Here is a 72089-nt window from a genome sequence, read left to right as displayed (position 1 = left end):
CAATCATTCCGCCTCAGATTGGAAATGCATTGGTTACCATTCTGATAATACATTATTTGCATCTTGAAGAGATATGACTTTTTTGACCTTTTCAAAGCATTCACGTTTTAATGTATTTTATCTTCACTATACCTCTATGAATACGTTAAAGGAAGTTCTACTAAACTCTAAAGACACCTCTCTGCATATTTTTTCAATGCATTTTTGGTTTAAACACAATAGTTTACTATGTATTCTATTTTAATTACTATGCTTTGAACCCAGTTTTTATTTTCTGCCATCTTTTGTTTCAAATGTTACAAATTTTTAATAAATTGTTACATGAAATTCACCTGGGATAGTTGCTAAATGCACTCAAATATTCAGATTTCAAGATTTCATTCCCAGAGATCTTGCTTGAGATGGTGGAACTATTTACCAGAAGCTACAAATGTGGGCATTCTTGTGAAAATGGAGATAAAAATAATCTTCAATCCAGGAGTTTATAGAAAAATACAACTCAGTCCACCATTGTCACATTTGTCTCTAGTTGGGAAGTAGAGAACCAGAAAGAAAGGAAGTTAACATCCTTTATTCACTAAATATATATTAAATATATACTATGTAGCACTCAATTCTAGGTTCCGGGATTACAATGTTGAACAAAACAAAACAAAAATCTCTGCATGATCAAGAATATTTAGAAAGAATACTCAAGATGAAGCCAGAGACAAAAACATGTGAAAATAAGGCAATATTTGCCTCAGGTAGCTGCTGGAGAGGTACCAGCTAGGATTTGGGGGGTAGGGGTGAAGGTAAAGGGTTAAAAAACGGGACACATTAGGGATAGAGGGCAACTGGAGCCAAATCAATCTGTGTACATTTGTCACAGTTTTATAGCTGTTCATTGTCCTGGACAAGCTGGAATTCTCTGATACACAGGCTGACTTGTCAAAAACTTAAGAGACACCAGGTATCCCTGAAGGAGGACCTCCATGTGTGGTCATGCATACTGGGCCTGGCCCAACTCCAGGCGGCTCTATGTGCCTAGTCAGGTGACAATGGCACCTTTAGTTGTGCCATGTGGCAGCTCGGCTCCAGGCCATGTTCAAAGAGCTTACTACCCCCAGCATTGGGAGAGTCTACTTTCATATATTTATTCTAACCTAGATTATTTTCATTTTCATTTTTATTTTTTTAAGTTTATTTATTTATTTTAAGAGAGACAGAAACAGCATGAGTTGGGGGAGGGGGGCAGAGAGGGAGGGAGACAGAGAATTACCAAGCAGGCTCCATGCTGCCAGCACAGAGCTGGACGTGGGGCTTGAACTTGTGAAACCATGAGATCATCTCTGAGCCGAAATCTAGGGTCAGACACTTAACCAACTGAGCCACACAGGCGCCCCTAATCTAGATAATTTTTAAAATCTTGTCATCTAACATGTGAGATAATTTTTATCAGGACCATATAGTTTCCTTTAGCTCTAACATTCTATAGGACTAACTAGCTCTGTAGTAGTTATAGTTTTAGGGAAAACTTAGGGAGTTAGAAAAAGAGTAGAACAAATCCCGTTCATTCTTCAGGGCTCGACTGAAGTCTCATGTCTCCCTAACACCGCCACCTCCTCCCCATCATTGCCTTCTCTAAGCACCTCTACCAGTTATGCTCTGACCTCCCTCAGACTCGGGTAAGAGCAAACGAGGCTCTCAAGGTAAGAGCTGTTGAGAATGAAAAAGATGCTAGAATAAGTCAGACTGGAGAACTATAAAAATCAACAGAAGGTGCGACCAGCTGTCCAAAGTGGACTCTCTTGGTGAGTATGGTGATCTCAGCCTTGCTTAGAAAGGCTGTCACTGTCCAGGGAGGTCATTAGGAAGGGTGGAGCACATCCAGAGGAGAGAGCTTTCCCTACAAATGCCTATCTACTACGGTTCCAGTTATTATTCCAGTTATAGCTAGATCATGAGAGAGAAGGGGATAGACTGAGAACAGCATTGAGCTCCACAGGGAAGGGCACTGGTGAGAGACTGAGACATGGTTAACTGGACTGGTCTCAGGGACAGCTGAAGTCCCATGTTTAAATAGGAAAAAGAGAAAATGTGTGTGTGTGTGTGTGTGTGTGTGTGTGTGTGTGTGTGTTTGTGTGTGTGTGTTTGTGTGGGGGGTGGAGGCATGTGCATAGGAGAGGGGCCTGGGGCAGAAACCCAGTTGTACTGATGTGGGCAGGGAATTCTTTGATGGGTTCTCAAGGACCAGGCCACTTAGAAACTAGATTAACCCACAAAACTCATTTTGATTTACACTTGCTGGGAGGTTAGGGCTGCTGTGAAAAGTCTTACTGAAGATTATTCAACAGAGCAAGAAGGGTAGGAGCTAATGCTCTGTTTCGCCTCATTTTCCAATTGTTTCATGTGTGTTTCACTAGCACATAATGAAGTATTTACAAGTGTGTATATAGAGAATAGAGAATTATTTGTGTCATATGTAACAAATCTATTATATAACACACACATATATATTACATATATAATATAGAATACATATATTTAGTATAGTTCTAGGTACATAGGAAGTGCTTGATAAACATCTGTTGAACATTGGCCTGAGTCCACAAATCAACTATTCTCTGATTTTCCATATTCAACTGGATAGATTTGCTAAAAGTAACTATTCACTGAAGCCCCTATCTCTATAGAGTGCTGAGAGCTGGGGAAAGAACTCCAGCTACTTTCTAGAAGTATTCTCAGTTCCTTAAAGCAAGGAAGCAGTCACTCCAGAGCCTGTGCCTGAGGACAAGGCTTGCCAAGAACCCCGATGACTGGGAAGCAGTTGACCAGCGGTCAGATTGTAGCACACAGTTTACAACGTTACGTGCATCTCAGATCATCATTTTACACTTTAAATAAATACCATTTTATTTATTTTATTTTATTGGTTAAATACACCTCAGCAAACCAGACAAATATATAAAGTGGGGGAAAAAAGCCAGCATTAGGCACATAAGAAAAAAGACTTCTTCACAACAATTGAACAAACTAGCAAAACATAGGCCCGGTCACTGTCCTAATGTGAAGACTTCTCACTCTCCCCCAACATCAGCCAGCAGATTCCTTAAAATTCCTTTCAAAAAATCTTAGAGGTATCCCTCTCCTCTTATCCAGCTGCTCCTGACCTAGTCAATTGTCATCACACACACACAAGCACATACGCAGATACTCGCGAACACACACCCACGAGCACACACTTAACCTGTAATAGACTAACTGTGACTCACAGATTGGACTCGGGGGAGAAGGTGTTATTTCTCTACTTGAAAAATTATATTTTGTTTTGTCATTAAAACTATTTTACCCTTTGCCATAAAATATTTGGGATTCATTAGGTTTAAAGCTATCCCTGGAATTTATACTCTTGTTTTTAAAAATTCAAAAAGCCGCTCCAAGTGCAGATAGGACCCAGGTCCCTAAATGATTTCCACAGCCTCAGTACATGGGGCCATTTCTTCCTGACGCATGTGAATATGCGGAGTCCACCAAAGAAGGTTAGAACAAGAAAAGACTCACTGCACTCTAATTATTTGTTTTAGAGGGAAGAACTGAACCAGATGACAGAACAATCTACGAGACAGAGCAGCCAGCACGCAGAGGCCTTTGTGGGGGAGCCCGTTAGCCTCCTTAGATAAAGTCAGGAAGTGACAGGAAATCAGAGAGTTTATTTTAACGATCCTCTCCTGCCTTCCGTCATAATGTAAACAGCCATCCCCTTTGCTGGCCAGCCGACACCAACACCATTTTCCACAGCTTCGTGCAGCCACAAATGTGAGCACCACACTAAATAACCATCCCTGGCAGAAGATAAGGAGGCAAGAGAGTGCCCATATGAGCTTTATTTATTTTATCAGAGGCTGCAACTGTCAGGGGAAGACTGTAAATGCCATGCACTTTATTCTGGACAGGCTGTCAACTTCAAAGCGGAGGTCTGCGGAGAAGAGTCTGGAACCATCTCACCACCATTAAGCAAAGCCCCACCACGCTAAGCGGAACTTCTCCGGTGTCTGTGAAATGAAACACACACACTGCACATTGCGATTCTGCGGGGAGGTAGGTGTCGTTAAGAAGGCCGCCGCTTCTTGCCGGGGTTAAGACCTGCCAAGGAAGAAAACCAAGTGCACAGTGAACAAAGGCTGGAGTTTGTAGGAACCCTTGGCCCGTGGTCTTCCTGGCCTTTTTACATTACTCACTTCAGGATATTTTAAGAAAGGGGACTGTGTTTTCTGACTGTAAATATGAGCGCGGCAGGTTGAACCAGGATACAGCAAATATTTTTCTAACTGAGGGAGACCAGTGTAGAATTTAGATGCCAACAAGATGACTAAACAGCCGTTTGTCTCATATTTACTCATTTAGGGCTGATGGGAGTGGAAAGAAACAGCTGGTGTGAGCTATTTCTATGGTGAGCAGCGAGATACAGCATGCCATAGGAGATTATTTTAAACCCAGGGTACATTGTTGTCCCGGGTCTCTTATAGAGCCCTCGTACTGCGTCAGCTTCCTTGTCAATGGAAATACACATCTACAAAGAAGGCTTAGCTGCGTTTCCTTGCAGAGATTTTTTTTTGTCAGCACACTTTGCCTTTCACCCATAAAACACAATCGTGTGATAAGAAAAAGAGAAGACTATATTCAAAGTTAGAACTTACGTTGCTTCAAAAAGAGCAATGGCGGGGCGCCTGGGTGGCTTAGTCGGTTGAGCGTCCGACTTTCGCGTAGGTCATGATCTCGCAGTTCGTGGGTTCGAGCCCCGTGTCGGGCTCTGTGCTGACTGCCAGCTCAGAGCCTGGAGCCTGTTTCAGATTCTATGTCTCCCTCTCTCTCTCTGACCCTCCCCTGCTCACGCTGTCTCTCTCTCTCTCTCCTAGAAATAAATAAAACATTTAAAAAATAAAAAAAAGAGCAATGGCGGGGGCACCTTGGTGGCTCAGTCAGGAAAGCATCTGACTTCCTCTTGGGTCATGATATCACAGTCTGTAAGTTCGAACCTGCTTTGGATTCTGTGTCTCCCTCTCTCTTTCTGCCAAAAAATTGACATATTTTCTCTGTCAAATATGAATAAACATTTTTTTTTTTTTTTTTTAAAGAGCAATGACAGGAGCACCTGGGTGTCTCAGTCAGTTAAACATGCGACTTCGGCTCAGGTCATGATCTCGTGGTTTGTGAGTTTGAGCCTTCATCGGGCTCCATGCTGACAACTCAGAGCCTGGAGCCTGTTTTGGATTCTGTCTCCCTCTCCCTCTGTCCTACTCTGCTCACAGTCTGTCTTTGTCAAAAATAAAAATAATAAAAAACATTGAAAAAAATTTTTTAAAAAGCAATGACAAATAAAAAGAAACTAAAAAGCTAAAACAAACCTCCCTCACACACATCACATTGTGCTATATTAGCCCTTAATGATGAAAAGCACTGCTCCTGTTAATAAAGCCTGGTCCTTATTATTTGTGTGTCATGTAGAATGACTGAGTGGCCTCCACTTTTTTCCACAAGCAGTTGGTAACTGCCTCACAAAGCCTCCCAAGGCCTGAATGCTTGAGTGCATTTACTTTTCCATTACTAACTTCCAGCACATGCTCCACAGCCAGCCTCGTAGTCTCCTCACCACCAGGGAAACAGTCAGCTTGGATTCTCTGGAGGAGGCCTTCAGGTGGTGGCCTACTTGTATTCAATTTAATATTTGAGGAAACTTGATCCAGAAATGCAATTCTAAGGAAGGGTCTCTGTTTTCATGGAATTTTAGAGCCCAAAGCAATTTGTGGAAGCTTCAAAGTCAGTATCTTTTTTAATGGGTACATCCTCAACACCTAGCAAATTGCCTGACACTTAAATGCTTGATTGATGTTAGTTGATTGATACCAATGGCTTTTTTTCAGATCCTCCTAGCTTTTGTTTCCAATATTGGTCCTCATTATTCAAATGTTTTGCTGTTACCATGCAAGGGTATTTTGTGGTACTGAGGGAAAGAGGTACTGAGTGTCTGACTTCTGTTTTTTTCTTTGCCAAATCCCTGCTACTTGTCTTTTGTTGTAGTTGTTATGGTGGTTGTTCTGTCTCTTTATGCTGCTTTGTGTTATCAGTTTCTTTCTCCAAAAGACAACATGAGAAAGCATATTAGATGTCTTTTCTTAACTGCTACATCCTAATATCACTCTCCCCTATTGCCAACACTCACACACACACACGCACACACACGCACACACGCTCACTCACACTCTCTCATTCACACTCTCTCACTCACACACACATACACACACTATGTACATTCACACATGCTGTCTTTCTCTCTCATACACACACACACACACACACACACACACACAGATTGGGGACTCCTATGAGGGACTATTTTCAGGACCTCAGGAATCCTCAGAAATTCAATCACTTGCTTCTGTCACCTTCCCCATTCCCCGATAAGGAAAATTTGCTTCTTAAGGCAACTCTTAAAAGCTCCAGGGGCACCTGGGTGACTCAGTCAGTTGAGCATTCAATGGGCTCAGCTCATGATCTCACAGTTCTTGAATTCAAGCCCCACATCGAGCTCACTGCTTTCAGCACAGAGCCCACTTCAGATCCTCTGTCCCCCTCTACCCCTCCCCTATCTCCCTCTCTCTCAAAAATAAATAAAACATTTTTGAAAGCTTCAAAATTTTCAGGTCTCTTCATCTTCTTTCCCAACATGTCTTTTGTGATGACATTTCAGTCCTATGCCTGGAGCTATTTTAAGGAAGGCCCTTTCAGACCACTTTTATATTACAACTTCAGAGAGAAGTTAAAAGTTTTGGCCAAGGTCTCCTATAAATTAGGTGCAGAAACAAAATGAGGATCCAGGTTTCCTGACTCCCAGGTCAGTGCACTTTTCATTACACCCAACTTACGTCTTCCATCCGGGAGACCTAACATTCTCATAGGGAAAAAAACCAAGGCGATATTAACAATAATCACACTGTACAGTGATGCCTCTAGGGTGACAAATGTCCACCATGTTACTCAATGAAATAAAATGGTGCCAAGTCAAATAGCAGAAGCTGTGGCCAGAGGCGATTAGAAGGGAATCATAGAAATGATGCAGTCTCAGGTAAACCATAAAACAAATATGGCATTGATCAGAGGCCCAAGGAAATACTAGAACAGCAGTGACCTGAGAATTTCTGGGGAAAGAGCTTAATGAGAGCTTAAGCATCTATGATGTCTTTTTAAAAATCCTCGCCAGCCACAAAGTACACCTGCTTCCCCATAAATAACATCTTTGCTTACATGGTGGCTGTTGTCCAAAATACCCTTCCCTTTCTATTGTCCAAGTCCTATCTTTCCTTCAAGATTATATTTTTACCCCATGAAACTTTTTCTAAGTCTTGCCCCACAATGTTTTCTTTTTACTCTGAAACTTTAGTCTGTGCTTTGGCTCTATAAAAATCTTTTTTTTTTTTTTTTTCAAAGAAATATTCTAGGGGGCGCCTGTCTGGCTCAGTTGGTAGAAGGAGTAACTCTTGACCTCAGGGATATAGATTCAAAGTTTCTCTGTAGGTATAGAGATTACTGAAAACTAAAAATCTTAAAAATATGTATATTTTATGTCTTCTTTTACCCAATTGACTAGAACCCCTATGCCTTCCAATTATCTGTTTTTTTTTTTCCCCAAACATCTTAATACAACCCAATACGATCCTGATAATGAATTTACTCCAGGGTCAGGGAGGAAGGTTACATGGAAGTTACAGTGAGGGGTGTGGAGCATTTTGGGTTTGTCTCAGAGATGCTGGAACTGTGTTTGTAGCCTGGTCTCTCCTTGCACGCCTCACTCCTCCATGTAGAAAGTTATCCATGACTATGAGTGCTCTGCCTGAAATTCTAGAATAACCCAGGGGCTTATTCTACCACGAGGACAAAGACTTATTACACATTCAGGTATATGGATGTCAATCAGAAGTCAGGAGCAATAAATTATTGAAAATTATAGTACTTCATGAATCTGAAATTGGAATACAGGGCCAGAGAATGGATTATTTCCCCTAATTTTTAAATTTATGTTTTAAAGTAAGAATGCATTTTCTTTAAGAGAAAAAAAAGAAATTCAAGGGCACCTGGATGGCTCAGTTGGTTAAGCATCCGACTTCGGCTCGGGTCATGATCTAACGGTTCGTGGGTTCAAGCCCCACATCAGGCTCTGTGCTGACAGCTCAGAGCCTGGAGCCTGCTTCAGATTCTGTGTCTCCCTCTCTCTCTGACCCTCCCCTGCTCATGCTGTCTCTCTCTCTCTCAGAAATAAATGAAACATTTAAAGAAATTTTAAAAATTAAAAAAAAGAAAAAGAAAAAAAAAGAAATTCAAGAGTGGCTTGGTGGCCCAGTCAGTTAAGCATCCAACTCTTGATTTTGGCTCAGGTCACAATCTCATGGTTCATGAAATTGAGCCTGAAATTGGGCTCTGGCTTGACAGCACAGAGCCTGCTTGGAATTCTCTCTCTCCTTCTCTCTCTGCCCCTCCCCCACCCATTCTCTCCCTCACTCTCTCTCTCCCCCCTCCTCTCAAAAATAAATAAACATTTTTTTTAAAAAGTTCAACTATTACAATGACCAAACTCAGGAACACTGACAACATCGAAGTAAAAAGACAGTAAATAGGGGCACCTGGGTGGCTCCATCAGTTAAGGATCTGACTTCGCTCAGGTCATGACCTCATGGTTCATAAGATCATCGGGATCATCGCACTGGTGATGTGAAGCCTGACGTGGGGCTCAACCCCACGAACCGTGAGATCATGACCTAAGCCGAAGTCGGACGCTTAACCAACTGAGCCACCCAGATGCCCCAAAAATGCTAATTCTTGACACCAAGAGGTGGGCATATGAATGTTCCCTGTAAAAATCTCAGCTTTTCAGTATTTTAAAAAATATTTATGATCAATATTGAGACAAAAATCTAGTTATGATGTAGAAGGCAACAAAAATAGATGTTCACTCATTTTACTCACTGATTAATCTATAAGCAAATAGTGATCTGTCATTAAAGTCCATGCACACGTGTGTGTGCACATAAATGAGCTGTGAATCTGAAAAATTCCATTTGTTAATAAAACCGACTAGTACTGACTAGGTTCAAAAGACATATATTGGTATATCAGACTAAAATACACTCAGATCACTTGTAGCCTGCCTTGTCTGTGGCTGGTAAGGAAGCTCTTGTCCTCATTGGGTAGGGGACACATTTTGAAAAGAGTAATTCATTGGAAGTTTAAATAAAAATATTCGATGTAAAAAAAAAAATCAGAGCTCCTGGGTGGCTCAGCTAGTTAACCATCTGACTCTCTGTATCTGGCTCCAGTCATGATCTCAGGCTCCGTGCTGGATGTAGAACCTGCTTAAGATATTTAAGATATTTCTCTCTCCTTCTGCCTCTGCCCCTCCCCCTGCTCTGCTCTCTCTCTCTCTCTCTTTAAAACAGAAAAAAGTTTCCTTTTTTTCTATTATAAATGTAATATATACTATTTATAGAAAAAATGATATAAGAAAGAGAAAAAAGTATTAAAATACATATTTTTACACTTTTTTATGTGCATAAAGTTTTTTCTTATTTGCTTTACATAGTTGAACTTCCTTATTTTGATAATATTTCCTTCTCATTCCAAAAACCACACATTGATCTCACTGTCCATGAGTTTGAGCCCCACGTCGGGCTCTGTGCTGACAGCTCAAAGCCTGCAGCCTGCTTCACATTCTGTGTCTCCCTCTTCTCTGCCCCTCCCCTGCTAATGCTCTGTCTCTCTCTGAAAAATAAATAAACATTTAAAAAATTCTTTTTAAATAAAAAGACCAAAAGAATAAAAATAACTAAAATGAGAAAAATTAGAAGGATATAAGATTGCAATTGTCACAGATAACATAATTATCTCTTTAGAAATCACAAAGTAATCTACAAAATATAATTCATGAAAGTTTAGGGATGGCTGGATATGAGATCAAGTACATGAATATAACCAGAAAAAAAATTAGGGATACAAAATATAAGCAATCAGAATACTATTTGTGCAATTATTGATAGACCAAAGAAACAACAGAATTAAGGGCCCAGAATCAGACCACATGTGTTATTTTTTATGGATGTTTTCTCTCTTTCTTATATATCTGTCTTTTTTTTTTTAAACCCAGCGGACTGTAACATCATTGGAGATAATATTTATTTCTTCTAAGGCACCTAACACAGAAAGATGGAGTTTTTGCAAATCTAGGTTTTTATTTTTAGTACCAACTTTGTCTTTGGCAGAATATATGAAAATATATGAGATCAGGAAATTAGTGGGGGAGGACTTTCCAAAAGATTATAGTAAAGATGAAAATGTAAACAATAGGAATAAACCCAGAAAATGTGAGTATCATACATTGTCTGACCTGTGGATAAGCGACTACAGCTTTTGAGTGCCTATCTCCCTGCTGGGATAATTCGGTGTCCCCAAAAGCTGCTATGTTCTCAGGTCCCTGATGTCACTATCACCTGTTCAGCCCTAAGCATCATGCCCTACCTGGGGATACTCTTCAAAAGATCTAATTGAGGGCATTTTGGAAAATACAAAACCGTATAAAGAAGAAAATAAGATGTCAATAACCTTATTTGTTTTTACTCTGCTTGTGAATATTACCAATGTAATTAAGGTTATATAGTCATATACGGTACCACACTTTTACATAGCCATATAGGTTATCATGTTCTTATAAAATATGTGAGTTCTACTCAATAGGTTATAATACTTCTATCACTTCCCTTTTATTCAATACTTAGGGTTTTTCTGTCTTTCCTAATATATAGAATGTTATGAAGAGTAAGACTTTGAACAAGCATGTTCGTCAAAATTTCAACATTTCCTCAACACACATTCTGAGAAATAAAATTACTGGGTTCAAGTTCTGAATATTTGTACTCAGACACTTGACAAACATTGTATTTCCAGATTGCCACAGAGCTTTTCCTACCGCAATACACTAGTCACACTTTTCAGACCATTTTTTTTTATCTATTTTTATTTATTTTGAGAGAGAGAGAGAGAGAGAGAACAAGTCGGGGAAGGGCAGACAGAGAGGGAGACAGAATCCCAAGCAGACTGTACCGACAGCTCGATGCAGCACTCAAACTCATGATCCATGAGATCATGACTTGAGCTGACACCAACGGTCGGACGCTTAACAGACTGAGCCCCCCAGGCGCCCCTCATTAAGTATTTTTTTAATTGTTTCAAAATTGATAGTTGAAAATGAAAAGTTTATTAGAAATAGAATTACCATAGGATCCAGTACTTCCACTCCTGGGTATTTACCCAAAGAAAACAAAAATACTAATTCGAAAAGATATATGCACTGCTATGTTTATTGCAGCACTGTTTACAATAGGCAAGAAGTAGAAGCAGGCCAAGCAGCTGTTGATAGATGAATGGATAAGGAAGAGGTGGTGTGTATATACAATGGAATATTACTCAGTTGTAAAAAAAAGAATGAGATCTTGCCATTTGCAGCAACATGGATGGACCTAGAAGGTATAATGTTGAGTGAAATAAGTCAGACACAGAGAGACAAGTGCCACATGATTTCACTCATATGTGAAATCTAAGAAACAAAACAGCAACAAAAAAGTCTTTGTTTTTATTTTTATTTTTAATTTTTATTAATTTTTGAGAGAGAGAGAGTGCGCAAGTAGGGGAGAGACAGAGAATCCGAGGTGGGCTCCACGCTGACAGCACAGAGCCTGATGTGAGGCTCAAACTCATAAACCATGAGATCATGACCTGAGCCAAAGCCGGACATTTAACTGACTGAGCCACCTACGTACTCCTCAAAAAGCAGTCTTAAATACAGAGGACAACCTGATGATTGTCAGAGATGAGATGGCATGGGCGGAGTAAGGGTGGTGGTGGAGATGCGGTGAAATACATAAAGGGATTAAAAAAGAAAATGAGAAAATTATTGTTTTTATTTTCATGATTTGATCGATAATGGTGGCAAATATATTCAAAAGTGTACTAACCATATGCACTTCTGCGAATTACTTCTCCAGCAGCTTTAGCTATGTTTCTGTAAAAATGTAAGTACTTTTCCAATATAGCAAAGACATTAAGTCTTTACTTATGTTAGTTTGAATAAACATGCCCCACCATTCTTTTGTGTGTCAATTGTATTTAGGATATGTCATAATATAGAAGATATGTAATTTACACACACACACACACACAAAATGCACCCATCAGAAATGCACAGATTGGTCAGCTTTGGCAAATGCACAAATGCATGTAATCACCACCCTAATTAAGGCAGAGATTCATTCTATCCTTGCAAAATTGTTCTCCGCATCCCTTTGCAGGTGGTCCCTCCCTACTCTCAGGCCTAGAAGCCACTGGTTTGCTTTCTGTCGCTCAAGATTGATCTTGCCTTTTCTAGAATGTCACATAAATGGAATAATACGCTATAGGTGGTCCTTTGTTTCTGTCTTCTTTGGCTCAGTTTAATGCTGTTATGTGTCATCCATGATATGGATGTTATCAATAGTTCATTCCTTTTTTTTTATTTTTTTTATTTTTTTTAATGTTTTTTTATTTATTTCTAGGAGACAGAGAGAGACAGCGTGAGCAGGGGAGGGTCAGAGAGAGAGGGAGTCACAGACTGAAACAGGCTCCAGGCTCTGAGCCGGCAGTCAGCACAGAGCCCGACGCGGGGCTCGAACCCCCGAACCGCGAGATCATGACCTAAGCGAAAGTCGGACGCTTAACCGACTAAGCCACCCAGGCGCCCCAATGTCTTTNCAGGCTCTGAGCTGGCAGTCAGCACAGAGCCCGACGCGGGGCTCGAACCCACCATCCGCGAGATCATGACCTAAGCGAAAGTCGGACGCTTAACCGACTAAGCCACCCAGGCGCCCCAATGTTTTATTTATTTCTGAGAGAGAGAGAGGGAGAGACAGTGACACAGTGTGAGCAGGGAGGGTCAGAGAGAGAGGGAGATACAGAATTGGAAGCAGGCTCCAGACTCTGAGCTGTCAGCACAGAGCCCGACATTGGGCTCGAACCCACAAACCATGAGATCATGACCTGAGCCAAAGTCGGATGCTTAACCGACTGAGCCACCCAGGCGCCCCTAGTTCATTCCTTTTTAGTTGTATTTCTTGCAAAGCACTCTACTCCAAAATACTAAATTCTATGTTTTTTCTCTGTTTCATAAAGAATCTGTCACACTCCTTTTCAAGACTGTGTTTTACATTTCTTTGCTTCCTTTACGTAACATATTTTAGTGGTAGGTCCTCCTTCTGAGTTTTCGGAAAAATACACTTCTCCCCTTTCCATGTATTTATCGGCCCTATGGGTTTTAATGGTGAGACTTGTGTCTTTTGCTTTGTTTTTTGCTTTGCTTTGTTTTAATTAATTTTGAAAGAAAGAGACATCTATCCAGACAGATTTGCCAACAAATCTCTGTGTGAGTTGCCCTTAGCTTCTCTCACTGCTGTTTTGGCTGTTTGTCCAATCCTGTGTTCAGATTAATTGCTGAAGAGGAGATAGAGGGTAAAGTGGGGTAGTGTGATAAGTTTTATTTTGACTCCATTTCCAGGCACAAATTCATCTGCTTTAATTCTGGTAACTTGATGGGGCACCTGGGTGGCTCAGTCGGTTAAGTTTCTGACTCTGGATTTTGGTTCAGGTCATGATCTCACAGTTTGTGAGTTGAAGCCTCACGTCGGGGGCAGGGGCTGACAGCACAGAACCTGCTTGGGATTATCTCTCTCTCTCTCGCTCTCTTTCAAAAAATAAATAAATAAACATTTAAAAAATAACTCTGGTAATTTGAAATGGGATTCTGTCTAATGCCTAGTGCCTGATTCTGTATCACTCTGCCTAAAATCCCGGGTACGTCATCTTACCAGATTCCATTTCTGCATTGCCTGCATTTCCCTACTTACCTAACTTCCAAAACTCCTTCATTATGGAGACATAGTTCCCAGGGCTCAATGCTTATTGCTTTGTATAAAAGGAAAATAAGGGTGGTATATGTCTATGGGTTTATGTCGGGTAGGTTGGGGGTACACAGGAGTATGAAGAAAAACACTCTCACCCCAAAGCGTAGAACTGGAAATTAGAGGAGCCACTGCCTAACTTTTCTTGTTCATAATAGTTGAAACAGGATTTGAATCCAGGCCTCTTTGGCTACAGCATTCAAGCTCCATACAGTAGCACTGCTTCTAGAAGCTGATCCATTTTCATAAGAAAGAAGAACCAAACACATCTCTCTCCCCTTTATACCTCCAGACACACAAAAAAGACATGTGCCAAGCCCTCAAAGATGCAAACATCTACATATAAAATAACACAACTTGCGTGGTAAATTCTAGAATAGGTAAAGGTAAATAAGGTAAAGGATAAGGTAAAAGAATTACATTTTTCATGCCATTATTGGACAATCCACGCTTATACTATAATAAACTATAATCAGCTAGAAAGAGTGGGTATTTGCGGTAAAAAAGAGCTGCAGGACATTAGGTGTGGTCTGATTCATACCGAGACAGCTAGAGTATCACTCCCTTTGGTCTGGACGCTGTGGTCCTCTTAATTCAGCGCCAGATCAAATTCCCCTCTTGGCAATCCCAGCACGCTGGTGAGTCACGCTGGGCTGGAAGTCAGCTGCAATTGCTAATCCCTCTCACACGTGCAGCTGCTTGGCCACGCCCTCCCGCCCCTCCACCCGGCCTGGTGGGCTGCTTCTCAGAGCCTGAATGCTGCATTTTCATACTCCCTGAAACCATCTCATTCACAAGGGTGGAAATCTCACACACTGCATAATCATCGCGACAAAGGATGAAACAAGCTGAAGCTGTCATTAATTTGCCCTTTAAGGGTAAGAGACCAGGTAAATCAGAAAAAGATACAAAATATTAGGAAGAATGTCAGTTTTCCCCCAACCTCGCATGTCTAATAAATCAACAGTTCTCTTCTGTCCTCCTCCTGAATAAAAATAAAATTCTCTGTTGACATATTTTCTCTGTCAAGGGCCAGTTAAGGACCTTTGGGGGATTCTTAAACACAAGGGAGAGAGGTATCGGCGGGTCCCCTTCTCCACCTCAGGTGTGATTCTAAATGTCTCCGTGGACCCTAAGAAAGATGCCCTCTTCCTTCAAAATGACTGGGCCACACTATGCAGCAACTAACCCAGCATCTGCTGTGTTTATTTAGGTGTAGGCACTTTCTTTAAATATACTATTTATTTCGTTGTCATGACAACCTTGTGAGTTATATATGATCCTCCCTGTTTTATAGTGGCAGAGGGAGAAGCGCAGGGAGAAGAAGGATGTGGTCCCAGGTTGCACAGAAAGGATATAAAGGAACCAGGATATGACCATCAAGTTGTCTGGATTTAAGGCTTAGTCTATTCAACAGACTATATAGATACCCCTTGCCAATGCATAAAAGGCAGCCAACTCCAAGAGAAAGGCTCCAGGGTGGAAAAAGTGAAAAGACACTTAATGTGGAGGGTAGATAAATGAGGTAGTGTGCTTACTTTGGTCTTCGTTTCTAGAGCAATGCCAAACTCATAATAGATACTCAATAAATCACTGAAAATTAATAAAAAGCCAGGAAACAGTCAGGTATTTTCAATTTTGCTTATCAAACAGTACCTTTCAACTAATTAGCAGAAACCTATCAAGTTTTTACCATATGTTCAATACCTCATAGGTTATCACAGGTATGTGGTGATCTAAGACAATCTGATTTGAGTGAAGTCCAATATGCATGACCAATATTCTCCAATTTAATCAAATAGCAAAAGGTATAATGTTTGATTGTTCATGCTACAAGTATTTACAGCCAGAGAGTACTTGAAAGGATTTGGGGATGGTATCATGCAGCTCACATGATATAGTGCTCACATGATGTGATAGTGCTCACGTGATGTGAGCCTTGAAGGATAGATAAAAGATTAGTGCATTTCATGAAAGGGAAACATTGTGAGGAAGGGGGGCATAGGTTCAGAATGTTTGGGGAAAAGGAGAAACAGAGACATAGGGGTGATAGGAAATGAGAAGTTAAGGCAATGTTACCTGCTGTAACAAACAGGAATGTATAATGCATAGAGGATCTTACTGGAAGCTTTTGAGACCAGATCCAGAAGTGGTATTCGACACATTTCCACACCATTCCATTGACCAGAACTTTAATGTGTGATCACATGGAGCAGCAAGACAGAGTGAAGAGTGTTGTCTATCTGTGCCAGCACAAAGAGGAGGAAGTTGTTTTGGTGAATAGCTACCAGTCTCTGCAAAGAAATGCAACTAATTTGGCAAAACAAAACAAAACACATAGAGCTCAAGCTTGAGAAATGATCTCTTGGTGCTTGAATTTTTCTCAATTGTAAAATGCAACTAAAACCCTTGATAGAACACTCATAGCATTGTTTTTTAGAAGGGCAAAATGTGGAACGCCTGGGTGGCTCAGTCAGTTGAGTGTGACTTCGGCTCAGGTCATGATCTCACAGTTCGTGGGTTTCAAGCCCGGCATGGGGCTCACTGCTATCAGCCTGTCAGCACAGTCTGCTTTGGATCCACTGATCCCACCTCTTTCTGCCCCTCCCCACTTGTGTGCTCTCTCAAAAAAATAAATAAAATATTTTTAAAAATAAATAAATAAAGGGACAAAATGAGATAATGAATATAGGATTGCATTGAAAACTTAAAATATTTCCCGATTTTAGGTTGACTTCACTTCTCAGATGCCAGCAGATTGTTATGCTATTACACTACATAAAGAAGATGGAGAGGGGTGCCTGGATGGCTCAGTCAGTTTAGCAGCTCACCAACTCTTGATTTCAGCTCAGGTCACTCTCCCAGGGTCTTGGGATCAAGCCCCATGTCAGGCTCCACACTGAGCCTGGAGTCTGCTTGAGATTCTCTCGCCATCTCTTTGCCACTCTCCCCTGCTTGCATTCTGTCTCTCTCCCTCAAATTAAAAAAAGAGAATTAAGTTGATGTTATATCATCTTAACAAAAGAAGATGGAGAATACAGTAATTCATTCAAGCATCAATCTAGCAAGGAGTTTCAACTGGGAAAAAATAGGAAATTATCCCTTTAAGACTACTTCCCATGAATCCAAGAATTTGCCAACGACACTTTAGCTACTAGCTAAATATTTATTGACTTGATGAACAGGTCCTTATTTTCTTAGTACCAAGAAATATACATCAAGGTCTTACAGAGAAAAGAGAATTTTATGAGTGAAGATGTAAGACAAAAGAAAAGGATGAGAGACAGAAAAAAAACAGGAAGAGGAAATATACAAGGATCAGAGAATGCCACCTTGCTTTATACCTGTATGTAACTTCTGCATATGTTACAGTATTTAATAATGGTAACTAATTAAAAGGGATGTATTATTATATTCATTTTGTAGAAAAGTAAATAAAAGTCCATAAAAACTATGTCAGTTGAACACATTTGCATTGCTGATAATTGACAGCACTAGCTTGAATCTGAATCAGATTCCAAATTGATGCTTTTTCTCCCTGATCTTCACTACTGCTATTAATTGGAAAGGTAGAGGAAAGATTGAAGAAATAATCTTTTTTTTTTTTTATTTTTATTTATTTCTAGGAGAGAGAGACAGCGTGATCAGGGGAGAGTCAGAGAGAGAGGGGGTCACAGACTGAAACAGGCTCCAGGCTCCGAGCTGGCAGTCAGCTCAGAGCCCGACGCGGGGCTCGAACCCACTAACCGCGAGATCATGACCCAAGCGAAAGTCGGACGCTTAACCGACTAAGCCACCCAGGCGCCCCGAAGAAATAATCTTTAAAAAAATATTTTTAAGTAAGCTGTAGGCCCATTGTGGGGCTTGAAGTCACAGTCCCAAGATCAAGAGTCACATGCTCCATCAACTGAAACAATCAGGCTCTCTCAGAAAGAATAGTAGAAAGAAAAGAAAGAAAGAAAGAAAGAGAAAGAGAGAAAGGGAGAAAGGGAGAAAGGGAGAAAGGGAGAAAGGGAGAAAGGAAGAAGAAAGAAAGAAAGAAAGAAAGAAAGAAAGAAAGAAAGAAAGAAAGAAAGAAAGAAAGAAAGAAAGAAAGAGAGAAAGAAAGAAAAGAAAGAAAGAAAGAAGAGAAAAGAAAAGAAAAGAAAAGAAAAGAAAAGAAAAGAAAAGAAAAGAAAAAGAAATCTCTTTGGCAAAATCAGACTCAAAATTCCAGAGCTTGCAGAGCCATTAGAGACTAGCTGGTCCAGTGTCTTATCCTCCAGGTGAGAAAGTTGAAGACAAGGGAGGAGCTGTGTCTTGTTAAGGGTCAAAGACCTTTAATAGTGAAGCCAGACATAAAAAACCCAGGTCCCCCAATCTATGGTCCACTACAAAAGTTTCAACTAGGAAATTGTGGGGTTTTCTAAGTTTATTTGTTTATTTGTTTTGAGAGAAAGAGTTGGGGAGGGGCAGAGAGAGAGAGAATCCTAAGCAGGCTCTGTACTGCCCGATGCGGGGCTTGAACTCATGAACTTTGAGATCATGACCTGAGTTGAGATCAAGAGTCACGTGCTTAACCGACTTAGCCACCCATGTGCTCTTAGGGATTTGTTTCTTAAAGCAGCATGTGGTGCTGTAAAGTCACACACAAAAGGCACAGCAACATATATCTAGAAATGTCCCCAGAATTGTGTTTCCCCCTGTGGGTGTTTGTGGCAGAATTATACCTTAAAGTAGAAGCTGAATCAGTACGTAGCATCTGAACTAGCTTTTGCTCAGTCACGGGCACTGAGTAGGCTGATATTACAAGAAGTGCCAGTTGTATAAGATGTTCAGGCTTCTTAGGTGAGTTATAGAAGCGATTGCCTGGCATAGAGGAAAGGAACTTGAGCTGAAAGTTCAGAGATCTGACACTTTTTTTTTTAAGTTTATTTATTTTGAGAAAGATAGAGACAGTGTGAGTAGGGGAGAGACAGAGAGAGAGAGGGAGAGAGAGAATCCCAAGCAGGTCCCGTGCTACCAGGAGCAGAGCCCGACATGGGGCTTGAACCCACGAACCCGAGATAAAGGTTTGAGCTGAAACCAAGAATCAGTCCCTTAACCGACTGAGCCACCCAGGCACCCCAAGAGCTCTGACTCTTTAAACTTGAGTGCTCCTGGCTACCTCTGTGACCTTGGCCCTCACTTCCCTTATTTTGGTAGCTTGCTATACCTCATCTCTTTCACAAGAACCCCATAAGTTGAGTACCTCATGTTTTCAGAAACCAAGGCTCTGAGAGATTGCCTTGATGAACGTCACACAGGGTAGAGATTAGGTTGCAGGGTTCTTGACTATCAGCTTTATACAAAACACTATGCCCGTAGTATTAAGCATAGTCCCATCAGCATCATCCAAGAGTATGTTAGAAATGACAATTATTGGCATCTCCCAGACTTTTTGAATCAGAATATTTGGGGCTGGAGCCTGGAGTCTGTGTTTTAACAAGCCCCCTGTGTAGTTCTGATCTCAGAAGCACAGGGTCATTGTGATGTGGCATAGACATTGCCATGTATTAAATGCTATAGAGAAGCGAACCCAAGAGATAAGCCAGTCCGAAAGGTACAGATCAGGAAAAAGAGGTACTAAATTGAGTGTAAGAAGGAGGGATGATGATGCATCCAGACTGCCTGGAATACAACCTGTTATTCTTGGATTAATTTGAACTTTTTGTTTTGAAAGAAGTATAGATTCACAGGATGTTGAAGGATAGTACAGCCAAGTCCCATGAACTCTTGGTCCAGTTTTCCCAACGGTTATATTTTAGATAGCTATAGTGAATTATGATAACCATGAAGTAGATTTTGGTACAGTGTATATATAGTTCTATCCTATATTTAATACCTGTGTAGATAAATGTAACCAAGATACTGAACTATTCCATCACCACAAAGATCTCCTCTGGTTACACCCCTCTACCCTCCCATACACTTGTCATCCACTACTTTGGGCTCTGTAACTATAATTTTGTCATTTAAAAATGTTATATAAATGGAATAACATAGCATATGACCCTTTAAAAATGGAATTTTTTTTTTACTCAGCATAATTACCTTGAGATACATCCAAATTGTTATGTATACCAAGTTTATTCTTTCAATGCTGAATATTACTTATTATAAATGTACCACTTTGTTTAATCATTTACCCACTGAAAGACATTTGGGTTGTTTATAGTTTTTGGCTACCATGAATAGAGCTGCTATGAACATTCGTGTACCAGTTTTTGGGTAGGCATCATTTTTCATTCCTTTGAAATAAATGTGCAAGACTAGGATCGCTTGGTTGTACGGCAAGTATATATTTAGTTTTAGTTTTTGATTTTTAGGAAACTGCCAAATGGTTTTCCAAAGTAACTCTACAATTTCATGTTCTCACCAAAGGTGTGTGAAATATTTAGTTTCTGTGCATCCTCCCAGGCATTTGGTATTGTCACTACTGCGTGATAGTTCTTCTTAAGCGTGTGTAGTGATATTTCATTATGGTTTTAGTATGCATTTCCTTAATGGCAAGTGATATTGAACAAATTTTTATGGCTTATTTGTCATCTGAATCTCATTTTTGGTAAAACATAGCCTCTTCTATTCATGTCTTGCACCCATTTTCTAGTTGGATTGTTTGCTTTCTTACTGTTGAGTGTTGTGTATTCTTTATATATGCTAAATACTCGCCCTTTGTCAGATGAGAGGTTTGCAAATATTTTCTTCCTGTCAGTAGCTTTTCTTGTCATTCTCTTAATAGAATCTTTCTCAGATCAATTTTTTTGTGCTTTTGATGAAATCCAATTCACCAATTTTTTGTTAAGAATGGATACTTTACTATCAGATCTACAAATTTTCACCAAGCCCTGGGCCCCAAAGATTTTTTTATGTCATCTTATAAAAATATACAGTTTTATATTTTAAATTTAAATCTATGATCCATTTTTGAACTTGATTATTTTTTTAACATTTGACTATGAATGAATTTTGAACATACATATGAACAGAAATATAAACTCTCTAAACCCATCAACTAAATTTAACATCATGTTATGAAAAAAGAAGAGAGGGCAACAGGGCAATTGTGTAAAGTGAAAGTTACTTAAAAGACAAAACAGTCAAAAGGAATGAATAGAAACTGATTAAATCATAGTTTGACTATAACAACCATGAAACACATTTGGAGATACTTGAGGAAGCTAAATATGAACCAGGATGGTATTAGATAATATTGATACAATTATAGTGAGTTTTATTGGGTGTGATAATAACCTTATCATTAAATAAGAACATGTTATTACCTTTTAGAAATGCCTACTGAGGTATTAAGTGGTATACTTTCATGATGTCTGTTATTTCTTTTTAAAACTTGAGCAAAAAATGATGAAGTGAGTGTGGCAAAATGTGACCAATCGTTCATCAGCTCGCTAAAGGGACTGTGACAGCTGTCCTAACATCTTCGTCTTTGGAGTGTGGGACAAAGGGACAGTAACCCGGTAAAGTATGAAGCAGAGCTTGGGACAGACTTGACTGAGAAAGTGATAACAGAGGTAGCCATGGACGTTTGACTAATTTGATTCACTCTAATGGATATTTACCAAGCAATTGAGTGCTTATTCCATGCAAAGCCCTGTTCAGCATTTTGGAGAATTGGAAGAATGGGAACAAAGTTCCTCCTTTCCAGGAAACAAAGTGATGCCTTGAAAAAGTTACAAATTGTGGTAGGAAGGATCAGGAAAGTTCTCCCAGGCAGGGGAAATGGAGAAGTCAGGAAGGGAGGGCATCCAGATAAAGAGTCCATGCCTTCATTCATCCATTCACTGAATGCTGGGTAAGCACTGCCCCTCCTCATCTCACTAAACTCACCCGTGTACGCTCTCTCTCTCCCTCTCTCTCTCTGTCTCAAAATACATAAATAAACTTTTTAAAAAAGAAGAGAAGAGGGACACAGGAGGAAGAGGGCCATGTGACAACAGAGACAGAGATTACTGTGCACAAGCCAACGAATGCCGAGAATTCCCAGCAACCATGAGAAGCTAGAAAGAGGCAAGAAGCATTCTTTTCCCCAGGCATTAGGGAGACCATGGTCCTGCCATCGCCTTGATTCAGCCTTCTAGCTCTCTGAACTATGAGACAATACACTCTTGTTCTTCTGAGCTGCTCAGCTTTGGCTACCTTAGTACAGCAGCCTTAGGAAATGAATACCTAGATCATTCTAAGAATAAAGACTCAGTTTAAGATAGAAGAAAAAAATCTTCCCTGGGCTAGATATTATACTTACTAGACCACATCCTATTCGCCATATTGATTTACCTGATTTATTTACTTTGCAATTCTCAGAAGCCACTTTCTCAACCTCTGTTGAACTACAGTGTCTGGAGGCCATGGGAGGCCATGACTCTGCGACGAGCTTGACGGGGACAGTAGCTAGTCCCTAACTTTTTATGATCAGTGTGTTCTTCTCTTAATTTATAGTATTTTGACATGACAGCACACTTTTAGGGTGTTAATGATGAATCCATCTTATATTGTGCAAACATAAGTAGAAGCTTTAAAGGGCAATCTTTTAGAGTTTAGATTTGTACGTCTGTTTAGTGAGAAGTTACCACTACACATAGCGGTTCCTGGCAACCGGGCTATTTTTGCTGCCAGAGAACCAAAGAGGAGCTGCAGAGTATTTAAAACAACAGATTCCCAACTGTTTGGAATTATGAGTCTGTGTCCTTGTTGAATATCTTCCTGGACAGCTGTCTCCTGCTATCATGGTCTGGAGCCCTGCTTTCAACTGGACCAGGCACTTGCTGAACGGGCTGTGGTGGGGCTGGTGGAAGCCATCAGGCAGCTCAGGCTTCGCATCTACGAGACGCTCTGTACATGTTTGTCACACGGGAAAATGCTGGGAAGAGTCAGAGATGAGCGTTCCCTTGGGTGGGCTATAAGGTTTATTTCAATTCGTTTCCACGAACAATGATGAGTGAAGACCATGACAGCAGCCGGCGCAAGGGCCGGGATGAAACCCTGGCTCGGAGGTTCCAGCTGTGGTATCTCAACAGGTTTCTTAGCCTCTTTCAGGTTTCATGCTCAAACGTCTTACTCAGTAGAATTGTTAAATAATACGCACCCAACCAATTTGTTGTGGGAGTCACCTAGAGCAGGGCCTGAGAGGTAAGTCGGATTGAGGAAGGAGGGAAGGGAAATTCTTGCTTTGACGCTTTTCCTTTTGTTCTTCTTTCCTTCCCTTTCACAGTAACCCAGGGACACTGGGGTCCTTTACTTTTTTATTTATTTATTTTTAAATGTTTTATTTATTTCTAGGAGAGAGGAAGACAGCGTGAACAGGGGAGGGTCAGAGAGAGAGGGAGTCACAGACTGAAACAGGCTCCAGGCTCTGAGCTGGCAGTCAGCACAGAGCCCGACGCGGGGCTCGAACCCACGAACCGCGAGATCATGACCTAAGCGAAAGTCGGACGCTTAACCGACTAAGCCACCCAGGCGCCCCCTTTTTTATTTTTTTTAAAGAGAGTAGGGCTTTGGGGCTCCCGGGCAGCTCAGTCGGCTACGCATCCAACTCTTGATCTTGGCTCAAGAGCCTGCATTTGTTCCTGGGCTGACGGCGCATGGAGGCTGTTTGGGATTCTCCCACCTTCTCTTTCTGCCCTTCCTCCCCCTCTCTGTCTCTCTCTGTCAATAAATAAATAAACTTTAATAAAATAAAGATGGTAGGGCTTTCTTTCTAAAGAGGTAGGAGCATCATTCCCTTTCCATCAGTTCAAGGTGATAAGACACTCCGCTGTCCCGGATTCCTGTGTGTCCTCAAGAAGGTGACACATGGTTTAGAAGGATGGACGCACATTTTCTCAAACTGCACCACTGTTAGTATCATTGCCTTCTCATCACCACCACACTGCCATCACCATTATCAATAATAATTAGTATTTATTAAGTGTTTACTATGGTCCGGGCACTGTGCTACAACGTGCTTATGTAGAGCTTATTCAGTATCACCAGAACACTTTGAGTTCGGTACTGTCCCTTCCCATCACCACTGGAGAGGCGCCACAGCATAGTAAGTAGGCACTGAGTCACTGGGGCGAAACTTGCCGAGTTCAAATCTTTGTCTGCTATGTGCTGAGCCTGCCACCCAGGGCATGATATTTAATCACTCTGTGCCCTGTGTTCTCAATAAAACAATTATGATAAGGGTACCTGCTTTATAGGAATATTCTGACGATTACACGAGTTGAAAGCATATAGTGTTCTGAACATATTTCATAGAGTAAGAATTCAACCAATGCTTACTATTCTCCTTATCTTTCTTTTAGAAGGAGAAACAGACCCAGGGTTTAACTGACTAGACAGAGCTTATGCCGTTTTTAAATAGTGGCGCTGAAATCTGACCATAGGCAATCCAATTCTGCAGCTTGCGTGCAAAACCCCGGCACTCCGCATCTCAATTGAGTTTAATCACTAAAGCCTGCGACCATTAGAAGGCTGGCGCCATGCCATCAGAACCTAAAGGCTGGGGACCAGCACAGCTCATAGAGGCTCACACCACGTTCCCACAGGCGGGAGTAAAAGCGAAACACAACTTTTTTTGGAGATTCCCATGACACCCTCCAAACAGGGTGGAGACTCCCTGATTTAAAACCCTTCAAATCCTGGAGATTGGATTACAGGAAAAGTCAAGAGCAGGGATATGGGAATCTCTCATTTGCTGTTTGAAGCCTGAACTCAGCTGGAGTTTTAAAGGGCACGCAAAAATTCCTCTTTGCCTTCTCGGTCCTCTTGGGTTCTGTAGACTGAGCCTGAGGACAGCCTGTTCTGAGGGTAGATTGAGAGCAGAGGTTGGACACCCAGGGTGGCTTAAGTTACTACCCCAAATGTGGAACCCAGTCTCTCAGTCAGAGCCACTGTTAGGGCTGCCCTGCCCTGTAATTAGCTGGGCTGTTGAAATCCACAGATTTGTCAGGCAGGGATTCCCATAATCCCACCCTATGCACTCACCTTCAGGGTCTTTCTCAGATGCATTTAGCAGCAGCCGTGACTGAGGTTTGGCACTGCCTTTTGATGATAACATAAAAGCACTGGCTCCGTACTTCATAAGAACAAACACACTTTTTTCCTCTTTGTTATTTTTATTATATGCATAGGCTTGAGCCAAACTTTTCTGGACTTTGAGAGTGTTTTTTGTTTTGCCTTTTTTTTTTTCTTCTCAAATCTGGCACCCCTAAGTAACTGCATGACAGAGTTGATTCAGAACCAGTCTCCAAGTCTTCTACTTGGGGGGCCCAACCAGGCCTAAATGAAAACCATCATTGCCAACCCTAGGGGAGCCTAAATCGATCACAAGCTTTGTCATGGGGGCAGGTTGCCAGGGACCTTCCTCTTTGTTACAGGGAGCTCCGGGTACTTCAATGTTCCAGAATGCTGTGTCCTCTGCTAAACCTCCAAAAAGCTATGTGCGTGGCAAATGGATCCTTCTTTTTAATATATATATATATATTTCGAGAATGAAGACAGAAGATTAGGCGTCTTGAAGAAACCTTTGTCTAGGCAACGAGCTCTGAACAAATGAAACCACTGTCTGCAGAGGGTAAGTCAGACAGCGTTAGTCCCTCCCTCAGACCAGATCTCCACTACCTTCACTGACTTCCTTTCCACAACTTGTAGACCAGACCATTTGTCTTTTTATTCAGACACCTGGCTTAGTGTTAATGTATGTCCACTGCTTCTGGAGTTCTGATCCCCAACAGACAACTTGTCTTCATGGTGTGCAAATCATGACTCGGGCCCACTAAACAGCCAGGCACAGATGGACTTCAAGAATCACACGTATAAAAAAAGGATTTTATAGGTTACCTCATTCATTTGGCCTTTATTTCTAGTTCTCTGTATAACTGATAAAGACCTAGGATTACAAAATATGCTTTGCAAGCTCCTTTTCTCTTCTGAGCTTTTAGCTTTTCTCTCTGATGTAGATAGACACAATTATATCCAATGTTTCTTTTGACCTGAAATTATGTTTCTGATTGATATTTTAGTATCTCCCTTCTACAAATGAGCCTCTTTAACCTCATGGAGGAAGTATTATAAATCAAAGCTCTTACAATTCTTCCTGATTCCTCAACTAATGATCAATTTCATAGGACATTTTTAAAATTCTAAAATATCTCAAATGAATTATAAAATCATAAAACCCTGATCATTAATATGGGTATTAATCAAGTAATCTGTGGCTCGAAGACCAAAGGTCTCTTCCTTTCTCTTACCCTCCTTTGATTTCCTGCCCTTGGATTGCCACCTTCCCAGTAACCCTATGAAGGAACTCCTTCCATAGATCTACTGTTTTGGGGACTCCTGAGTTTGTTTGTGTTTTTGTTTTATTTTGTTTTGTTTTTGGTAAGAGGATTTCTGCTGCCTTTTGGAGAATTACCTCCTTTATACTGTGTACAGAATTGACAACAATGTCTGCACAATTTCAGCCAAAAAGTAGTCATGATACCGATCAGGATGGACTCATGGTCCAATCGGAATCTCCCTTGTGATAATTTAAAGAAACTGGACTGAAGCTCCTTGTGGGAGGTGGGCATGGAAAAGAGTAAGAATCAGGATGAGAATTCTCCTTTAATTATCCAGAACTCCCTTCTTCTTTACCTGGCTCTCTGGTCTTCTCTCATTAGCAACTCCAGCACATTCCTTCTCTGCCTTGACTAGCCAGTCTGGTTCCATTGCAATCAAGGAAAGGATTATTTAAAAATGAGGAAATTTAACTTCATTGTGTCTTTGTGACCTACTCAAGGTCACTCATCTTATGAATGGCAGAGCAGGGATTCTAATTCACACCTTTAGTCCAAAATTGGTCCAAAATCTATGCTTTTAATGACTCCAATTGTAGATCCATCAATTAGATTCTCTAAGTTGCATATTATTAGATAAACACATATCCTTGTTTTTTTGGTAATCAGAGTAACATACATGGACCCCACTATTTTAACACCCTCAATGTGTTTATTGAGATATGATTTAATGCAATACTATTAGAATTTATAGAAGAAAACAATTGTAAGGAGGTTATGAGAAATTGGAAAGAGTATCAGACTTGAAGGAAATAAATCTGTTTTGAATTAATGCTTCTTCATTATAGGCTTAAAAAAACTGATTTCTTCATCTATGCAATGAGGTTACTATGGAAGACGAATAGCAAATGTCATTATTCTGAGGGATAACTTTGCTGATGCCACTTAACTTGATTTCTATTAATTAAGTTCAGGAAAACATAAGTTTGGCCACTTGGTGAACAAATTCATTTTAAGTGAAATACTTTTCTGCTTTTGAGATCTTGAATTTGGCACTCACTTCCTCAACCTTATGTGAATGACACCTTCTTTATTAAAAAAAGGGAGGGGGGAATAATATTTAACTTATAGACTTGTTTAGTGCTAATGAAATCATATATTCAAAACTGCTTGTCATTTGGCAGGCACTCAACCAATATTTACTTGTCACTGACTTAAGGGTTCTGTATTTTTTGCTAAACTAAGATAAATAACTCTTATTTACTCACTTGATCACTTACTCACTCACATATCAGTAAATACAAAGTCTTCATTCCATAAGCATTTCATGTTGGTAAGATACGTTTATAAAGATGAGTAAGAGGGGTGCCTGGGTGGCTCAGCTGGTTGAGCATCTGACTGCAGCGCAGGTCATGATCTTGTCTGTCAGGAGTTCAAGCCCTGTGTCAGGCTCTGTGCCGACAACTCAGAGTCTGGAGTCTGCTTCAAATTCTGTGTCTCCCTCTCATTCTGCCCCTTCCCCACTTGTTTTCTCTCTCTCTCTCAAAAATAAATAAGCATTAAAAAAATTTTTTTAAAGATGAGTAAGATACAGCCCTTCTCCTTGTGCATATCACAGCCTGTTAGAGAGTACAGAGAAACTTTTAAACCATTAAATATAGTATTTTTTATATTAAGGACATTGTTCCTGGAAAACACAATTGCCATTTGGAAATAAAAGATGGAGTCACTGACTCCCAGGTGGAGTCTAGCGACTCCCCAAAGGCTTCACAGAAGAGATCGTCACTTCACAGGAATGACGTGACAAGTTGAGTGAAGGAATCAGGAACTGGCAAACTAGTTGTGACTAGGAATCAGTTGAATTAAAGTGATTGTCTACTAATTTTTACCCCAAATCGGAGCCTCCATCCACTGTACCATTTACATCTGTCAACTTAGTTTAAACAGGGAAAAAAAGAAAGAATTTATCAGTGCTTTACTAAACAAAACAACACAATGAAACTGGTCCATACATGTTCTCATTCATGAGGGTAGAAAGAAAGAATGAGGTTATAGCTGGGACCCATATTCATCTGACTCTAGAAGTTCAGCTGGAGAAGATCAACTCTGAAGAAATATTTCAGTGTTTATATACAGATTCTCAGCCAGTTGTATTTCTGTAGACTGGTCATTATCTGGTCTATGAAGGAAATGATTTAAGCATGGAAAGGAAAGGCAGATAATACCTGTGGCATCATTGGATTTGTTCCTTGCCAGATACTATCATTCCAATGGAGATGCTTTCTTAATTGGACCTTGTCCAGGCTGGGCTTCTATCCCTGTGCTGAGATATCAGCTCTATATGCCCAGAAGTAACGTTTTGAACAATTTGGAAGGTGGCCATCTGATGGGGTCATGGCAACATAAGCAGCCTTAGTCAGGGCCCAGAAGGTCAATGGAAGCTTTCAGCCCTCTTTACTCTCCTAAATCTCGAGCTGTTTCTTCTGCCAAAAATATACTTGGGGAAAACTATTACTGGTTCCAAATTACCATCTAGTTCCTAGTTTCTTGGCAAGACTGGGTGAGACTTCTCCTGGGTGGAGCCAAAAATTAGGCAAGCAATAGCTGTGGTCATCAATGCACACAGAAGTAGCATATTTCCTGTTTTAAAGTTGTCTTTTCGAGATACTCAGACATAAAAAGAATGTTGTCAGCTATCAAAGAGAGTAAAAAGCATAAAACCCTGGTTTGTGTGCTTAAATACACATCCATGCAATATTGACTAAAACATGGAAAAAAATTTTAGATCCACAGTCTATGTATAACCAAGCCACACAGTTTTAAGTATTTCTTTGGGTCTTACTTGAGAAGTAAGTTCTTGCTTTGTGGAAAATCCCTTTTTAAAATTTGAATAACAAATAAGCCATTTGTCCTTGATGTCCTCTGTTGCCTGTTCTATGCTTCGATTTGGGGCAAGCAGGTACATGATTTACAGAAGTTGCATTTAGCACCATTATTTTATACCTGTATGTATTTAGCAGTATTCACTGGGCACTTTTGATCTATCCAGCACTGTTCTAGGTTCTGAAATACAGACTATACGCCTACTCCCTGGGTTTTATTCTAGGAGCTGAGAGACAACAGTCAAGTAAACAAATAAATAAATATTTTAATTTCCATTAATGATAAAAGTGTTGAGGAAAATCACAGGACGATGTGTTAGAAAGTGACTAGGAATGAAGTTGTCACTTTAGGGAGTAGAGTCAGATAAGACCTGTCTGGGGATGTGACCTAAATGACAAGAAGACACCAAGCATGCTAAGTTCTTAGGCAAAATAAATAGCAACAGGTAATGCTCTTGAGGTGGAAACAAGTTTGTCTTGGCTGAGGAACAGAAAGAGTTCCCGTGCGTCGTCTAATAAGGAAGAAAGATAGGAATTCAACAAGAGGTCATGGAAACAGTAAGCAAATCATGTAGGCCCTGTGGAGCATGGCATCCCAAGATAAAAAGACCTTTGAAGGATTTGAAGGCTCCTAAGCAGGCATAAGACAGGATCTCACACTGACTCTTCCATGGAAAAACAACACGGAGCAAGAGTGGCGGAAAGATGGATATCCGTGACAACAGGCGCAAGGTGATGGCAACACCACTAGGGTGGTAGCAATAAGGATGATAAAAACTGTCCATTGGGACTAAGCGCCCTACTTCAGCCATGGTAAAAATCTGAGTGCCTCCTGATGCTCAGAACTAACAACAGGAACTCAAATCTGAAGGACTTTTCTGAATTTCCGATGACCTTTCCCTTCCATTATTTTTATTGACCTCAACAGCAGCCCCTTGGGGTTTGTAGCAGGAGGGCGGTTATACTTTTACAGATGAAGAAATTGGGGTTTCCACTAAGAGTCAACCACAACGTGGTGGAACCAGGACTCAAATCCATCCAGTGCCAACGGCATGTCCTCCTACTGGCCCATCCACCGTGTTCTAGGCCTTCCAAAATATTTATTTGGTCTGACACAAAATTGTGTTGAGTCAAGGGCTCTTCTAGAAGTCAGAACATACTAGGAAATTATAACAGTTTACCTGCTTGGTGTCTAAAGGAAAAGGCCACCTATTCCTGGAAGAAATCTTAAGGCTGCATAGAAGCCAACAAATGGGTGATTTAAAAGGCCTTTTTGAGGTGCGTTGAAGGGCATGACCAGTGGAATTGGTGCCTTTTGCAAGATTGAAATCATGGCAGATGCAGAAATGGATATCCAACTCCATTTCACTGGTATCAAAAAAATTTCAGCCTTTACCCTCTCACAAGGAGAATGAATTGTGTACTGGCCACACATGGAGGCATTGCTGTGATGGTCTTACACTCCAAGTTAAGGTCTAAAAAAACAACCCGGCATCGGGCTCTGCACTGACAGCTTGAGATCCTCTCTCTCCCTCTCCTTCTGCCCCTCCCCTACTTGTGCCTGCATCTCTCAAAATAAATAAACAATGAATAAACAAATATGAAAAATAACTTTAATAAAAATATTTTTAAAATAATAATAAAATTAAAAATTAAAAAAAAAAAAACACCTGTGAAAGAGACATAAACGTGTTTTAAAGTGTGCCATTTTTCTGTTATGTTCCCAGGCCAGGGGAAGCTAATGCCACCCCGTCATGCGATAGTCAATTTGTACCGTCATAAACTATGAACCTGGAAAATAAAATAAAATGCATTTCTGAGAAGTAAATTTCCTTGGTATGTAAGCTAAATGTCCCAGCTCTTGGGTTTGCTGCATAAAGAAATTTTAAAAAGAAAGTAAGTAATAGCTAAAACATGGAAAGAGACTAAGTGTCCATCATCGGACGAATGGATCAAGAAGATGTGGTTTATCTATACCATGGAATACTACATGGCAATGAGAAAGAATGAAATCTGGCCATGTGTAGCAACATGGATGGACCTTGAGGGTGTTATGCTGAGCGAAATAAGTCAGGCAGAGAAGGACAAATATCATATGTTTGCACGTATAGGAGGATTAGGAGGAACTTGATGGAGTAACAAGGGGGAGAAGAAGGGGGGAAATGGTGGGGGAAAGGGAGAGAAGCAAACCATGAGAGACTCTTGAATGCTGACAAAAACTGAGGACTGATGGGTGTGGGGGGGTGGGGGGGATGGGCATGGAGGAGGGCACTTGTGGGGATGAGCACTGGGTGTTATGTGGAAACTAATTTGACAATAAACTATTTGTAAAAAAAAAATAAAAAATAAAAATAAATAAAAATAAAAAAATTAAGTTAAATTAAATTTAAAAAAAAGAAGAAAGTAAGGAATAAATGAAGGCAGGGAGAAGGAGTACTGATATAGCTGCTTAGAAGGGAGCGGGAAAAGAAAAGAAAATTTTATTAAACTTCTATCATGTGGCAAATATCTTTCCTAGGGTACTTGATAGGCTGTCTTGCTGACACAGTAACTCTGAGATGTGTCACCCTCATTATTCAGATAAGGAAAGTAAGCCTCCAAGAAGTGGGGTAATTTTCTCAAGTTTAAGTCAATCTGCAACCAAAGCCCAAATACAAAATAAGTCAGACCTCCACACTTGTTCTGGCCTTATGCGCTTCCGAAGTGGGTAATATGGCAACAATTTGTTTTAGGGCAAGAACTTTAGAATATCCATTTTTGACATGTTATGATATTTCTTAATGGTGCTGAAAATTTCAGGCATTGTTGTAGACTGGCCAGGATGACTTTTTATTTAATATATATATATTTTTTTTTTTTTTTTTTATTTCTAGGAGAGAGAGAGACAGTGTGAGCAGGGGAGGGTCAGAGAGAGAGGGAGTCACAGACTGAAACAGGCTCCAGGCTCTGAGCTGGCAGTCAGCACAGAGCCCGACGCGGGGCTCGAACCCATGAACCGCGAGATCATGACCTAAGCGAAAGTCGGACGCTTAACCGACTAAGCCACCCAGGCGCCCCTGACTTTTTATTTAAAATCCAAATATCAAAGCTTATAATTTACAACCCCTTTTGAGGGGAATGGATTTAAGCACAGCCTCAATATGTCAGATTTAAGAGTAGAGTAGCTGCCCAGAAATTGCTAATTTGAGGTTTTCTGCATTATAAAGCAGGCCAAAACATCTGGATAAAAGAAACCCAGATGCTAGCCTCAGGATTTGGAGCCAGCTGTGCAACCTTGAGCAAGGTGCTAAAATAACTGAATTGCAGTTTGACTCCTTGGAGATAAGGAGCCTTCACTCTCCCTCTCTTTCTTTAGGTCCTTGCCTCGTTCCAACAAAGATTTGAGGCAGCTGAGTTGGACTGAATGAACTTCAAGTTTCCTTTTGTGATTATACCGAGAGCTTCATTTAAACAGCCATTCAACTTTGATCCCAGAGATCCTTTTCCCAAGATTTTTATTTCCTTAAAACTTTCCTCGTGTGTGTGTGTGTGTGTGTGTGTGTGTGTGTATCTTACTTGAAGAGTCACATCACGTGTTGTCTAGAAAAGTGGATGTGTCTTTATGTGACATTCTCATGTCTCTGTTCCTTCTGAGTGAACATGTATAACTGTGATTCTATCCTGACCTGGTTAAGAGATGATTGCTTTTGATTTTGCCACTCCACTCAACAACCAGCTCGATCCAAGGTAAAATGTAGCCTTCCCTTTGGTTTATAAAACAATCATGCTTCTTTTCAATCAGTGCTCTACACAAGACCAAGTTCTTTCAGAAAATAGGCTCACCTACTCATTGCACATTTCCCCAATATATCAGGATTGAACTCCTTCTTGCCCTAAATAATAGAGCAAAAACAAGCCACCTGGGTTTGCTGAAGCCAGAGTGGGGAGAGCTTTCTGACAGCAAATGGGTAAATTGAACTCTTTTGAGAAGACCCTGTTTATGTAGCCCAGAGGCTGAGCCATTTTGAACCTGAAGGCTCCTCCCCCTTTACCCCCCCCCCCCCCGACGTCTCCACACCTGGAGCTGATTACTCAAGAAATAAGAATCTTAAGCTTTGCATGTTTTCTTTCTAGATCTTGAGTGAACACAAATCCAACTTGTGGTGTTAGGAACTATATACTAGCAGTACGTAAACTACATACTGCAGAATATCAATGTTAATCCAGATGTTAGCCAACATCGCCATGGAATGGATGCCATAGTATCTAAGTGCAGGAATTTCTCTATGTGACAGGCCTCTCTTGCACATTCATAAAACTCATCAGCACACTGAGGTTTCTGAGAATGTCTGCAATAAAGAAACTTGACTAAGGTAAAGGGCAGTGTGTGAGGGAGCGAAACTACTTTGGCGGGACCACAAAAAAATAGTAGGATTATGGACTGCAAGAGAGGATAGAAAAAGACTGTTATTAGCCTTGAATGCATCCATAATGTAATGCTTTTATCTTGTTGACAACGAGATGAAATTACACCTTTTTATTCAGAGTTAGGTCTTAGAAAGAGAACTTTGACAGAAATGTAGAGAATCTATTGGATGAAACAGAAATGAGGAAAAGAAGTAGATAGAAGACGTTTTTAACAGCTCAGGTAAGATATACAGAATGTCTTAAGTAGGGTGAGAGATGAATTTGAGTGACATGCAAGTGGGGAATCAAACGGTTGTTGTGACCAGCTGGTTACATGGCATAAAAAGAAGCTGAAGACGGTATTTGGATACCTGGAGGGAACAGGATGAAAGTAGCCCAGTCCCTAGAAGAACGATACTTGTTTATTATAAGCACACTTGAACCAAGTCATACTTGTTTATGCGGGACATTCAAATCGAAACCTCCATCATGTAGCTCAGTTTGCAACGTTAGCACCCCATTCAGAATTATCTGCAGGTACCGTGATCTATCAAATTGAAACACTTCATTCTAGTATTTCTCTCCATTGGATTATGGTCTTCTATGATCTACCTTCAGATGTTCTTTCTACAGCTAAGTCTGAGCTCTTGGTTAAATACAGCCCGAACCTTAATTAAACTTGTTAATTCTGTGGAAAGGAACACATATCAAAATTGCACCTCAATTGCTTTACCCATATTCTTTTCATCTGGAAAGACCTTAGTTTCCAAAAATCTGCACATCCTTAAGAATCACCCCAATGCCACACTATCTTGACATCTATCTTTACAGAGCTATTTGTCCACTTCTTTCCTTCTTTTTATATTCCCATGCCATTCTTTGTACCTTTATTATTCTATTTTGCACCAAATGTTTGTGTCATTGTCATATCCTTCTTACTCAGTTATAACCTCTTTGAGTATACCTTTTGACTTCTTCCTCATAACAGGTATTCAATAAGCTTCATTAAAACCAGGTATCTGCCAACATCCATATTTGATACTAAAGCTCAGTAGGAAAATACAAATATTTGAAATGATAGTTATCATAGAAACCATACTTAGTCTGAAGAAAACAATATATTAGATTAGAACAATGTTTCTCAAACTCTAATGTGAGTAAAATGATCCAGGGATGTTTTTTTAAAGTTTATTTATTTATTGGACACCGAGGTGGCTCAGTAAGTTAAGCGTCGGACTTTGGCTCATGTCCTGATCTCACGTTCCTGGGTTTGAGCCCTGCGTTGGGCTCTGTACGAACAGCTCAGAACTTGGAGCCTGCTTTGGATTGTGTCTTGGTCGCTCTCTGCCCCTCCCCCACTCATGCTTTCTCTGTCTCCCTCTGTCTCTCTCTCTCCCTCTCTGTCTCTCTCTCTCAAGAGTAAATAAACATTTAAATTTTTTTTAAGTTTATTTGTTTGGGAAAAAAAACAGAGACAGTACGAGGAGGAGAGGGCAGAGAGAGGGAGAGAAAGAAACCAATTCGGGGCTTGAACCCACTAAGCCATGAGATAAGAACATGAGCCGAAACCAAGATTGGGACACTTGACCAACTTAGCCACCCAGGTGCCTGCATCTAGGAATCTTATTTTTTTTCTTTTTAAAAGAATTGTTTAATGTTTTATTTATTTCTGAAAGAGAGAGAGAGAGAGAGAGACGGCGTGAGCAGGGGAGGGACAGAGAGAGAGGGAGACACAGAATCTGAAGCAGACTCCAGGCTCTGAGCTGGCTGTCAGCACAGAGCCCGACGCGGGGCTCAAACCCATGAACCAGGAGATCATGACCTGAGCCGAAGTCAGATGCTTAACCGACTGAGCCACCCAGGTGCCCCTCTAGGAATCTTATTAAACAGGTTCTGGGGCCCAGCCCAAGACTTTGATTCAGTGGGTCTGGGGCAGGGCCATGCATTTGCATTTCTTTTCTTTTCTTTTTTTTTTTTTCTAAAGTTTATTTATCTATTTTTAGGGAGAGAGAGAGTGGGTATGCACAAGCAGGGGAAGGGGCAGAGCGAGGAGAGAGAGAATCTTAAATGGTCTCCATGCCCAGCACAGAGACCAATACAGAGCTCCATCTCACAAACCGTGAGATCATGACCTGAGCCAAAATCAAGAGTCTGGCACTTAACAGACTGAGCCCCCCAGGCACGTCCATGCATTTTCATATCTAACCCAAGCCCAGGTCTGCTGTTGGTGCTGGACCATGGACAGCACATTGAGTACTAACTGTTTAAAAGGTAATTCTGACATCAGAATGCCTGGACCTAAATTCCACCCTCACAATTTAATAGCTTTATGGTCTCAAGATACCACTCTAAGCTTCAAATTCCTCACCTGTAAGCGGCAAAAATAGTGGAACCCCTTCCAAATGATAGAGCTAAAATAGCCAGTCTGCACAATGTGCTCTGGCAGTAACTGACGCATGGTATGTGCTCAAAAATTAGGTGTTCGTGTGAGTATTTAACGGCACAGACAAGTCAGTAGTTCCTATAGAGTACTAAGTCACTAAACCACAGACAGCAGACCAGATCTGGCTCATTGCCTGTTTTAGTAATGCTGGTAAACTCTGAATCGTTTTAAGATATTTAAATGACTAAAAAATATTCAAAAGAATATTTCAAAATGCATGTAAATTATAAATTCAAATATCAGTGTCCATAATGTGTTATTGGAAGCCGGCCACACACATTCGTTGGCATATTGCCTATGGATGCTCTTGTGGTCCAAGAGAAGAGCGGTCACATAGCAGACCACACAGCCAGAAAAGGCTACAGTGTATACCGGCTCTTTATTGTTAAGTGTGCCAGCTTCTAACAGAGCACCAGGGACTTTCTCAGTGAATCACTGAGATTAGAACCATCACTGGAGTAGCAATAATAGTCAGTGGCTTAACACTTTTATATTATGTGTGTAACATTTTTATATTATGTGTGTGTTTGTGTATAGTAAATGCATGTACCATTAGCTCCTCGAACCAGGAAATGCTATTAGATGCCCCAACCCACTTTTTTAAAATAAAAGCAATATTTATTGTCCTTTTTCTGATTATAAAAACAATACAGGATCATGGTATTTCGAAAATACAAAAATGTATACAGCATAGAAAACCTGTGATATTCCCAGTAGTAGAGATAATGACATTAAAACATGTTTATTTTTACAAATTTGAGATGTTACTGTACAAAGTGGTTATATATTTTTAATGTAATCTTTTTCCAATATCCTCATGTTCTCCGAAAATATTTTAGTGGGCAATAATGTTATATTGTTTAGAAATGCCGTAATTCATTTAATATTGCTCTCTATTGGAGTTCAAGTTATTTTTAAGATTTTGTTATTAATTATAATAATAATTAAAGTTTTTTATGACTTTTCTGAAAATCTGTAATTTTCCCCACCAGGATAAATTACTATAATAAAATCATTTTTCTCTAAATTTGGGATGCTTCCAAGGGAAATATAAGATAAGATTAAAGGCAAGGCAAGATTATATTAGTTGAATCTCTCTCCCTCCTGTTTTGCAGATTTACAAACCACATGAATTTAAGGGACTTTTGTTTCATAATTAGTAACATGAAACGATTTCTATTATTTTTGACCAACTATGTTTGTTTATTTTCTATATACCCCATTCTTAAATCTATTACATTATCAGGAAAACAGAGTTTTTGTTTCATTTGAAATTCCCCCTTCCCTTAGAAAAAAAGGCAATACTCTTATCAAAAATATTTTATTTACAAAAAAATCAATTATACTATACATCCTATACTGGAAATACATTGAATAATTGCTACAATAAATACAGGCAATTAATTCAATCTTTTATAAGAATGAGAGAATTTGACATTTGAAAGTTACCAAAGCTTAACTTAGAACATAAATAGTTAAAAAAGGCAAACTCAAGTTTTAGTTTCATTTATTGGCATGCTGTGTTTTTTCCCCACAAACTCTCCCATCACTGAGTCTGAGTTGCAGAATGGTTTGTACCTTTTGTACTCCGAAGGTAGAATGTGCATCTTTTTCTTAGGCAGGAGATGGAACATAGACGTCTGCATGGAAAGGAAGCAGAATGACAGAGGCACATGGTCAAACCCTTCGCCACATTCACACTCCGCTTCATCACAACATTTTTTATGCAACAACTCATGTGTTTGATTGTTTTTAACACAGGTCTACACAGCACCAGCTACAAGGCAAGATGGGTCATGTCAAAAGTCAAACTGGATAACTGAGGCCCTTGGAGTAGCTAAATTAGCCGGGTTAGGGGTATCTGGTCCATCCATTTCTCTTATGTGCCGATTCTTGATACACTTATTAAACCTTGATATTATTTTTACTATGTAAACATATCTATGTAGGCCAAGAACAAGACAGATGAAGTAATTATCTGCATAAATTCAGAAAAAAAAATCCTCTCTAGAAAGTAGAAGGGGAGCTGAAATGTGTCAATTTTCGTATCTATAGGCTTTACACTTATTAAAATGTACCCAATTCATCCATGTAAACCTCATAGTAACATGTAAAGTGAACTGGCAAGCTGAAAAAAAAAAAAAAGACCAGTAAATTATGTTCAATATATAGACAGGGATCTGGTAAATTCAGGCCACAAAACAAAATGATGAACTGTATTGTATTTGTTCAAATAATACTGATAATTTTTTTCCACTTTCCATTGTACTCAGCCTGAGAAAACACTACCACAATACCCAAAGATTATTAATCTCTGATACCCATGTTTTGTCCAGTGCCGGACGCCTAGTGTTTTCTTTCAAGGACTAGCATTCCCTTTCTTTGAATCTTATGAAAAATTGCACTTTTCTACCCCTTTGGCCTTGATTTTCCAATGATTTTGCTTTTTTGTACACATAAGTGTGTATTTCTACTCCCAAAGTGTGGCAGGTTTATTGGCCTTTTCTAAAAGAAATGAGAAGAAGTTAAAATATTTTTCACAGAAAGAAACTATTCCATGTTAAAAGGTAGAGAGAGACAGAAGTATTTTATTCTTTCTATCATGAACAACATCAGTCAACCAAGCTTCACATTTTGGGTAGATTTTTTTTTTTAAGTATGAAGTTTTTCAGAACCTATTTTAATAATAAAAAAAAAGAACAGGTGTATTTTGGCAGAGAAGTAAAATATAGAATATGCAAAATTTGCTTTAAAAATTGGCATACAAAATTTTTAAAACACAGTACAGTTATATAAAAATACAGCACAGCCAACGGCCTTTAGAATTTCCTTTGGCATTTCATTTGGTAGAGTTAAACAGAAAATCCTTTCTAAAAAAAAAAAAAAAAATTAGCTATCAACGCAGTCCATAAGTTAGGTTGTATACGTTGAAAGAACTTTTCCTTGAGTTTCCAAAATCCTTTTCTTCCATGATAACCCACATAAAGCATGGCTAGTGAGGTATATAGGGCAAACACTGTTAGGCGATGTACAGTAAAAGGAAAAAGTGCATAAACCAAGAATGTTTCCCATTTTCATAGAAATAACAGGTTAAAATCTGAGTTTCTTCTCATTGATGTCTTGTTTTACTTTGGCAGAATCAAAATAAACCCATAGAAATGTCTTTGTTCAAGTCCCAGCAGCAGTGATATGTCTCCTTAGGTGGCAATATCTGATGCCACGATACGGTACAGTCCCAAGAGGAACTAAGGTTTTGTGTGTGTCTGCGTGTGTGACTGCAAACATCAAACCAGGTAAGATCATACATCGAGCACCATGTCATACTGTTGTCCCTTCTTCCTCCTGCCACATTTATTGATGAGAACCACATACAGCGTCAAAAGCATGACCCAATAGCATGCATAGAGCAACGTTCCAACGATTAGAACGGTCTGTTTGGATTCTGAGAATGGCTTTTTAGATTCCTTATAAATGGTGAAAATCACACCGCCCAGGAGGATTGTAAACCAAACTGATACTGGAATGAGTCCTATGAAATTAACAACAATGGTTTTCCTTCCAGATGTGCCCCACCCGGCTTTGTTTATCGTGGCAATTGCAAACATCTTGGCGGGAAGTAAACTTGACATGTATAACACTGAGTAGAGGGACATGAAGACCATGACAATATTTCCTCTAAGGCAGCTGGCAAAGGATGATTTTATGAGACCCACTAACTGGACAGTCAACAAGAAGAGGAGGATGTTCCAGATTTTTCCCCTGTAGAAGAGCTGGATTACTGTGGCAATGAGAAAGAAAGGGAAGAATCCAGTGATCACTGCCTCGTAGGTCATCCACAAGTGATGCTTATGAAACCACATCGCGTTGTACAGCCACTCTCGGAAGTATGACTTGCTCCAGCGGGTCTGCTGGTTTAACCATCTGAGATATTCTATAGGTGTCTCCGTAAGGCACTTGGATCGAGCTGTGTATTTTGTTGCATAGCCCAGACTCAGCACTCGGTTCGTTAGATGCCGATCATCACCAAAACTACATTGGCTGCCCATAAACTCCTGATTGTACCAGTCTTCCACAAATTCATGCAGCAAGGAGTTTCTGTACATTCCCAGAGGCCCACTGATGCATTGGACACACCCGAAATAAGACTGGCAGGCCCGTTCTATATTAAAAGCCATCCAGTATCTCACACTGCTGAGGAAGGAGATCCAGGAATCATACTTGTTTAAAATCTGCAAGAAGAAAAAAAGGGATTAAATAAAAGGTGAGCCCTAGCTAAAATATGAACAAAAGCTGTGCTATTGTAAGGTTACTACCTAGAGCGAGGTGTGTTATTTGATCCTCCTACGTTAGCATCCTTCTTCATTTTGACACAGTTATCTTTTACTTTCTCAGATTCTTCGTTACCAGATTAATCTGATCAATTGTGTCCGTGCACTGGGACTCCTTGATGAGTAATAGTTTTTCTACTGCATGGCTCTGCCCTCTTTTCGCTTTTTGTTCTTCTTGTTGTTATGCTCTAATAGTTTTCAGCTTTAATTCTCAGATCCTAAATTTCCCACTCTTTCCTACCACCTCAGATGTGAAGGTTTTTAAGTTCCATTCTCTCCTGTCCTGGTTAATTTCCAACTCATCCAATTCCATTCATTTTCCTTCTCCTTCTTTCTCTCTTTTATGCAATGCCAGTGATAAATTGCTTGTTCTGGCCTCTCCCCAAAACTTAAATCCTGAAATAATGCTCTGTGTAAAAGCTACTGAAAATTAACAGCTTTTTCTTGGCAATATTTCTAAATTCTTTCTTTCATCTCAATTTTGTTCAGTTCTCATCTAGATGTTGCATGCTTCCTCTTTTATCACCAGGCTGTTTCTTTGTCTGTTCCAGGCATGGTCTTCGCCTTCAGTATCACCAGGCATGTATAAAATGGGTTATACAGCAACGCAGAACCTAAATTTTAAAGTCAAGTTTCTACATGTTTCTCACCTTTTGTCAAAATCTGATCACGCATTTGCAAAGCACTCATTTTCTTTTTAAGTTTATGTATTTATTTTGAGAGAGACAGAGACAGTGCATGTGAAGGAGGGGCAGAGAGAGAGGGAGAAAGAGAATCCCAAGCAGGCTTCCCACTGTCAGCACAGAGCCGGAAGTAGGGCTTGAACTCACAAAACTGTGAGATCACGACCTGAGCTGAAGCCAAGAATCAGACACTTAACTGAGCCACTCAGGAGTCCCTGCAAAGCAGTCATTTTAATCTTCACATATTTTCACATATTCACATATATATTCATTTCCCATCCCACATGTGCCAAGTAGCCTTCATTAATATTTGTGTCATTGTTTCTCCACTGACAGCAAATACTGGGAAATAAAGATAATTAGTGGGGGTGAGGGTGGGGGGTAAATGGGTAGCTCAGTTGATTGAGCAGCTGACTCTTGATTCCGGTTTGTGGCTGGAGTCTACTTAAGATTCTCTCTCTCTCTGTCTCTCTCTCTCCCTCTGCCTCTCCTCCCTCTCAAAAAAATTAGTGGGAAATAAATCATAATCAGGAAATCCACTTATTAATTAATTATTCCTTTGCCTTTCTTACCAGTATAAATTTAACTTGCTACTTCTCTTTTCTTCCTTCGTATTCCAATCTGGATTTTTAATTGACCAGATATGGATCAGCTTTTAAATACATAGGTATAAAGTCTAGAATCCATCCTCTGCCCTTCTTCCTTTTTTTTTCCTTCACAGTTAATGAACCCCAACATCAGAACATTAAGTTATGGTTCAAGAAGATATGGTAGAAGTCATTACACCGTTAGGGGCGCCTGGGTGGCTTAGTCGGTTAAGCGTCTGACTTTCGCTTAGGTCATGATCTCGCGGTTCGTGGGTTCAAGCCCCGCGTCAGGCTCTGTGCTGACTGCCAGCTCAGAGCCTGGAACCTGTTTCAGTCTGTGACTCCCTCTCTCTCTGTCCCTCCCTTGCTGTCTCTCTCTCTCTCTCCTAGAAATAAATAAAACACTAAGAAACAAAAAAGAAGTCATTACACCGTTAAATTAAACATATCATTTATCAGCCACAACAAACAAGGGTTACGTCCCAGAGTTAAACAAAGAAATCCTAAATCTTTTCAATTTAGGCAAGAAAAGAGACAATAGAGTGGGTTAAGGCACATACTAATGTGCCTCTAGCACCAAAAGCAACATCTGGCAGAAAGTTTGGTGTGTAATAAATATATGTTCAATGAATCAATGAGTAAGAGTATAACTAAAAGCAACTCATGCCGAAAGCAACCTTACGCACCTGCACATCTCCCCCGACACCTCCAACCATAGGGTCTTCTTCTAAAACTTTTACCATTTCCACAGATGATGCAGGGTCAAGCATGGTGTCTGAATCACAAACCTGTGAAGGAAAAAGTAGAAAATGGTTAAAGGATGAAGTAGGAGTGTGGTCAATACAATCAAGATTGGGCATATATATTATGCCTTCAGCGTGATCGTCACGGGGCCTCAATATGCAAGTATTGCAATGAAAGACAGTTTGTTATGTCTCAATCGATACAAAGCGCAAGTTCAATATTGAAGTAAATGGCACTGCTGGATAGAACAGCTGAAGTGTGTGCTTGGTGGGTCTCGGACGCCAACCGGCTCATCATGGTGGTGAAAGTCTTATGTCCCAGTTAACATCCCAGTTTTCCAGGACCTAGTAGACATCTTGGGTTGGTCACCATAGATGTCTTTTTTTGTTTGTTTTATGCTTTAGGCAACTTATCCCTCAGGTCTGAATGATGGTCAGCAAAACCTATGAGAGTATTGAAAGGGAGGCATGTTTAACAATGACTTTCCTCCCTATTTTAATACGGTTATCAGAAGACAGAAAAGCCAATCTCCTCCATTTGGTTGTATAGTTCTGAAGCTAGTTGTCCAGCTGAGCTGGACTTAGCAGATGAGATAGCATCAGAAAGGGAGCTAGCATATCTGCAGACCACCTTTTTATCCTACAGCATTACGTATTCAATCAGCCCTTTGTACAGAAAAGCAAATGTAAATTATCTGAAGCTGTTCTAGACATGCTAATAGTTGTTCTTAAAAAAGCAATCTTTAGGGTTGCCCAGGTGGCTCAGCTGATTAAGCGTCAGCCTCAGCTCAGGTCATGATCTTGCAGTTCGAGAGTTCGAGTACTGCATCAGACTCTACGCTGACAGCTCAGAGCTTGGAGCCTCCGGATTCTGTGTCTCCCAATCTCTGTTCTTCTCCCACTTGTACTCTGTCTTTCTCTCTCTCAAAAACAAATAAAGACTTTAAAAAAAATAATAAATCTTTATATGGGTCCAAAATAGCAATTCTGAAACCAAACCAAACTATGACTTCAAGAAAATTCTTGGGATTAGTCTATACCAGTGAACGTCTGAAGAACATTTCTGTTGGAGGCCAGGATTACAAATACTTTTCTTTCCAGCCTAATTTCTGAGCCAACTGGGAAATGAATCCAAAGAATAAGGGAAATTAGAAACTTAAGTCTCACAGTTCGTGAGATTGAGCCCCACATTGGGCTCTGTGCTGACAGCTCAGAGCCTGGAGCTTGCTTCAGATTCTGTGTCTCCCTCTCCCTCTCACTCTCTGCCCCTCCCCCACTCATGCACCCGTGCTCGCTCTCTCTCTCTCTCTCTCTCTCTCAAAAAATAAACATGAAAAACCTTATATATCAAGACATATATAAGGTATTTTTTAAAAAAAGACATATATAGAGTATTCAGCTATAACCTCTCTGAATTTAACTAATAGTAATTTTAGGGTTAACATCTGAATTTTTTATTTTATTTTAATTATTTAGGACCGTTTATTTTCTCAATAAAACCATTTATTTTGTTTTTTAGTATTCTATTTTGGTTCCAGCATGATCTCACTTATTTAGGCAAGTGCTAGGCATTAGTTTTTCACTGTAGAAAATAGGATTTTACTAATACTTGGGTTTGGACACAAGCCTCGGGAGCCTAAACAAATTTTGCCCAAAGTGACGTTTTTGCCTCTTGAGTGCCTTGTCTACCACTGGCTTCTATAAGGATGGCTCCAAGCCTGTCCCGCCTATAATCAGGGTAGAAAGGTGGAGGCAAGAGCTCAACCCACTTCTAGATCCAGCATCCTGAGTTTATGGCCACACCCACCTCTATTGACTCAGGCCGGGAAAGGTAAAACCAGAAAGCTAAAATAAGACTAAAAACAACAGGAAAGGCCAATCTAGAATTAATGTTCAAGTCGCTCCGCCTGCTTGTGAGCACAAGCTAGCCAAGGGAATTGCCCCTTTGAAAGGACTAACCTTGAACCAAACTTCTGAGGCTCTGAATATTTAAATCGGCCCTGCCCCTCCCAGGTTCCAACAGTGGAGAGCCAGCAGTCCTCTGAGAGAGACTGTTCTCCTGGTGGGTTTAACTGTGTCCGAAGGGAACACTCCCAGAAGTCTCCTGGGAAGGGGTGTGCAGTGGCAGGATTAAAGGGCTTTGAATACGTTCGATCTCGTTACTTGCTTCGGCAGCGCATATAGGAACTTGGGAAGGAGGGGACGAGCATGGCCCCGGCGCAGGGAGGACATGCAAAGTTGTGAAGCATTCCGTAATAAAAAGAAGAGGAAGGAAAAGAAGAAGTCCAATTTCCGGATGCTATTTGGGGACAGAATGCCAGCTAGAAAGCCATCACTTATGACAGTCAGCAAGTATGTCCGTCACCTAATAGTGTGTATTTATTAGTATATCAAGAGTGTCACTTTAGCTCCTCTGAAAATCCGTATAGGAACAGGCTTTCTAGTTGTCTCCCCAGCAACTAATAACAAGTGTGTGATTTCATAAACGTTGGCTATTTAGCTCTAGGCTAGAGACCGTGGGGGACATACACCAGTTGACACAGAGCTTGACCTCACCTGGGGACAAACTACAGGCCATGATTTGCACACAGGAAACAATTAGAGGACAAATCAAAATGTCTCTGTCTACACTAAATGTCTCAACTGTAATTTGTTTACACCACATCATCACCAGTCATAAGATTTCTCACTAGGAGTTATGGGGATAAAGCCAAGTTTTCACTAAAATGAGTGGAAAGTGTCAAGGCAAAAAGACACTTTGGGGAGGAACCAGTCATCTCAGTCTTAACCACAGAATCCAACAGTGCATAAGGCCATTGTCCCTCCTTCTTGCCTCTTCCTCACTGCAGTCAAGAGGTATCGCCCTTCCGGTTCCTTCCTATCTAAACCAGGGGTTGATGGGGCGCCTAGGTGGTTCAGTTGGTTAAGAATCCTACTTCCTACTCGCACTCAGGTCATAATCTCATGACTGATTCGTGAGTTCAAGCCCTGCATTGGGCTCTATGCTGACAGCTCAGAGACTGGAGCCTGCTTTGGATTCCATGTCTCCTCTCTTTCTGTCCCTCCCCTGCTCGCTCGCTCTCTCTCTCTCTCTCTCTCTCGCTCTCTCTCGCTCTCTCTCGCTCTCTCTCGCTCTCTCTCTCAAAAATAAATAAAACACTTTAAAGAATGAAAAAAATAAATAAATAAACCAGGGGTTGACAAACTTAGCTCTTCAAGCCAAGTCCGGCCTGCCACCTGTTTTGATAGGGCCTGTGAGCTAAAAAGGGTTACCTTTTAAAATAATTGAAAAATTGAAAAAAAAATATTTTCTGGCATATGGAAATTATATGAAATTCAAATTCCAGTGTCCATAAATAAAGTTGTGTTGGAACTCAAGCATATTCATTCATTTTCATATCATTCTACGGCTGTTTTCACACTAAAACAGCAAAGTTGAATAGTTGTAATAAGGACCATATGGCCTGCAAAACCTAATATTTACTGTCAGACCTTTTACAAGCAAAGTTTGCCAACCCTGGAACTAAAATAATTGGTTGCAGGGGGAGGGTTCTCTTTCATAATTTTTTTTTAAGTTGAGATTAAGTATGTTCTAAGCCCAATTTTAATTCTAGTGGATTTTAAAAAATCTTCTACTGCCTCCACCTTCATGTGTTACAAAGAACAGTACCTGCATAAAAAGTGTAAAACATTAATAAAGTAGTTTTTGTTTTTCCCTGTGGTCAAGTTGTGCCTATTATAAGGATAAATGCCCTCGGAATCAAGAAGCCTCAGTTAAGTCTTGGGTCCTGTATCTTACTACTTCTGTGACCTTTAACAAGTCACTTACCGTCACCGTGTGGTATTGGACTGAGACGCTGCATATCAAAGTACCTTGTAAATTACAAACGACTGTAGAGAAGTGTGTCATTAGTTTAGGTAATAAGCTTTACACTTTTATACTCCGTAAGTAAACCCATAACCTGAGGGATTTTGACAATCCTTAACACAAAGAGATGACCCAGTAAAGAATCTCTAAAATGACCATGGGAACTGATAACATATGAGGACCTTTTATCCCAATGAACAAATTCAAATGTGTCTGCAACTATCAATAATCCAGTTACAAACCATTAGTGTATAGTCTATTACATAAGTTATTAGACTAAATTCATTCCAACTTGTATCAGTGATCTTACTCTACCTCACTATAATTTTTTAATTTTTTAAATGTTTTTTTAAATTTATTTTTGAGAGAGAGAGACAGGGTATGAGTGGGGGAGGGGCATAGAGAGAGACACACACAGAATCAGAAGCAGCTCCAGGCCCTGAGCTCTCAGCACAGAGCCCAATGTGGGGCTTGAACTTGTGAACTGAGAGATCATGACATGATCTGAACCAAAGTCAGACGCTTAACCGACTGAGCCACCCAGGTGCCCCTCTACCTCACTATAATTTAAACAAAAATCTCCTTTAGAAATATTGTTACTGGGGCACCTGGGTGGCCCAGTCGGTTCAGCCTCTGACTCCTGATTTCGGCTCCAGTCATGATCTCAAGGTTGGTGGGTTTGAGCCCCACATTGGACTCCATGCTAGCAGTACAGAGCCTGCCTAAGATTCTCTCTTTCTTTCTTTCTTTCTGCCCCTCCCTTGCTCATGCTCTCTCTCTCTCTTTCAAAATAAACAGATAGAAGTTAAACAGAAAAAGAAATATTGTTACCTACGCTACCAAATGCTGTTCAAATTCTAAGACTCAGGTCTCCATGTTTCACTTTTTTGAACATGTTTCCTTTCAGACTGCCTGGTAGATCTCCCCACCCCCACCCCGAGCCCCCATACCACTTCAAAGGGCACTGAGAGCTACACAGATTAAGAGGAAATCTTAATTACTCTGGCTGCCTTCAATGAGGAAATGGGTTGAAAATAAATCAGGACCCCTTCTGTTGCTACTGCTTTTATCCTTTGCTTGCTCGCAAGACTTGACCCTTCATCTTAACCTTGACCTGTGAGACTATTTTTTTCTATAGTGTGTGGAATTTACTCTTGGTCATGACCCCTCTACCAGCTTTCCTGACAAAACTTTAGCACAAAGTAAATGGAAAGTCTCCCTCACCCCTCCTTTCCCTGGGGATATTTCTCTAGTGAAAAGGGGTAAGCCAGAACAACAACAAAAATCACAAATAGTTATTTACTAGCAAACTCAAGATGATGCCAGCTTCCTTGAACTCTTAACAGCATAATACCAGAGTAAACACACTTTTGAAAGGAAGAGAGAGCACTATGCAAATACCAGAACCAAACAGATCTGTCTCAATCTGCCGTTCACCAAGTTTATATAAACTTGGACTCACTTGTTGACCGTGGTGTCCTTACCTCACCTTCCTAAGCCTCCACCCCTCAGGTGAAAAATAGGGATAATCATATCCACCTAAAGTTTGTTATATTGGTAATTTAACTCGATAACATAGGTAAAGCGCTTAATAATGGCTAGCTCATAGTAAATGCTCAATGAAAGGAAGACATAAAGTGATAAACCAAAACCAGAGGTAACAAATCAAAAACAGAGCCACTGACTAAGGACACTAATCCAATGAAAGAAGGGATCCTTCTTACTGTCACTGTAAATAAGTGATGACTCACCAGGAGAGCAGGAAACCCATCCCTAACTGGTCCAATACCCAATAAACTTCAGTTAAGCAAACTGAATTCTGAGCAGACAACGTCAAAGTCCTTACATTGGGTTGTTTACTGGAGAAAATTTTAAAAAGTAGAGAGCAGTTTGCAGCCGATTATGATTCATTTATAGCCTCAAATGTACCTTTTGGGTACAATGTGTGAAAGTTCATCCTATAGGAAAGGGTAGACCCTGGACCCAGTAAAACTTACAAAAATGTTTGTTACATCTTGACTTCATATCTCATTGACATTGAACCTGCTGCATATGATACTACTTAAAATGGGAACATATTATTTGGTCTTGTAAGTACATAAATGTAGAAGACAGAATTTTAGTTTTTAAATCTAGATTTGAAAACTGAATTATCTGCTGAAAAGGAGTACATAATTTGGGTGGAACCACGTACAGGCAGGAGATAGGGGAAACCAAAAAATTAAGGTGGAAAATAACCTTCACCTTCTAAGGTGAATATTACAATAGAATATTACAAGTAAGCCTATAGCTAAATTTACCAGCCTCAGATTCAGTGGCAAATACAAAATCATAAAATCCAAGAACTTTAGACTTAAAAGCACACTTTGAAATTAATCAGTAAAACCATTCCAGAAAAAAATACTCTCAATGAATAAATAATCATTCTATTGGGAGAAGGAGGCAGGAAAAGGAAGATTATCCTCTCCTACACCAATTGAGTTTATGACAAAGGATCTCGAATCTAGCCAATGGAAAGCCTCCATATCATAGACATCTAAGCAACTTGACCCTTCTCTGTTGCTCTTTTTAAAAAGAATTAGGAAGATATATACCTTCCTTGGTAGAATGAATTACTCAAATTGTTGTAAAATACTTATTGACTTTGGTCAACCTAGAATCTCTTGAAAACATGAAGTTAAAAAGGAGGTCATTTGGTCATTCTGTTTTCTTTTTAGGAAGGCTTCGACATGAGTGAAAATCATAGAAGGTGCAAGGCAAAGGTGACAAGCCAGCTGTGAACGTGGGAAACCAAATGTTGTCACCTCTAAGGCTTAAACCAAGAAACACCCTTATTCCAAATGGTTGGAATTCTCATTCTAAAGAAGGGAATCAGGAAATCCCATAATGGGAGAACTTAACTCAAGGCTTACATTCAAGAACTCATATTTGGGGGAAAGGATTAAAAATGAAAGTGAGGGACACCTGGCTGGCTCAGTCAGTGGAGTGTGTGACGCTTGATCTTGGGGTTGTGAGTTCGAGCCCAATGCTGCCTGTAGAGATTACTTAAAAATAAAATCTCAAAAAATGAAAACCAAAAAGAAATAAAAATGAAAGTGAAAAATACGATAGTAACTGTTAAAAATGTCAAAGAAATTAAAGCTACTGAAAAAAAACCAAACAAACAAAAAACAAAAAACAAAAACAAATGTACTGAGAGTCCTGAGCTGGGAATGATCTCGGAGATCATCTGTTCTACAAGCTGAGGCTGAAAGCAAGAAAACAACAAAGTCAAGTCTGGAATTCAGATGTCCCATTCTTATTTCACTGTGCTCCAATCTTATCCTCTAAAATGAAAGACACAAAAAGACAGAACATTCTCACCTTGGCCTTCAGAATAATTCAGGCTTCCCATACAGTACAGGAACCAAGCAAATACTACGTACAGTCAATTCTCATGATTCACAGTAGTTATGTTCCATGAAGTTTCCATGAACACTGACTTAGAGAACACACACACACACACACACACACACACACACACACACAAAATATTTCTAGCAGAAATATAAAGTTAGGTTTCTCTGAGCCCCTGGTCACATCTTTGTCTACTGATCAATACCTAACCCTGTGTTATTTGTGTTTCCATTTAAATACATCTTATTATATGTATTTGAATCATTAACGGCGAATTTAGGGCCAACAGCATTGTACCTGATGCCTACCTGAACAAAGCCCACCTAAGAAATATAGTCACTCCATGAGGCACCATAGCTTTGTGCTCAGGAACACGAGACACACTTCAGCACGACACTTGGGGGCATTTTAAACAGCTACATCAACAAAAAGCATAACAATGTGAAAAACACGATACTAAATACATTATGAAGAAGTTACTTGTGTACAGTATAAAAGCTGAAAAAGAAGGCTGAACACAGTCTTCTCTGACCTCAGTTGGGAACATGAACATCAGGTGAATCCAATTTCTTGCTGGTCTGCACGTCTGCAAACGATCACCAAAGCGTGGCCAAGCACTGATTTGGGGTTACAACTACATTGTAATGAATACGGTAATTTACAAATACAGACTCCATGAAAAACAAGGGTCAACTCTACTATCATGAATAATTTAGTCCTCCTTTTCTCCTGCTAGGAGAGTCATGGAGGGATGCCTGGGTGGCTCAGTCGGTTAAACATCCGACTCTTGATTTCGACTCATGATTCTAAGATCGTGTCCTATGTTGGGCTCTTTGCAGATGCGCAAAGCCTGTTTGGGGTTCTCTCTCTCCCACTTTCTCTCCTTCTCCCCCACGTGCATGCGTTCTCTCTCTCTCTCTCTCTCAAATAAACTTAAAAAAAAGATCAAATGAAGAGAGCTAACCAGTGCAAAGATCCAGCTGCAACCAAGGAAACCAATTATCTGTCCATTTCTGCACAGCTAAGCAGCATTTTCAGCCAGGTTAGCAAGTGTGTGAGCAGAGATGATCCTATTTCTGCCCCAGCCCCCATTCTCTCTTATTGTGTGAGCACCTAAACTTCACTCCCTTCCTTCTATAGCCAATCTGCTCTCCACATTCAGTCCCTTGTAATGCTTAGTAGCCAACATCCTTGGTCAGGATGAACCTCTTGACCTTGATCAGGTCAGAACTTCTCTCCTTGGTCTTTCTGTGGCTTCTGCTTTGCAACTCTCAGACCCTGGTTCAGTCAGAATGGGTGGTGAGAATGTACTGGTTTGAATGTTACAACGTTTCCACTTTTATAGAGCACACATGGTTAAATATTGAGGAATTTGATGAGGGACCAGCAGAATGGAGTCACCTGATCTCAGAATGCCGCATGGTTTTCTACTCTTGTGTTAGTCCTCTTGAGCATTTGGAATGGACGGAGAATTCTACCAAGATTCAGGGCCCAGTTAACAGCTGCTGCTCAGGGTAGTCTATGTGGAGGTCTCAGCCTGATGGAAGGAAAGTTCTTGAGCCTGATTAAGGTTCTAGCAAGGAGCCCATGCTAACATTTCATAGCTTGTATTATTTTGTCCTGCTCAGGCACAATGTCAAGTTGTCAAGGATACAAACAGGTCAACACAGGAATGATGGGAGAAGGGGCTCTGGGAGGAACAGGCTTAAAAAAAAATAAAGAAAAAAGAAAACCCACACAATGACATCTTGATTAGAAGTCACAAATGTAGCAATTGTTTTAACTAGAATTAAAGGCGAAATATCAAAACATGTTTCTTCATTTCAGGCCCAGAGCTTCATTCTTCAAACCCTCTGTAAATTCCCCAGCCATCCCATCACTTCCTTTACAAGGATCACTTCATCCTCTATCTGGGCCTGAAGCCGCGCTATGAAAATACATAAAAATATCCTGAGTTAACTAAAAGTACCTCGACTGTGAACAGTCTAGAAATTAGGAGAAACTTGGAAGTGAAACTCTGTCGACTCCCTAGAAGAGATTAATATGCAGATTGGTATCAACTGAAACAAATGCCTCAAAACCCTTCAGATATTAACCAAAATTAACGCCATGGTAATCTCAAACCCTTGGTGAGACTGGTTTCTTCTGTCCAGGAAATGGAAGCTCGGGAAGGTCATCCTACTCCACGTCATCCAGCTCACTCGGAAGCCAGTGCTCATTCTCCTCCAATCACACAGAGTAGGTCATCCCACTGGGCATGACTTTGTGACAATATAGGCCCCTAAAGTATATGATGAGTCTTCTGAAAAGTCAGATTTCACTGACTAGAGAATTTGAAGAGTGTCCCAATGGATTCTCTTAAACTACAGACATTTCGGGGCACCTGGGTGGCTCAGTCGGTTAAGTGTCCGACTTTGGCTCAGGTCATGATCTCACAGCTCATGGGTTTGAGCCCCGCGTCAGGCTCTGTGCTGACAGCTCAGAACCTGGAGCCTGGTTCAGATTCTGTATCTCCCTCTCTGACCCTCCCCTGCTCACACTGTCTCTCTCTCAGAAATAAATAAAAACATTAAAAAAAAAAAAAAACTACAGGCATTTCTCCCTTCTCCATATCACCATGGCCAAAATTTAACTGAAGTATTCACAAGAAAATTGCAGTTAGAAAACTCACAGAGTTTACTAACGTTCTAAAGAAAGCTTCAGTGAGAACTAGGAAGGGAGAAATCCTAGAGCGAGCAGTCAGGGAATTAATGACAGACACAGCCTGTCTCATTTTCATGCGAGCAAACACCATCACAAATGCTTTCAAAGGTCAAGTGCAGTGAGTGAGGTAATGCTGTTTGGGGAGTGAAATAAACATTACTTCGATTTTGCTCTGGGAAGGGTTTTTGTATGTGTTTGTTTTCCTCCATTTTTCATTTTCTTTCTCTTTATGCCTTCCAGTTTTTAATTCCTTATCCTTTTAAATCAAAATTGGTCTCACCACCCCCATTTTTGCAGTCTCCGTGAAAAACACTTTATAGCTATCCCCTGAGCCTGTAGATTTTCAAGACTTTCAAGATTTTCAAGTGTCTGCTCAGCAGACACTATTTTCTTACAAGGCTGGAGGTTTTAAGACTGTGGAAAATGACGTTGCATTTGACTTGGCAGAACCGAGGGGGCAGAGAAGGTAAGGGAGGGGGAGAGAAGGAAGGAAGGGTCTCCTGTTCAAAATAATCTTGATTTCCAACCAATAACGCTGCGTAAGTTCAGCATTTTCGTAGATAGTCTTAACAGTTTCACAAGATTTTTTTTCCCTCACTTTCAAAATGTGCTTTCAACAGTCACGCGGTTTTCAAGTGAACTGAAAGAAGTACTGTGTTCAGCGGGACAAGGATGGGCTATAGCATATGCCTGTGGAGACACAAAAGCTGCTTTATTTAAATGTATGTTTGCCCTGGCAGGAATTCGGAAACCTACCTGTACATAATCCACACTTCGTCCCAGCGCTCTGAAGGCCGTGTACATGACTTCTCTTTTTCCACCCCATTTTTGCATGATGCAAATACTCTTGTTGGACAAGACCAACTGGGTGACATGTTGCGAGCTCTCCTTATGTGACTCCTCCGTCTCACCAGGACCTTTCTCGTGGAAATTGTTCTTCCAGATGTAAGTGGCTGATTTGTCCCTGCCCATGACTTCACTAAAGATGTCCATCATGTAAAGGTCATCTTCTGAGTTCCCATCTATGACCATGACAACTTTAATCCCGGGGTACGTTAGCCTTTTCACAGATTGCAAACATTTTCGTAAATAGTCTGGATCTTCTTGGTATGCGGCGATGCAAAGAGCAACAGTTTTGTTCAATTTAATGGGCGTTTCTAAGGATTTTTTCATTTTTCGGTGCTCTAGAAAGGCAAACAGGCTTTGGATGATGAGGTGTGATGCTAAAAAGGCACCATACAGTCCAAAAGAGAAATAGTAATTATCTGTTTGGATAAACTGGTAGCCAACGATGTAAGCAGCTGTGATTCCGAGGAGGAGGGAAACTCCAAAAAGTGTAGTTCCAATTATTCTCAGGATACATAGAAACCTCTCACAATGCATCTGTAACATAATCAAATGATACTCTTGGTTAACCACTCTGTCCCATACTTGTTACATACATGCTCTCATGGGGGCTATTGTGGGGCTAGAAGCGCTCAGGAGCTCCAACCTCGCTTTCGCACTTAACTAGCCATGTGACTTTCTGCACCCTGTTTGCTCATTTGCAAAACAGGGATAAGGATGTCCTTCTGGCATGCCTCAGGGTGCTGTTTCAAGGATCAAATGAGATGATGGTGGCAAGGTGCTGCTGAAACCACAATATGTTAGGGGAGCCTGAATGGCTCAGTCAGTTAAGTGTCCTATTTCGGCTCAAGTCATGATCTCACAGTTCATGAGTTCAAGCCCCGCATCTGGCTCTCTGCTGTGAGCACATCTCTCTGCTTTGGATCATCTGGCTCCCTCTCTCTCTCTCTCTCTCTCTCTCTGCCCCTCCCTGAATTGCCTGGGCGCACACATGCACACTCTCTCAAAAATAAACATTTAAAAAATTATAATAAAATAAATGAAGGAAGAAATGGCATCACACTTTGTTTCAACGGGTAAATTTCCTATCCTTTTAAAGCTGTAATGCAAAAAAAAATGTAAAAAGAAAAAAGTAAATAAAAAATAAAAAGAGGCTTCTAAGCCGCAAAACAAAAAGTTGTGATACATTAGACCTGAAACACATTTCAACTCTTAATAACAGCCGGTTCTGTACCCCTCCCTATGGTCTGTGTATCTTCTGAATAAGGTTTTGAACAACTAGAGAACTATTTTTTTTTTTTTTTTATTTCCTAAAGTATCTTCATGGCTGACCATAGAAGAGGTACCTGGTAGACTTTTGTCAGTTTGTTTTTCTTTGGGGTTCCTGGACCCAATTCCAGTGTGTCAGGAACACGCACCCGACAAACAGTTCTCCAGACAAGCGTGGGGGTCCCACAATTTAACTCAATTCTGACACCGTCCCTAATAGCATCAGACTCCGCGGATTAAGGGCTCAGTCCCACCAGACTGCCACCCATCTCCCCAGCTTCAGACACCAGTGCGAAGCCCAGGTTGTTGCCTGTACTTCTAACCAACTGGCTCTACATCAGAGGTTCCCGAGACCTGCCCGCGTTGGGTTTGATCAATTTGCTAGAGTGGCTCACAGAACTCAGGGAACCTGTTTACTCACTTGATTACTGGTTTATCATAAAAGGACATAGCTCAGGAGCAGCCAGATGAAAGAGACACAGGGGGCAAAGTGTATGGGAAGGGTACACAGTTCTGTGCATCTCCAGGAGCACCACCCTCCCCAAATCTCCATGTGGTTTTAAATTTGGAGTTGACTTCACCCTAAGTAATGCAACCCTAGGTAATGCAAAGCAGCCTGGAGACTAGGATTCTAGCTTGTGGCCATTATTTTCTTTTGTTGAATGGAGATAATAATATTTGTCAGGGACCCTTCACAGAGCTGGAGTGAGGAGCTAAATCGAAGTGTTTATGAGTGGATTTTAAAAAGCCAAAAACACAATCCAGTTTAAAGTATCGGCATTACACTGCATGCTAATGAACTCGGATTTAAAAAAAAATAAATAAAGTATCCTCTACCAACGAAGCTGAAACAACAGAACACAGATGTGTTCCCCTTCTAGCACTTATACAAGACATCATAACATGTCACCTGTGAGGCTGATAAAGGGAATTGCAACACAAATGGAAAGTTCACGGTGCTGGAGAATGGATCCAGGGAAAGGCAAGAGAGCACAGCATCCCTTGTTAATTAAAGCAGCTGACAGGATGCCGAAAACTCCCAACAGGCACCTTAACCAAAGCCTAAAGGTGCTGGGAGCACCAGACTTGGAACTTGGCATTTCCAAGACGTGAGTCATTCTCACAAGAGTGAAACATTTCAAGGGGACTACAACCCTCTGCCAGGGAGAAGCTGAGTGTGTGTTGCACTTGTGTTTAAAATCACCATATGGGGCGCCTGGGTGGCTTAGTCGGTTAAGCGTCCGACTTTCGCTTAGGTCATGATCTCGCGGTTCGTGGGTTCGAGCCCCGCGTCGGGCTCTGTGCTGACTGCCAGCTCAGAGCCTGGAGCCTATTTCAGAGTCTGTGTCTCCCTCTCTCCCTGCTCACGCTGTCTCTCTCTCTCTCTCTCTCTCCTAGAAATAAATAAAAATATTTAAAAAAAGAATTAATTACTTCTTCTTTAAATAAATAAATAAATAAATAAATAAATAAATAAATAAATAAAATCACCATAGCCAGCAAAGGAACTGCCTGCCATTCTTTTCCATTATTCACATTTTCCTTGCTTTTAATAGCACACGTGGACAAAGAGAGTGTTTGCGTAGCATCTGCTGGCCACAGCTGGAGGGGAACCACCCTCTTACATCATAGGAGTCTACAGAATGTCCCTTTGAAGCCTGGGAAAAGTTGCTAGTAAACTGCAGCAGCACGGTTCAAATTGAACCTTTCTATTTCTGAGATGTATGATATTATTGCCCCGTATGATACATGCAGCATGTCAGTACAGGCCAATGGGCACAAGGCACATTTCAGAGCTAAGTTTACTGCGGGAGTACATTGATCTCAAGGAGTCACATACAGTGTGTGTTTCTTTATCATTTCCCCTGGGCAACTGCATAGATATGGGCACCATATGTGTGAGACGTTCTGAGACAATCCTCAATTCAGATACTCTGTTTCATAAGCAAATTCTCCTTGAACATATGGCTTTCTTGTTAAACTGGAAAATATGGTTAGTTCCGTCCTAGATCCTAAGAGTTTACTGCTAAAGAGAAAGATGGCTTAGAAATCTACCTTCTGTAAGTATGTAAAACATAACACTTGAATTTTTTTTTTGCCCACATCAAACTTTAATTTTTTATGATACCAATTATTCACTAAGTACTAGTCTTCACAGAATTCTGAGCCAAACCAAGTATTAAAGAATAGCTTGATGTACCACAATGTAAGTTCCACAAAGTCAACAGATTTTTCTACATCTACTTTCACTAATGTGAAAGTGAGGACATACAGCCCTGCCTGGCTTATGGGTGGTATTCAATAAATATTTGCTGAATGAATTCATGTCGCTTTATGCATCAACAGCATCACTGATATCACTGTTATATCAGCTAACATGTATTCACCATTCATTAGGTTCCAGTCAGTGGGGCAAGTATTGTCTGTTTTGTTGAATGGCACAATCCCATTTCATCGTAACTACGTTAGGTGGTAAATGTATTCTTAATCTCATGTTACAAATAACATACACATATGATGAGGAGACCAAGACTCTAAGTATTTAAGTAACAGTCACAAAACCAGACGTAGGATCCGCATGGTAGCAGAGAACCAGGTTACAGTTTTCTCAGTAAATATTTGCTGAATAGATTTGAACTGCCAGGACAAAACAGGCAGCTTCCTTTTGTTTCCGGCTAATAAAACATGTTGTGTAAGGACAAGTTAGAAATGGACTTTGAGGGGTGTCCAGATGGCTCAGTCGGTTAAGCGTCCCACTTCGGCTCAGGTCGTGATCACACAGTTCGTGGGTTCAAGCCCCGCGTCGGGCTCTGTGCTGACAGCTAGCTCAGAGCCTGGAGCCTTTTCAGATTCTGTATCTCCCTTTCTCTCTGACCCTCCCCTGCTCACGCTGTCTCTCTCAGAAATAAATAAAATATTTAAAAAAAAGAAATGGACTTTGAAAACTCTTTTTCCCATTATTATGGAAAATGAGGAATTTACAGATACAAGGTTAGCCAACACACAGAGATTTCTGGGCTCTTGCACTTTTCCACGTGGATGCAGACAGAGAATTGTGCTATCCCAGAGAAAGCTGCAGTCCCATCTATGCAACAGTGTGTTATTAATGCCTACAGCCAAAATCCTGTTTTACCATAAGAAAGGCACTGCTATATTCATTGTTCTACCTGCAGAGCAGATATAAGCCTTGCTGTGAGCTCACAGACCCTAAGCAGGACTCTAAAGGTCAATGGATATCTGAGCCTTCCTTCCTCCTAGACCTCCTATTAACCGGAAGGCAATGTGGGACAAGCTGGAAGGGCACCTGCTCCCCAGGCACTAGTGAGAGCAATGGTGAGAACAGAGTTCCCAGAGCTTCATAGAGCGGCCCTTCTGCTTTAGATCTGGGAAAAAGAGGAAGTGAATTCAAATTAGTAGTCAGCCTCTGGGAAAGGCTACAGAGGTTAGGGCCGAGGGATATCTCTTCAGAGAGGTCTCAGTTAACCATTCTCTTCTAAAATGACTCCTCCACCCTACCTTCTCTTCACTCCCTGTCACTCTCCCCGGACCACGCTTGACTTTCTAACTAGCCCTATGTACGTACTATGGCTACAGGGACTTGATTATCTCAATCAACTGTGTGTGCTTGTACCAAAAACAGGGTCTGGTGCATAGTAGGCCTGCAATAAATGAATGAAGGAGTAATAAGTCCTTTTGCACTTGGGTGGTCGGTGCAGACAGAGAGCAGGTCTCTCCTACGTTGAGAGGAGGGGCAATGAATATACGTTGAACCCTTGGTACCTCACCCAAAAGGGTTTTTTTTTCTTTCTTTTTCTTTTAATTATTTTATTTTTTCAAGTTACTTATTTTGAAAGAGAGAGAGAGAAAGAGGAGAGAGAGAGAGAGAGAGAGCAAGTGGGGGAGAGGCAGAGAGAGAAGGAGGGAGAGATAATCCCTAGCAGGCTCCATGCGCTCAGCGCAGAGTCCGATGCGGGGCTCAAACCCACGAAACCACGAGATCATTACTTGAGACAAAACCAAGAGTCTGGCGCTTAACAGGCTGAGCCACCCAGGTGCCCCTTTTTTCCTTTCGTTTTAAAAAACAGGTTCCATAATTTCTTGTCCAGCTACCTAAGTGTAATGGTTGTAAGAAGCACCAGACCAGTTGTAGAAAAAACTAGAAAGGCAAATGGCCCTCCAAAAGCATTTCCAGAAATTGTGAGTTACAATTTAAAAGACCTTATGAATTCGGGGTCAAGTCTGGGGCATGGAGGGATAATGAGATCCTCTTTTATCAACTTGAAATCTGGTACTCTTACAGTATTTATTGTGCATTGATCCATACACTGTTTTGTGTTTTGTTCTAATGGCATGGGTGTGTGTATGTGTGCGTGTGTGTGCATGTGTGTATGCATGCATGCCCACAAGTAATGGCCTCTGGAACCGGAAAGAATTGGGATAGATTCCTGGCTTTTCCTTTTAATGGCCTGGCAACATTGGACAAGCTATCTAACACGTGCCATCTTTAGTTTCTTCATCTATAAAATGGAAATAATCATACTGATTTCACACAACAGATTCTTAAGTTAAAAGAGAGAGCTCATTTAAGTACCTAAAAAGAATTGTCAACAGTTAGATCTCAGTGACGTTAGCTCACTGCCACCTGATGCCTGCCCTCTAGCTACCTAGTCAGCCTGACTCCTCTGGCCTCTAATCCACTGCTGGTTAACTGTGGCATAGGGCACAGACCTGCTGGGCTGGGGAGAAATGGGTTCAAGCCCAAGCTTGGCCTCATATTAGCTACCTGACCTTAGGCAAATGACCTGAGGCTTCCTGTGAACAAGCCATGTGTCCTTAGAAAATCAACATCTCTGAACTTCAAATTTTAGGGATAGGATGGAAACTATGAATTTCATATTGTAGCCACCCATCGCTGAGCGTCTATAAGAAAGATGAATGTAGGCAGCAATGTGGGCATGTTCTTCATCATGGTCACCTGAAGGAGTACAAAGAGTAAATTTTTGGTAAGTACTCCGGAGTCCCAGTCCTTCATCTGCAAAATGGGAATGCAACCTTTTTGCAGGCTTACTGTAACCAGGTAAGGAGTATATATATTTATTTCAGCTCCAATGGGATACCAATGGCTTTGATGTCTTAATGTAAAGGAAGAGTAACTTAAGGGATAAAGCGCACTGGTCTCTCTTCCTCATTATATTCTAAAACCCACTGAAGACTAGGGTGGTGTCTTTTTAACTTGTAGCCAATATTTACACATACAAAGCCGCAAAGGCCAAAAGGAGACACATAAAGAATATTTGTTTAGAGAATGCATTGCTCCAGATCACATATCAGAAAGAGCAGAACTGGTTCTGGAACACAGGTTTTCTTTACCCCTGAACTCATTGTATGGGGGACGGGGGCGGGGGGAGGAAGGGGGAGATGGCTAAGCCTCAAATTGTATGTAGAATGATTAGAATTAAGAATATTAACGTAGGCAGGTGGCACTGGCATGGAGCACGGAAACCTGTGTCTGTACTGTAAGACACACTGTGCGTAGCCACTTGCCTGCTAACAGTGGGTTAGGAACCCAGCAAAGCTTAAAAAGCAGTGGCTCCCAGATTTTGTTGTACATCCAAATTAACTCGGGGGAATCTGTAAAAATTACTGATACGTGGCTCCTACAACATGCGGGAGTTCATTGCTAGGGGGTGGTAACAGGGCATCAGTAATTTTCAAATCTCCTTAAGTGATTCTAATTGCAACAAAGTTTGGCAATGACTGGGTTAAAGTCTAAGAAAACTTCAATGATTTATTTGCATTGATACATATTCCTCCCTGCGTATTGCCTCTGCTACTGTCCTCGACTAGAAATCCTAGAAATTGAGATAAAAGTATCCAAGCGAAGCCTCTGAATAGTGTTCACATCAGAGTACATTACCCTCTGGGACACATTAGAGCACACGACCCTCATCTTGTCCCCTTCTGACCTCCTCTCCCTCTCTGGCTTTGAAGTTGGCCTTTGTCTCTCCAGTCTCACTGCATTGATCCTAACAGAGATCCTGGAGCCCAGCTTGCAAGGTTAGGCAGTAACCCTTTCAAAGGCCTCGCCACCCCAGCCAGGTCTGCATCCGCAGCTGTAGGTTTCGGATTTCTTCTTCATTTGTACCGTCAGTAATGATCCATGACCCCGAGGATGCCCATTCGCCCAACTGCCCTCTTGGTTCTTGAATTTCACCATCGTAAACTTCAGCCCAAAGTTCAGTATGGCAAAGGGGAAAGTTTGCAAAAAGACTTGGCATGGAATCTTCGTTCTCCAAGTTCCTCCATTGGCTCTTGGGCACCATCTTTATAGGTCAAAACCCCATGCAGCCATATGCACCCCAAGTGCCAAGCCTCTTCACAAATCTTCCCTGATCTCTAGCAGATTTCTCCTCAATGTAAGCCCTCAGAAAACTTGCCTAGGCCACCTGCAGCACAGTCCAGCTCTAGGGCATTACACTCAAGATTTATTGAATTAAATTTCATCCATACTCCTCACCAAACACTGTAACTTTGAGTTCAACCTTTCTGAGGCAAGTTTCCTTTAATTACAAAATGTTCTTGATGGGGGTTTGGAATTAGATATAATGTATATAAAATAAGGGCCCCTGGGTGGCTCAGTCTGTTAAGCCTCTGACTTGTGCTCCGGTCATGATGTCTCAGTTCATGAGTTTGAGCCCCGTGTTTAGGCTCTGTGCCGACAGCTCAGGGCCTGGAACCTGCCTCAGATTCTGTGTCTCGCTCTCTCTCTGCCCCTCCCCTACTCACGTCTCTCTGTCTCTCAAAAATAAACAAACATTTAAAAAAAATAAAATATCTAACTCAATGCCTGATACATTTTAGATAGGTAATAAATGGTAGCCATTCGTTTACTTTTTTATGGGCCCTATTCTATCTTGCCTTACACCGTTGTTTTTTTAGACTTCTTTGAGTATATTTTTTGTATGACAAATTCCATTAAAATGTGAACTGCGTCTTATTTTTTTAAATGTGCAGTAAAATTATGCACGTAAGGGGCATTCTTTTGTAAATACGTTATTATTTAAGTTAAAGAAATATTTAAGAGTGTGACCTCATTATATTTGTTTTGACTTCTATATCAATAGCAACATTTCTCTAGATTGTGAGGGGCTCCTGGCTGGCTCAGTCAGTAGTGCATGCTGCTCTTGATCTTGGGGTCAGGAGTCCAAGCCCCACTTCGGGTGTAACTTCGAAAAACAGATTATGGACAAGGCAGTATATGTACAAACTCTATAAATCTATCTATCTATTGGTGACATTCAAAATATACTTGAATAATTTAAGGTATATGCAGTGGGTGATACTTATTCTACGCAGATTGCCACTAGAGAGGAAATGATTAAAACCAAGTTGAGGTGAAGGTGATTTTTCTCCAGGGAGCTGTCTCCCCCGTTCAGCTGTCATACCAGCTACCCCTGGGCTCTGTCCTTGTAGGCTCTTAGTGGAACACAACCTGGGTGAAGGTGGATCAATAAAAACAAAAAACAAAACCCAACCCAGAAAGAGAGAATAGAGTTTATGCTCTGTTCTCTAATTACATTAACTCATCACTCCCACATTGTGTAAAAGTCAGGAAGCTAATAATGTAACAAACTACTTGTCCTTAGATTGGAAAATGTAACTGTGTGACTAAGTCACAGGGATAAAAGGTACAGCATAGGGAATGTAGTCCATGGTATTTTGATATGGGTTGTATGATGCTGGAGGTGGGGGGTAAGGGAGCTACACTGGTGGTGAGCACAGCGCGAAGTAAAGACTTTTTGAGTCACTATGTGGTACACCTGTAACCAATGTAACACTGTGTGTGAACTATACTTCCATTTTTAAACATGTAACAGTGTAATATAGCTTTTGCCAAAGAGGACTTACACATCACTCTCCAAGGGCTTTCCCCACAGTTCCAATAATAGATATAAATGAATCAGTCTGTGCTTAAAATTTCAAAAAATAATTGTTTTAAAAGAAAGCTGGTAGGGAAATCATGTGTAAAACAAGTGTTTATGAAATTCAAACCTGTGAGGCTATTCTATAAACCTACCAGAAATTATTAGTTTCAATCTGACTTACTTTCTAGTAAGTTTCTTACTCATTTGTTGCTCAATTCCGGTGTTCCAGGAAGGTAACCTACTACAGCTTTGCTTTGTGGACAGTGACATGCAAATTTAATGCTGCTAATCGTCTATTTAAGAACTTCCTTTTTATAAGTTGCATAACTGTCTCTGGTAAAGAGTCAGTTCTAGATACAACACAAGCAACTGAGGGAATATACGTTTGTCAGGGTATCTACAAGACAGTTGCTATTCCCCTCAGGAAATACATAAATTTAAAAAAATGAATAGGAGTAATGACATTCTAATTACAAAGCTATCATCCAGAAATATTTACCTAGAATTCTGAATACTTGTTCCAAAATTGCAAACTCACACATGACATAATATAGATACTAACACTTGCACTTTAAAGGGCTCACCTTTCATTGAAAATGTCAAAGAGCCAAGCAGTGGGAAAACCTACGATGGAGTATGATGGGTATTAAAAATGTAGTACCTCAGTGGTTTCAGTTATCGTATTTAGCATCTAGAAGAACGCAGCGAAACTATAATCAATGAGTCAATTTGCACACATTGGCATGAAAAGAAAAAGTTTAGAATTTAAGTATTCTTTTCAATTCCAGCCTGCAAAATTTAAAAACAGTATCTGCAAATAATTGGACGGGCATAGATATTTGTCCTAGCCAATCCCATATAAATGAACATTTTAATTTTAAACCTTTCATAATTGCATATACGTTTGAATAAGTGATGACCTTTTAAAAACCGGTTTAAAAAAACTTCCTAAAAAACTATAATGCTGTTTAACACTTCCAGAGGTACATTATCATACTCCTTCCCTGCAATGAAAAATCTGCAAGGGGGAAAAAAAAAGCTTGAAATCTACAATGGGCAATGAAGTCTTTCTCCTTAGTGGTCACCTCAGCTTCTCAGCAAAGCCCAACTACCAACGCCCTTCACTTTACTCTTACTACTGAGCTGAAAGTGTATATATACTCAGGCCTCCAGTGCGGGGAAAGCCCTTCGCGGCCAATCAGGGCTCGCCGATCTATTGCGTCACACCTCCCCCCAGGGTGTGACGTCAAAGGCAATCCCAGGCCAGCCACGTGGGTTGGAGTGCAGCGTTTCTGGACAGCTGCTCGGGAGACGCCCGGCTGCAACGGTCCCCAGGCGTGGGGCGCCGGGCAGGGGCGGGGCGGGCAGGGCTCCCACGCGCACCTTCTGGGCGCTCGGCGGCCGCGGCTCGCACGCCCTGGAGGCGCGCAGGGTCGCCCAGTCTGCGTGCGCGTTTGGGGGATGGAGAAAGAGGCGCTGGCACCTAAGCCGGTGTAATAGGACCCCGTTCTTGTAAACCCTCCTCCCCAGACGACGCCTCTCCGCTCCCAGCCCCTCTTTCCAGCCTTAATTATCCTTTCAGCGCCGTTCCCCCCCCCCCCCCCCCCCGGCTGCGTTTCCCTGGCCGGAGGGGAAGTGCTCTCAGAGTCGCCTCTCCGTCCGGCCCGCGCACAGACCCTCCTTTCAGACCCGCCCTCCGGTTCACAGGGCGCCGTTTCGGAGCCCTCGCTCACGCTGGGCGGGAACCGGCGTGACGAATTCCGCCCAAGGTGTTGATTATCCATCCCAACCCTGCCCCTGGCTCGCCTCCCACTTCGCCCCAGCTCCCGCGGGCCCCCGCCCCCTCGCCCCCCGGCCGGGCGCTGGGGACGGCACCCCCGAGCCCCCCACCCGCGGGGCCCCGCGCCGCAGCTGCGGAAAGAAGCGCCAGCGTGCTTGGTGCCACGTCGGAGCTGGCTCCCGGGACGCTGCAGCTGCCCGCGCCGCGGCGCGCGGTCCCCACGCACGCCCTGCCCCCGGGCGGCGGCGAGCAGCGGGACGCGCGCTCCCCTCCCGCTCGTGCCGGCGAGCGCCCCCGCCGGCGTGCGGGACCCCGGGCCCGACCAAGGCTTCCGGAGCCCGGCTGAGCCCGGGCCGACCGAGCCTGACACTTCCATGGGGTCCAAGGAGTGCAAAGGACGCGACGCCCGGGGCAGTGGGAGTGGCCGAGCGAGGCCGGTAGCTGCGCGGAGGTGGCGAAGGACCCTCCTTCCCGGGGGTCTCGGCTCTCCGGAGCGGGGAGCACAAATCGCTTTAACCCTTTGCACTCCAAGTAAGAAGCGGGTTTCCCACTAACAAGTAAAAGGCACCGAGCTAGCTGCTCCAGGGTTTTCCTCTCCTAGTAGAGTGTGGGGGGAAATGGGAAGGGAAGGGGCAAAGGGGGAAGGTGGCTGAGCGGAATGCATTTTCCTTGCACAGTGGAAATTCTGGTTTCCTAGCTCGGGAGCCCCTCTGCGGCTCCGGAAGACGAGGAGTGGAAAAGTACATCTCGGGACGTGCAGTCTTTCCCAGGCAGAGAGGTTACCTGTGTTCCCAGAAAGGGAGCGGATTTCTGGCGAGCTCCGCAAGGATGGGGAAAGAGGGATATATTGACAAGCCTGACAGTGATCTGAAATATCCCCTGCTTTTCAGTCTGTTGGAAACTGTCAGACCTCAAACGTTTATGTCGAAAACTAGCTCAAAAAAAAAAAATTAACACTTATATGTGGGTAATTTCTTCCCTCTCCCTGGCCTATTCGGGGGGGCCCTCCTGGTTCACCATATCGCGCCAGTGTAACGTACCTTGTTCAGCTCTTGGTCATAAAGTTGTCCTCAGCCTGTCTGTGTGGTCCCGGAGGGTCGGTGGCGGGCAGTTTCCAGAATTGAGGTAATAAGAGATCAGATGAATTTGAGACGACCGGCCAAAAAAAAAAAAAAATTTAAAAACAACATTTAAAAAGGATGGGGGGAGTCTCAAATGTTTGCTTCTCCCCCACTTTAAAAGGAAATTTCACCACTATTCTTTTTAATATTTCCGTTGCGCTTCAGTCTAATTCTTGAAAGAAAAATTTGTGCTTTAAAAATAAATTAACTTTATTTTTATTTTTTTATTATTATTATTATTTGCTCCAGTTCCCCCTCCCCTGATAACGGAAAGTCTCTTTTCTTTTTCGTATCAAGAAAAGCCCGGTGTAGACTCAGCAGAACCCAGGAAGCGCAGAATCGGGAGAAAGTCTTTGGCTGGGGCTGGTTCAAGTCCCTGGTTCAGTGGGCTGCTGGAAGCCAGGACTGGGTAATTCTTTCCAGACGTCTTGACTTCAGCTTCCTCGCTGTTGTTGCCTTTCTGCCTCCTCCAACTTAAGGGGGTCTTAACCAGGGAGCTGGTGGGTGTTTTATTAGGGCGGAGGAGGGAGTGGGGGTTGAGGGGAGTGGAGAAGGGAGGTGCGGACTGGGGAACCCGGGGGGGGGGCCGGGGGGGGAGGGAACTGGGAGCGCGGGCGGGCGGGCGGACGGGAGGCGGGGAGGGGGAGAGAAAGAAAGAGAAATTGACCATTCAAAGCCCTCTCTGAGCTTGAGGCCGGTTCTAAACTCCAATGAATTCAATTAACTTGATTGCTAACGTGTGCAGAGAAATGCACTGCACATAGGCTGGCCACCACCTGATTCCCTCCTTCCCTCCAGCGATGGAGCTGGGAGGCCGCGCTTTGCAGACATCCCTGAGCTCCAGTCGGAGTTACAAGGATTCCCCCCTCGCGATAAACTCCCCATACAGTTTAACTAATTTGCTGTAAGGCCAAATGGTGCCCTAGGCTACAAAGTAACGGCCCTGGGGAGTGATAGCTGGGATGTGTGTGTGTGTGTGTGTGTGTGTACACACACCTGGAACCTCCGAAAGGCGGCTGCGACTCCAAATAAAATCGGCGACAGGTCTACCGCAGGTTAACCCTTTCTTCCCAGGAGCTCAAAAGTTTCTGAGCAGATATCAAGTGTCAAAGTCCTCCCTACACAGAAGTTTCCGTCTTGGGTGGCAGAAAAAGTGGAAACATAATTATATTTTTCCTTCGCTTGGCCCCCTAACGTGAAAAGAAAAAAAAAAAAAAACACGCAAGCAGCGAGCATTGTAAATAAAACAAAATAAAAATCGTGCTCTGTAGAACTCGAAAGTATCGTGCTTAGAAAAAGCCAGTTCAAGGGAATGGCTTAAATGGCTTCTGCTTCTTTCGACCTTCTAAGAAGATATCGAGTCAAAAGACTTCTATTTGCTTTGAGACGCTCTTTTCTCCATCTTTTCCCCAATGCCCTAAAGCTGGAAAGAGTTAGTCTTCCCGGTTAATCTTTTCCCCTTTCTTTTTCTTTGGTCCTCGCCAACGCGTCTCCTGACGACTTAAAATGGACAGTAGGTGGCACTGTTTAGGAAAAAATGAGAGCGGGTTTACAAATTCACTAATTTGGCCATTGAAGGTTCCGCTATAATAATTGTAGGGTAAAAAGAGATTTCTTTCCTCCGTCCAAGGATCCCCTGCAATGTGAACTTCTTTGGAACTCAGCTGGGCCTTGAAAAGTGGGTTCATTCTCCTTATCACGTATTTTGGACAATAATGAACAAGTCAAAATAGAAAAGTCTAGTAAACTAGGAACGATGCTTTTCAACAAGTCACGCTGGGTGTGGTGTTAGGGGATGTGCTTAGAGGTCAAGAATTTTATTGCAATACCAGGTAGCCAGCCAACCCAGTCCCCAAGGGCAGACCTGCAAAGTACCATGAGTTTCCGAACTCCACCCCCCCCCCCCCCCCCCCCCCCCCCCCCCCCCCCCCCCCCCGTGGCTGGGGAGCAAGAGGGGAAACACCGGGCTTGGGGGAGACACCAGGCCAGCCTCTGGTGGCAAGGGCAGACCTGCAAAGTACCATGAGTTTCCGACCCCCCCCCCCCCCCGCCTCCCCCCCCCCGGGCGCGGTTACACCTCTGGGAAGCAATGCCCTGGCCTGATGACTTCACACTGCTCTGGGGAAACCCACTCACTAATTTTCCCCGACAAATCTTCAAGGCTTCAGCCTTTGTGTGAACACTGCCCTAGGTGATTCAACTCTTGAGGAACTGGCTTAAATTTCAGAGCCAGATTTCATCCCACTTAGACTGTTTCTTGAATCTTAGTTGTATGATAGTTTTTAAAGTCTAAGTTGTAATTTAAAATGTATTATCGGGGCGCCTGGGTGGCTCAGTCACTTAAGCGTCCGACTTCGGCTCAGGTCATCATCTCACAGTGTGGGATCCATTCCGGTGTCAGGCTCTGTGCTGACAGCCAGCTCAGAGCCTGGAGCCTGTTTCAGATTCTGTGTCTCCCTCTCTCTCTGACCCTCCCCTGTTCATGCTGTGTGTCTCTCTCAGAAAAAAATAAAACATAAAAAATTAAATATATATGTATACTATCTAACTTATGTTCTTACATATAACGTGGATTAAGCCGATTTAGGGGTAGGGTGAAAATTGTGGGTGTCAAGTGTCTACCTGTGGGACACTGACAGGAACACTTAATCTCAGCTCTACATATCCATGCATATTACATGTAATGCAGAATTGCAGATTTTTGCTCAGTAGCGCTCAGCTGCTCCTTTGCTATATAGTTCTGTCAATGAGAACCTTTAATAAAACTGGGTTTCTTTATTAAACAAAATCACATTTGTTGTTTGTCCCCTTTTACTTGCAAATCATGACCCTTAAAGAAAAAGTAAAATGTTACCTGACCATGAGTGAATATAAAAACTCACTACACATCCATACCTTTCTCTCAGTTTCCCCTACCTCAAGAGAAGAGGGAAGAGGCGAGTACAGTTTAAAACCAGAAATGAAAGTTCCTTATATATCAGATTTTCTTTTTTTTTAATTTTTTAATGTTTTTTTTTAAAATATTTTTATTTATTTCTAGGAAAGAGAGAGAGAGACAGTGTGAGCAAGGGAGGGTCAGAGAGAGAGGGAGTCACAGACTGAAACAGGCTCCAGGCTCTGAGCCTGCAGTCAGCACAGAGCCCGACGCGGGGCTCGAACCCACGAACCGCGAGATCATGACCTAAGTGAAAGCCGGACACCCAACCGACTAAGTCACCCAGGCGCCCCTTTAATGTTTATTTTGGAGAGAGAGAGAATGAGCAGAGAAGAGACAAAGAGAGGAGACGCAGTATCCAAAGCAGGTTCCAGGCTCTGAACTGTCAGCACAGAGTCCCATGCAGGGCTCGAACCTGTGAACCACAAGATCATGACCTGAGCCAAAGTTGGATGCTTAACCCACTGAGCCACCCAGGTGCCCCAATATATTGGATTTTCTTAGTGAGGATTCAGAATAAGAGACCCGAAATCCAAACCCTATCTTTGACTTGGGACTGTGTGATGTGGAATCTGTGTGATCCTGGAAGTGTATTCACCTCACTAGACCTTTATTTCCTAGTTGATAAATGAAGAAAACAGATGTTTACACAGTTGTTATAAGATATAATTTGTCAAATTATATTAAGAGATGAGTGTAGGCCTAAAATCTACTCATAGATGTAAGCCAGTGGTTCCTAATGTAACCCACTGGTTCCTAATAGAACCACTGTGGGTATTCAAAAAACACTAGTGTCTTTCTCCTTTCTTTATATTATTCTTGATGAGCGCTGACTGAGGTTTTAATGCTACACTCACTTATTTGACTTATCAGCTTCCTGCTGTTGTCCCACTGAATCTCATGGATTGAATATTTCTCTGTGCCCATGGGTACACCCAAACCTTCACATTTAACCAAAAGTCTTTTCTGAGTCGTAGGCCTGAATTATGGCCACCAATCATGTAGTAGTACTGATTCTCAAGCAGCAAATCAGGAGACATGAGATTCAGTAACACAGTCTACAGCACCAACCAATTGAATAACACTCAATAATTAATTTAAAATATAACTTCTATTTTAAACATGAGCTGCTTGGATCAGAAGATGATGAGTGTTCCAGGTTTTGATATCCTAACTCCTACCTTATCCAGTTTCTACTTATTATGTTTTCACCTATATAAGACAATATAGCAAAGAAATTCAGAGGTAGAAGTTTTACTTTAGCTGATGTGAGTTAGCAGTATCTTGTTGCTGATCTCCCTCCCACTTCACAAAAGAGGTGTTCACTATGTCTGAGAGGCAGTTTCCAGCAAAAGGATTTAGTACCTTCACAATTCCATGTATAAGGGGTTCTCAAACCTTTTGATGTAAAGGATCTCTATACATTCTTAAAAATTATTGAGGACTTTACAAAGCTTTGCTTATATGGGTTATAATTTACCAAATTAGATATAAAAGCTGATTGAAAGGTTTTTAAAATATTTACTAGTCCATTTAAAAAATAATAAACACAATGGCTTGTCAACTTAATAAGCCTTCTGCGAAATGCAACATTGTTTTCCATTTTTGCAAATCTCTATTATCTGGCTTAATAGAAGACAGCTGGAGTCTCATATTTGCTTTAACATCCAATTGTTGTTTTGACTGAAGTATATAAAAAAATCTGGCTTCAAACAGATATGTAATTGGAAAAGGGAGAAGTAGCTTAGTAGTCTTTTTAGGTATTCTTTGACACTATGTTAAAACTTGACAAGTAGTAATTTTTTTAAGTAAGCTCTACCTTCAAGATGGGGCTCAAACTTAGGATTCCAAGATCAAGAGTCTCACACTCTTTGACTAAGCCAGCCAGGCACCTCAACAAATAGTAATTTTATTTTTATTTTATTTTTTTAGTGTTTATTTATTTGTGGGGGTGGAGCAGAGAAAGAGAGAGACAGAGGATCCAAAGGAGGCTCTGCTCTGGCAGGAGTGAGCCCCATGTGGGGCTTGAACTCAGGAACCAGGAGAACATGACCTGAGCCGAAGTCAGATGCTTAACCAACAGCTTAATGGACTGAGCCACCCAGGTGCTCCCAAATAGTAATTTTATAAAAGTGAGTTGCAATGCTGTATCTAAAATAATAGGGATGTAAATAAAAAATAAAAATAAAAAAAAGTAGGAATGTAAATATAAAATAAAATAAAACAATAGGAATGAACTTTGTATACTCTGTTACATTAAAATCGTTTGGTTTACTTTACTATTTAAATGCATCTTTTACAACCACTCATGAATTATATCATGAATTGGTTCTTTGGAAAATACTTTCACTAAATAGTGTAGATTTTTCAAATGTTGTTGTACTTCCTTATTCTATATACACGTGAGATGTAACATTCTCTAAACCCTAAGACTGTACCCCAGTGGGGATTAAAACACACCATTTTTCAGCTTTACAAGAAACAGAATTTTGTGAGTTTGAGCTCTGCAGAAATGGAAAGAGATTGAACTGGAGTTTAGTTTTCTAGATCCTGGTTGGGGTAATGTGAAGGAGTTTCCAGAATCATGTAGATATCAGACTACTTACCTTTCATGTTAAGTCCAAGGCTAAACTCTTAAGGCTCTAGTATTCATTTGGACCAAATTTTGAACGGGTATGGCTAACTGTTTTTATGGCTAAATTTGAAGATGTGAATGTAAGAGATACGGAAGCATCTATCAGACACCCAGGAAATTAGAATAAACACATTGGAAAATATCAAAATACTTACTGATTCACTAATCAAGGTAGAAGAGGATAATTTATATTTTATTATAGTTTTTGAAGATCTTACCATATCAGAGTAGTAAATTATCAATTGTTGATCATTTCAGATTACATCCTTAATATTATTAGAATTATGTTGTAAGGATTACTCAAATGAAAGTAAAGGGACGGCAATTCCTTTCTCAGCAGACACTCTTTGTAACCATCTTCTAAAATTCCTTTCCATGAGTGAGGGAACTATCTTTAAAATATTATATGATTTGGGGTGCCTGGGTGGCTTAGTCGGTTGAGCGTCTGACTTCTGCTCAGTCATGATATCACTGTTCACGAGTTCGAGCCCCTCATCAGGATCTGTGCTGACAGCTTAAAGTCTGGTGCCTGTTTTGAATTCTGTATCTCCCTCTCTCTCTCTGCCCCTCCCGCTCTCACACTCTGTCTCTCTTTGTCTCTCTCTGTCTCAAGAATAAGTAAATATTAAAAAAGAATAAAGAGGGGTACTGGGCTGGCTCAGTCAGTACAGCATGTGACTAAGATAGTGACTTTTAGCCCCACATTGAATGTAGAGTTTAGTTGATTATATATATCTAAAGAAAACTTTATCTTTTGGAATTGCACCTTAAACCACTGAATATGTGGGAGCTTTACTTTCATATTATTAGACTATCAAATTTTTTGGATAATTTTTAAAATTATTTTATTTAAATTTTAATTTTTTAAATTACCTCCAGGCTCCTATGTATTTCAGATTGGAGGGGGAACAAGTTATTTTATACAGTGCTAAGAACACGTTTATAACTTTGATTTTACTGACTCCGATTACAGAAAAGGACAAAACTATTTATCCTCCTTGATTTGAATGCCAACAATTTCTGTCATTGAGGATTTATCATTTACATGACAAATCAATAAAAGCAGAAAGTGCTACTGAAAAGGAAGCATGTAGTCTACTTGTCCTTTGATATTTTAATATCCTAATGCTAATGACTAAGGAGAAGATGTTACAATATCTGTGTCCACAAGCAGTTGCTAATAGGTTTGTTAACCTGAAAAGATTAACAAACTTTCCAGCTTTTTTAAATCCCAAAAAAGATATGCTGAAT

General features: G+C 41.2%; 1 protein-coding gene and 1 long non-coding RNA gene across 2 annotated transcripts; one reads left to right on the top strand and one right to left on the bottom strand.

Moving 5' to 3' along the window:
* Positions 1–25463: 25463 nt before the first annotated feature.
* Positions 25464–31013, top strand: LOC120228660. Its single transcript, XR_005527550.1, has 2 exons — positions 25464–25605; positions 30918–31013. It is a non-coding gene; the product is annotated as an uncharacterized LOC120228660 (long non-coding RNA).
* A 7597-nt stretch (positions 31014–38610) lies between these two features.
* On the bottom strand, positions 38611–65344 carry HAS2 (hyaluronan synthase 2). The gene is made up of 4 exons (XM_039227208.1): positions 65188–65344; positions 53084–53710; positions 42304–42405; positions 38611–40248 (listed from the first exon to the last, which is right to left on the bottom strand). The coding sequence occupies exons 2-4, from the start codon at positions 53708–53710 to the stop codon at positions 39319–39321; spliced, it is 1659 nt and encodes a 552-aa protein (XP_039083139.1). The 5' UTR covers positions 65188–65344; the 3' UTR covers positions 38611–39318.
* Positions 65345–72089: the final 6745 nt, after the last annotated feature.

Source organism: Hyaena hyaena, unplaced genomic scaffold (assembly GCF_003009895.1).
Source record: "Hyaena hyaena isolate Hyena2069 unplaced genomic scaffold, ASM300989v1 scaffold_26, whole genome shotgun sequence".
Lineage (NCBI taxonomy): Eukaryota > Metazoa > Chordata > Mammalia > Carnivora > Hyaenidae > Hyaena > Hyaena hyaena.
Note: the sequence above shows the minus strand (reverse complement) of the source record. Positions and strands in the feature narration are given on the sequence as shown.

What these genes read in the sequence shown, in the direction of transcription:
- HAS2 (XM_039227208.1), bottom strand. Translation starts at nt 53,710, where the DNA reads ATGCATTGTGAGAGGTTTCTATGTATCCTGAGAATAATTGGAACTACA. An exon ending in GAAGTGTGGATTATGTACAG is followed by an intron (nt 42,406 to 53,083) that starts GTAGGTTTCCGA and finishes TTTCCTTCACAG; the next exon opens with GTTTGTGATTCAGACACCAT. An exon ending in GTGTCGGGGGAGATGTGCAG is followed by an intron (nt 40,249 to 42,303) that starts GTGCGTAAGGTT and finishes TTCTTCTTGCAG; the next exon opens with ATTTTAAACAAGTATGATTC.